This window comes from Ostrea edulis, chromosome 3 (assembly GCF_947568905.1).
Source record: "Ostrea edulis chromosome 3, xbOstEdul1.1, whole genome shotgun sequence".
In the NCBI taxonomy this organism is placed as follows: domain Eukaryota; kingdom Metazoa; phylum Mollusca; class Bivalvia; order Ostreida; family Ostreidae; genus Ostrea; species Ostrea edulis.
The window spans coordinates 1,027,020-1,099,108 of NC_079166.1; the positions used below are offsets into that span (position 1 = coordinate 1,027,020).

General features: G+C 36.7%; 1 protein-coding gene and 2 long non-coding RNA genes across 3 annotated transcripts; 2 read left to right on the plus strand and 1 right to left on the minus strand.

The window, feature by feature from the left end:
• The first annotated feature begins 29,705 nt into the window (after positions 1–29,705).
• On the plus strand, positions 29,706–47,190 carry LOC130053103 (uncharacterized). The gene is made up of 7 exons (XR_008801572.1): positions 29,706–29,892; positions 33,771–33,910; positions 34,482–34,991; positions 36,949–37,075; positions 40,928–41,030; positions 41,215–41,320; positions 45,640–47,190. It is a non-coding gene; the product is annotated as an uncharacterized LOC130053103 (long non-coding RNA).
• Positions 47,191–47,358: 168 nt separating this feature from the next.
• Positions 47,359–49,605, minus strand: LOC130053096 (E3 ubiquitin-protein ligase Midline-1-like). Its single transcript, XM_056159684.1, has 2 exons — positions 49,537–49,605; positions 47,359–49,412 (listed from the first exon to the last, which is right to left on the minus strand). The coding sequence occupies exon 2, from the start codon at positions 49,380–49,382 to the stop codon at positions 47,724–47,726; it is 1,659 nt and encodes a 552-aa protein (XP_056015659.1). The 5' UTR covers positions 49,383–49,412; positions 49,537–49,605; the 3' UTR covers positions 47,359–47,723.
• On the plus strand, positions 48,578–50,084 carry LOC130053099 (uncharacterized). Its single transcript, XR_008801566.1, has 2 exons — positions 48,578–48,716; positions 50,004–50,084. It is a non-coding gene; the product is annotated as an uncharacterized LOC130053099 (long non-coding RNA).
• The last annotated feature ends 22,005 nt before the right edge of the window (positions 50,085–72,089 follow it).

Below are 72,089 nucleotides of genomic sequence, written 5' to 3' on the forward strand. Positions count from 1 at the left end.
TCGTCAATGGTTTCGTCACAAAGACTTTCTTCTATTTCCATGTTCTCCTCCATATGTGCAAACAAATCGAAAAACACGTGCCAGTAGAAATACAGGTATCGTTTATAAAGATTTCATAAACGACCCAGTCACGTGATAAGAACGCGTTCGAGAGTTAAACTTGTTTTACGGACAGGGTGAACAGCGGTGGCCAATTAGACATGTCGTGTTTCTTTTATGGTTTCGTGCCATACAATTCTTAATTATTTTGTCGCTTATGTTTCACCGATTTTTAAAAAAATTATTGTATATGTATGTAAATGTTTTTCAGTCAATTTATTCAAAATATGTATTACAATGAAGAATATCAAATATGGTTTTTAAAAGAGTAACTACCATCATCAATTAAATATGGTGCTAATTTTTTAAACAGATAAATGCACACATGTGGGTTCTTAGAATTTTAATTGTATCTAATTTCAATTCTTTGAAGCAAATACCGGTACTAGAAGTCGGAAAATTAGTAAATGTGAAATAAAAATATCAAAACCAAAAGTCCAAACATTTATATGCATTTTAAAAAGTTTTTACTTAAATAATTAATGTTGATACCGTGACATCTATTGTGATAGAAAGTAATTTTAATAGAAATATATGGTGTACAAAGTGTAATGTAAAGACAAAAAAAAAATTGGCACCCTATATTGTAAACAAGCGACTGCGCTCCCGAAAGCTATAATCAAATATTACAGGGTTATTGAACTTATATTGGTGAATATTGACACGAGTTGGCTGTGAAAATGCACGAGCTTGCGAGTGCATTTTGACAGCCAACGAGTGCCGATATTCACCGATAAAAGTTCAATGACCCTTTTATTATATAGCTAAAATATTTAGTCGTAAATCATATCCCTTTTCACTCAAAATACCCCAAAATAGACGAGATTTCAATATTGGCAGTGTGCAATATCAACATGCATTTCTTAACTGTTCAATATTTAACCCGTCATTAATTCATGAGGCAAACTGATTTTGTTAATGGGGACATCATAATTTAAGTACAGTAAAACATTTTGCTTAAGTAAATATCAAATACCAGCTCTGTCAGATTCAGAGGACCGTCGTCTGCCATATTGGCTTGTTTACGTCGTGACGGTAACGTCAATATTGAACACTCATACTCGGAATGTTTCGGGCTCATACAATCTACGCAATGCAAAGTTAGCGTTCAATAAATTCTCAGGATATTGAACGCTAACATTCTCTAGATTTTACGTAGATTTAATAGTTGACTATTTATTAGCTATATAATAAAATAAATTATAGTCAACTATGGTACAAGTCACTTACCCCATATAATATTGTGGATTATGTTCAGACACCCGATGGGCGATGAGTTACGCTCCCTCGTGTCATTATGACCACGCCAGTCGGGTATCTGCACATAACCACCAATATTGTATGGGGTAACTACTACTTGTATGTTTGGTCTGTTTTAGATGTCGCGTAGTACCTTTTAATTTACTCTTCTTTCGCACGACACCGTGGGGATCCGGGTTAGAATAGGTCCTCAGTACCCCTTGCTTGTCGTAAGAGGTGACTAAATGGGGCGGTCTTTCGGATGAAACCGCAAAACCCGAGGTCCCGTGTCACAGCAGGTGTGGCACGATAAAGATCTCTCCCTGCTCAATGGCCATACACGTTGAGCATAGGCCGAAATTTTGCAGCCCTTCACCGGCAGTGGAGACGTCTCCATATGAGTGAAATATTCTCGAGCGGGACGTTAAACAATGTTAAATCAAATCAATCTTTCGTACGTAGCATTCCCATTTCTTTACAACTACTGTTTTTAAAATCACATCGGGCATCTTGATGTATGACGTTGAAGGGGATGACCCCGAAACCCAAACATCACAATCATCTGAAATATGATTCCTATTTTCTTCAAGGAAAATGACAGTTTTCTTTTTACCCTGGGGGACTTTTTCAATACTTTTGAACTCTCGGGATTATCAAAAATAAAACGTAAGGCACCAAATGGCAAGAGGTCATTGGTGATAAAACCGTAGCGAATCGCAGAATGCTGAACGTCATGTTATTGTGTTTCAGAAGTTTCATTCAGTTGATTAGTGTCTTCACATGTAGTTTCATCGCCAGTGTTCATTCCAAACGACCCATCTATACTTTCACATTTGGTTGGTGACTTACAACTTAACGTCTCTCTCGAGAATTTTTCACTCATATGGAGACGTCACCAAGACCGGTGAAGGGCTTTGGGCCTTTGCTCGGCGCTTACAGAAATTGAACAGTGAGGGTTCTTTAGCGTGCCATACCTACTGCGACACGGGACATCCGTTTGTAAGGTAATCTCCGAGGACCTATGACATCCACACCTGTTTCTGAGCGTTTGGCGATAGTACTCACACTGCCTGTTTTAACGATTTACGCCTGTCGCGGCCGGGATTCGAACCCCAACCTTTCGCATGTGGGGTTAACGCTCTAACATCTCGGTCACTACGGCGGTCCCATAGAGGTTCTGTGTTTATAGCAGAACTATTGGACACATTGATTGGAATTGAATCAGACTTTGACAGGTCAATTGTGACTGGTTCTGTAGGCATTTTGGGCACAAGCGGTACAAAATGATTAGGTTAAAACTTATCCGGAACTGGCAGCATCTGAGTCCACACGACGGTGGCGACAGGTGACGAGGGCTTGTTAACCTCTAGACCTACCACCTGTCTCGAAAAAGGTTCAGACAAAAACTCCATAGCTAATTGTGGAGGAAAATATGATCTCACAGGCTCTCTTATGCAAGAACTCAAGGCATAAAGATGCATCATCTCAGAATAAGCACCTTCCATTGCTGTGAATGCTCTGTACATAGGATGTGAAAACATTTCCATTGTTGTGAATACTAATGATTTGATTCTGAACCATGCAGAGATTGTGAAATAGTGTATATTCCTAAATATACGCGAGGAATTTATTATCCCTTAAAATCCACCTATGACGTCATTCTTTTGTTCGAACACTCCATTATTTTTCAGGAATAGAGAGTTCGGAAAGTAGGTCAACCTTTATACAAGTAGATATAAATGCATGCAACAAAAGAATGAAAAACGTAAGACATGATTAAAAAGCACAAAGTTTAGTTTTTATTAATGTTTACATTAACAGTGACATGAAGTTGATTGTCAAATTTCATAAATTTGCTATTATTATTATTATTATTATCAGTATCACTGTCTTTGTGTCCTTGGAGTATTTCACTCAGATTTCGTTTCTGTGTTGCTGTTGTGCGTTTATAATTGCTAAAAGCGTTCGACCTATGGCCAGTCACCTCACAAATGAGTTGCTCGTCTACACCAGCGTGATAAAGTCGAGTAGCTGCTGACGCCCGTAACGAGTGGTTTGTTCTAAATCCATGTAAACCTCCTTGTTTGCAAAGGTCGGACACCACATTAGCAAGCATATGCCTGCCAAGGGGCTGTGCAGAATACCATTGGTTCTCGGTTGGTTTATAAAGTGGACGGAGATAAAACGCGTCACAGAGTTTTACATCGGGACACTTGCTGACATATTTTTCATAATATTTAACAATACATCGGTCAGGTTGTTCCATGTTTTCATAGGCTTGAACTGACTTTTTGGGAACTTTCCTATGTTTGAGTCATCCTTGGTTATTTTTAGATGTATCCTCGGTGTAGCAAATATATTTCCCTTGTTCATCCTCAAACATAGCTAACTGAGAACCCCCCCCCCCCCCCCCCCCGTCGCAAATTACGATGTTCTAATCCACAACGTAATGCAAAATGTAATCCGATTAGATAGAATATCGTATACAGAAGCTGTTGAGGCTTATCTCCACCCAGGACACCACTGGATCACAAAATGTTTTCTTCATCCTCTGTTATTGGCAGCGCCTGCTTCTTTGCACCACCGATATTATCCTTTGCCTTCGATTTCATTACATTATCTAATGTGTTTCTAATTTGCAAGAATTCGTCATCAACTAGAAACTTGTAGTTATGACCTCGGGTATCCATATACAACTGTAAGCAAATAACAAAACTGTACATCGTCTCTGGGGGATATTCGGATCCGTCAACTTTTTTTGCTTCACAAATAAAACGTGACACAGTATAGTTGAGCTCATCCTTTGTCATCTGATCTATATCAACAAGAATAGGACTTATATCCGCTCGATTTGTAGACATTTCATTGTGGTAGTTTTGCCACTCTTTAAATGTGTTAACGGCCCATCGTATTTTCGACATAGTTGCGGGTACAAACCTGAAATGAAATGCACATACGAAATAATTCATTCAATCAAATTTAATGCTATAACCTGTTTACATCTGCGCAATAAGTTATCCAATTTTCCCCTTTATTTCACATCTTATTTTAACCTTTGATGAAGTCATTGAAATAAACTGATAATTGTGATTGTTTTAAACTTAACTGTTTTGATTGTAGTTCTGAGATCTCCTTGTCTGTTTTTGGCTCGTGGAAACGAAAGTCTTTTTTCAATTTTTTCTGCCGTCAAAGCAAGAAAACCGTCAACTGTATCGCTTATATCAGAACACTGGGGCGCATACGGCTTTCTATTTTCGGGCTGAACTTTTTCCAATCCAACGATATCTGATACTAAATTATCCGTATCGTAATCATTCTCCGTAGCTTTGGCCCTATATTGACGTTGGGTTAGGAAAATGTCCTCATCACTGCTAGACGAATTCATTTTGATATATGACGATAATCGCGCATGGACGGAATTTTTATAGTAGTAGCCAGTTTGAATAACCTCTCCATTACTTTTAAACTCAAAACATCACGTAGACAACTTCAATGCATTGACCAGAAGCAGGAAGGGGTGTGTTGGAATGACCTCTCCATTACTTTTACATTCAAAACATCACTTAAAATCCACCAATGACGTCATTCTTTTGTTCGAACACTCCAATATTTTTCAGGAATGGAGTGTTCGGAAAGTAGGTCAACCTTTATACAAGTATATATAAATGCATGCAACAAAAGAATGAAAAACGTAAGACATGATTAAAATGCATAAAGTTTAGTTTTTATCAAGGTGGATTTTAAGTGGGTCAATGTACTCGTATCACTCCATTCCTTAAAAGCAATGGACCTCGGTCCCTTCGGGGCCTCGGTCCAGTGCGTTTAAGGAATGGAGCGATACGAGTACATTAATCCTTACCTAATTTCGCGAGAAACATCACTCGCGAAAAAAAATCTATTCTCCGCTTTATATATATATATATATATATATATATATATATATATATAAAGCACTAAATAATCACACTAGGTACTGAAAATTTTCGCCCCAGCCCGTGGTCGAACCAGCGACGTACGGCACCCACCGCCTAGCAAGATTGTCAAACCAGTGCGTAAGTCCACTCGGCCACAACGACTTCCCTATATACATATATATGCAAGGTGAAGATAACGAACAGTGATCAATCTCATAACTCCTACAAGCAATACAAAATAGATATTGCTAAAATACATGCAAAAACACTTGATCAATAGAGCATTCGCGAATTTATTTTGACGTCCACGAATCATTTCGCAATAATAAGCACTCGCGTAAAATAATGAATCAACAGTAGCCCCCCACAGTTGTAACTGGATACACATGTGACAACATGACAGGATGATACTGTTTTAAAATATCAAGTGAACCGGAGTCTGAACACATCATAGGTAGATATGAAATGGCCTCTGGAAGTTACACATCGTAAGTGGACAACAATAAATGTTCCGATGACATAATGATCCCCCTCTGCTTAGTAGTGCCGTCATTGGCATGCTGAAGTTTGAAATTCAATTGACATGTGTAACAGGAATTGTCATATATTTCATGTACTGCTTTTCACATAAGCGTGAGATTTCCTCATTAAAAATAGGATGAAACCGTCAGACAAAAAGAAACATGATTGATCATCAGTTGGATAGATACATATCTAAGGAATGTATTCCCAAGTTTTCTGCAGTATTGCTCTTAAAATGCTCTTGTTTTGATTGATTGATTGAATATTGTTTAACGTCCCTCTCGAGAATATTTCACTCATATGGAGATGTCCTCTTGTTTTGAAATCAAACCCTATGTAATATACGAGTCTGAGACACATGTGCATTTTGTCCATAAATTAATTAAACAATAATAATACTAGAAGTGCTAAAAACAAAAATTATATCATACCTAAACTAAACGGCAAATAATCTTCTTGGTTTTTTTTTTTTTTTTTTTTTTTTTTTTTTTTACAATGCTAACAACAAAGAGTTGGCAACTAAGGAAAGTTTCAAAAAAGCCATAAAGTCCTCATTAGCCAGCAAGGCAAGGGGCATAACCAGATAACATGTCCAATTTTGTTTAATTCTTGCTAGTATTTTTTACCACTTTAGTATTCTAGTATGCAAGGTGAAGATAACGAACAGTGATCAATCTCATAACTCCTACAAGCAATACAAAATAGATAGTTGTCATATTTCAATGCATTGTGCAACTATTAATCATAACCTGCCAAAATTCCAATTGTTAGTCATATAATGTTTATTCTTTTTGTCTGTTGATCATACATATTGTATAAATATAAGGACCCCATTGGAAATAAGTTAATTTAAGCTTTTATGGGGAGGGAATGTAAAAAAAATTGTATTATGCGTTCGGACGAATTAGCTATTAGTTCGGACAAATTAGTTGAAATTCACTGTCCGACGGGCGTATGTTGTACCGTTTGCGGTACTCTTGTTACATGAATGGAATCAAGTGTGGAATTGGTGTTTTACTTTATTGTGAAAGACTAGCCAAAACGTTTCAACAAAGTTCAAGCTCCATGGACTTGGTATAAAATACAAAATATAATGTTTCGAAATTTTGATACAGTTGGGAATTGTTTCTCAAGTGAGCATTGCGGACCATGGACCTCTCTATCAAAATACATAAATGACATATTCATTGACTGAAAAAGAGAGAGGGCCCGCACAAAGCAAAAATTTGAATGGTGGGACTCGGTGGCAACATTTCCAAACAAGAGCTTCTCGACCTTGTACATTCCCTCTCCCATTTAACTCACACCCACCCCCCCCCCCCACCCCCACCCCCCCACACACACATAATCTACAGTCTTATTCATTCTTTCTTAAAACCTGAAAGCATTGTTCCCTTACACCTGTATCAAATTCATTAAACAGAACTGGAGTAAATTGTTGTCGAGAAAATCGCCAGTGATCGAATTTATCTTCGTTTTTTAATTCCTGAAAATGAGATATCCAGAACTGTGCGTTGTGATTTCTAAAATATGATCAACAGTCCTCTATCCCCCTGATTATGGTTACTTGAACCATACAAAAACATCGATTAGAGAACTCATCCTGGTGTTCATATCGTAACAAATTCTGCATATTTTCAACATGACACGGCTGACATGAAATAACTTGCTATTGCAGCAGGGTCACTATTTGTTGTAAACGCCTCCAGCCAAATCACGTATCTAGAGTACCTATCAATGCATCCATTACTGCAGATACCAAATCACGTATCTAGAGTACCTATCAATGCATCTATTACTGCAGATACCAAATCACGTATCTAGAGTACCTATCAATGCATCCATTACTGCAGATACCAAATCACGTATCTAGAGTACCTATCAATGCATCCAAAGGGTTTTAGTTTGTCGTAAGAGTCTATATGACACATGAAGTGTGGACCAGGATTTGTATAAATACGCCGTCTTAGTCTCCTTCTACTACGAAGTTGCACACCTATAACGTATCAATTTTCTGAAGGAGAAGCCGAACAGTTTCTTGTGTCACGGTATACCCGGACTGTTAAAGATGCATTCCACGAAGTTTGTCTGATGTCTCCATTTTTCCTTCAATGAATAAAGCCATTTCAAGCAAATCAGAATATTGTGCAACGTAAATCGTTCACCCAGCCAAGTGCTAATCACACTCGCCGTTGCTTAACTTGCGTGATCAAGAGAGAGACTTTACCACATCACTAGAAAAGCTAGCTATCTAGCGAGGCAGTAAAAGTTCCCTCTTATACTGTCCGCTACAATTGCTTTCTTCTAAACAGTTCTCAACGCTCGCCCATTATTTTTACTCTCTAATTTTTTTTATATAAATTTTTGATTTACATCTTACAATTAATCTCGCGATCTCTACTTTCGTGTTTTAAACGCTTATAATGTACAATACAATATTTTCTTGTGTCACGGTATACCCGAACTGTATACATTGAAGATGTCAGTGGCGTAGCCTGAGTTAATTAATGTGTACGCCTATTGTACGACGGGGGGTCTGGTGGTAACTATGGAGGTTATATCGTGTCATACACACACAGTGACAGATTTTTCCAATTTATCTGAGGGATCCGAGTAAAGAGAAAAATGTGACACAAACCTCTGTAATGGGAGGGTGCCCCCGGAAAAGGATTCCCGAGGACGGGGTTAGGTCGGGAATCGGGGGTTTGAAGAGTCGGGACGTTGATGGAAGGTATAGGGAACAGTGGTTGACGGGAAGAAAAATACGGGGAGCAGGGATTATGGTTGGGAACAATAACTGGGGGTAAAATGAAAGGGTAGCCAGAGAAGAGAGTGGTCATGAGGGCGTGAAGCGGTTGTCAAGGTGAAGGGTAGCGGGATGGAATACCCTCTATCCACCCCTCTGTAATACCCTTCCACACATTGGGAAATGTAAATGACTTTATAAACAAATAAAAAAAAATCAATAATCAATTCCTAGTAATATATCATCTGGAAGTAAAATAAAAAAAAACCTGTCAGGGACGGACCGTCGACAAACGAACGGACATTCAACTCTTAGACCAAGATTCATACAGCATGGATAAAATAACTTATTGATGGGTGAAAGTCAAACATATCATATTTACAACTAGGGACATAATGAAATGTATATGTTTTGTTTCATGAAATTAACTTGCATTCATGGTCATTCATAGTCAATCAATGGAATATATAAGATTTTTTTTAGAGTAATTAAGAAAACTATTTAATTACCTTGCAGGAAATGAATAGTTTGTATATTGATTGGAATCCCATGTCTTTTGTAACAGGTTTATTTTAGTTTCATGGTTTGACAAGTCGGCTTCTTTCATTGTTCCAATATTGGGATATGGAGGATCACATGACGATTTTGTGGAACTTAGACTAGAAGTGTTTGCTGTAGGACTTTCAGAAAAAGAGCTGGAACATGGCTCAGCTTCCTGTGGTGGTTTAGTAACACTCCGTTTAAAATATTAATCAATCTTCTTCATTTTGTAATTTGATCGGTTTCACAACCTGCCGGAACAATAATAGAGAAAAACATGCCGTAACGACAACGGTTTAGACCCGGAAAGGTGTAACACTAACAAGATATCCAAGATATCAGTACCAATAGGGAGACTAATGTACCGCAGATACTGCAGACACTTATTTTCACCTATGTTTGTAGCATTTAATAGGTTGGGTTTTTTTCTTTTTATGTGTACGCCCGGGCGTTTTGACGTAAACGTAGCTACGCGCCTGGATGCATTAATTTATATCCATGAAGTTTGTCTGATGTCTCCATTTTTCCTTCAATGAATAAAGCCACTTCAAGCAAATCAGAATATTGCTTTCTTCGAAACAGTTGAGCGGGAGAAAAGATTCTTTTAAGTGTTCTCTTGCTTATCACAATGTTATTAAACTCTGTCAAATAATGTAAAATTTCACCTTGAATCAATTCAAGAAAATGGTAGAACTGTACCTTTTCCAGTAACTCTATCTTTATCTTATATTTCTTTCACCTTTTCAACACAAAAGAGTTCTAATTAGTATTTCGTCCGAACGAATTTCTATTCCGTCCGAACAAATTGCTTATTCGTCCGAACAAATTACTACATGTAATTCGTCCGAACAAATATCTAATTTGTCCGAACAAATAACTAATTTGTCCGAACAAATTGCTAATTCGTCCGAACAAATTGCGAATTCGTCTAAAGGAATAGCTAATTCAAATATCTAATTTGTCCGAACAAATTGCTAATTCGTCCGAACGAGTTTCTATTTCGTCCGAAAAAATGGTTAATTCGTCCGACCGAATTACTAATTCGTACGAACGAATAATATATTTTTTCATTTGGCCTTTCTACGCCGCCGTAGCGCAAAATTAAAAGGGCTAGTTGTAATTCAGGGAATCCGTGCGTCTGTGTATCACGCTTTTTCTGAAGAAAATGTATCACTTTTAATCGTACGTTTCTCTGTTACGTATTAATATTAGTAAAAATTAGCGATTGTAAGAAGAAATGTAATCTACGATAACGAGATGTTTCCTAATACATGTAAAGAATACAAAACCAAGAGTTTGAAAAACACGGACCCCTTGATATACAAGGTGGGATGAGGTACCTAGAACGAATAAGCATCCACGGTTAACCAGTCATACACACCGTGAGGCATCTATCTTTGTCAGCTTCACGGTGTAATTGATATCAAACACGTCAGAAAACATTCTACCCGGATTCGTATTGGTAGATAGTCAGACAGCATTACACCCAGCATTGTATTGGTAGATAGTCAGACAGCATTACACCCAGCATTGTATTGGTAGATAGTCAGACAGCATTACACCCAGCATTGTATTGGTAGATAGTCAGACAGCATTACACCCAGCATTGTATTGGTAGATAGTCAGACAGCATTACACCCAGCATTGTATTGGTAGATAGTCAGACAGCATTACACCCAGCATTGTATTGGTAGATAGTCAGACAGCATTACACCCAGCATTGTATTGGTAGATAGTCAGACAGCATTACACCCAGCATTGTATTGGTAGATAGTCAGACAGCATTACATCAAGCATTGTATTGGTAGATAGTCTGACAGCATTACACCCAGCATTGTATTGGTAGATAGTCAGACAGCATTACACCCAGCATTGTATTGGTAGATAGTCAGACAGCATTACACCCAGCATTGTATTGGTAGATAGTCAGACAGCATTACACCCAGCATTGTATTGGTAGATTGTCTGAGAACATTACACCCAGCATTGTATTGGTAGATAGTCAGACAGCATTACACCCAGCATTGTATTGGTAGATAGTCAGACAGCATTACACCCAGCATTGTATTGGTAGATAGTCTGACAGCATTACACCCAGCATTGTATTGGTAGATAGTCAGATAGCATTACACCCAGCATTGTATTGGTAGATAGTGAGGCATGTCAGACAGCATTACACCCAGCATTATATTGGTAAATAGTCAGACAGCATTACATCCAGCATTGTATTGGTACATAGTCAGATAGCATTACACCCAGCATTGTATTGGTAGATAGTCAGACAGCATTACATCCAGCTTTGTATTGGTAGAAAGTCAGACAACATTACACCCAGCATTGTATTGGTAGACAGGCATACAGCATTACATCCAGTATTGTATTGGTACATAGTCAGAGAGTATTACACCCAGTATTATATTGGTAGATAGTCAGACAGCATTACAACCAGCATTATATTGGTAGATAGTGAGACATGTCAGATAGCATTACACCCAGCATTGCATTGGTAGATAGTGAGACAGCATTACACCCAGCATTGCATCGGTAGATAGTCATACAGCTTTACACCCAGCATTATATTGGTAGATAGGCATACAGCATTACACCCAGTATTGTATTGGTAGATAGTCAGACCGCATTACACCCAGCATTGTATTGGTAGACAGTCAGAGAACAACACACCAATTATTGTATTGATAGATAGTCAGACAGCATTACACCCAGCATTGTATTGGTAGATAGTAAGACAGCATTACACCCAGCATTGTATTTGTAGATAGTCAGACAACATTACACCCAGCATTGTGTTGGTAGATAGTCAGACAGCATTACACCCAGCATTGTATCGGTAGATAGTCATACAGCTTTACACCCAGCATTATATTGGTAGATAGGCATACAGCATTACACCCAGTATTGTATTGGTAGATAGTCAGACCGCATTACACCCAGCATTGTATTGGTAGACAGTCAGAGAACAACACACCAATTATTGTATTGATAGATAGTCAGACAGCATTACACCCAGCATTGTATTGGTAGATAGTAAGACAGCATTACACCCAGCATTGTATTTGTAGATAGTCAGACAACATTACACCCAGCATTGTGTTGGTAGATAGTCAGACAGCATTACATCCAGCATTGTATTGGTAGATAGTCAGACAGCATTACACCCAGCATTGTATTGGTAGATAGTCAGACAACATTACATCCAGCATTGTATTAATAGATAGTCAGACAGCATCACACCCAGCATTGTATTGGTAGATAGTGAGACAACATTACACTCAGCATTGTATTAATAGATAGTTAGACAGCATTACACTCAGCATTGCATTAATAGATAGTCAGACAGCATTACATCCAGCATTGTATTGGTAGATAGTGAGACAACATTACACCCAGCATTGTATTGGTAGATAGTTAGACAGCATTACACCCAGCATTGTATTAATAGATAGTCAGACAGCATTACACCCAGCATTGTATTGATAGATAGTGAGACAACATTACATCCAGCATTGTATTGGTAGATAGTTAGACAGCATTACACCCAGCATTGTATTGGTAGATAGTCAGACAGCATTACACCCAGCATTGTATTGGCAGATAGTCAGACAACATTTCAACCAGTATTGTATTGCTAGATAGTCAGACAGCATTACACCCAGCATTGTATTGGTAGATAGTCTGAGAACATTACACCCAGCATTGTATTAATTGATAGTGAGACAGCATTACACCCAGCATTGTATTGGTAGATAGTCAGACAGCATTACACCCAGCATTGTATTGGTAGATAGTCAGACAGCATTACACACAGCATTGTATTGGTAGATAGTAAGACAACATTACACACAGAATTATATTGGTAGATAATCAGACAGCATTACACTCAGCATTGTATTGGTAGATATTCATACAGCATTACATTCAGCATTGTATTAGTAGATAGTCAAACAGCATTACATCCAGCATTGTATTGGTAGATAGTCAGACAGCATTACATTCAGCATTGTATTGGTAGATAGTCAAACAGCATCACACCCAGCATTGTATTGGTAGATAGTCAGACAACATTACAACCAGCATTGTATTGGTAGATAGGGAGACGCGTCAGACAACATTACAACCAGCATTGTATTGGTAGATAGTCAGACAACAGTACAACCAGCATTGTATTGGTAGATAATCAGACAGCATTACATCCAGCATTGTATTGGTAGATAGTCAGACAACAGTACAACCAGCATTGTATTGGTAGATAATCAGACAGCATTACATCCAGCATTGTATTGATAGATAGTCAGACAGCATTACACCCAGCATTGTATTGGTAGATAGTCATACAGCATTACATCCAGTATTGTATTGGTAGATAGCTATACATGTCAGACAGCATTACATCCAGCATTGTATATGTAGATAGTCAGACAACAGTACACCCAGCATTGTATTGGCAAATAGTTAGACAGCATTACATCCAGCATTGTATTGGTAGATAGTCAGACAGTATTACACCCAGCATTACACCCAGCATTGTATTGGTAGATAGTCAGACTGCTTTACACCCAGCATTGTATTGGTAGATATCCATACATGTCAGACAGCATTACACCCAGCATTGTATTGGTAAATAGTCACACAGCATTACACCCAGCACTGTATTGGCAGATAGTCAGACATCATTACATCCAGCATTGTTTTGGTAGATAGTCATACAGCATTACACGCACCTTTGTATTGATAGATAGCCATACATGTCAGACAACATTACACCCAGCATTGTATTGGTAGATAGTCAGACAGCATTACATCCAGCATTGTATTGGTAGATAGTCAAATAGCATTACATCCAGCATTTTATTGGTAGATAGCCATACATGTCAGACAGCATTACATCCAGCATTGTATAGGTAGATAGTCAGACAACAGTACACCCAGCATTGTATTGGTAGATATCCATACATGTCAGACACCTTTACACCCAGCATTGTATTGGTAGATAGTCAGACTGCTTTACATCCAGCATTCCATTGGCAGATAGTCAGACAGCTTTACACACAGCATTGTATTGGTATATTATCAGACAGCATTGCACACAGCATTATATTTGTACATATTCAAACATGTCACACAGCACTACACCCACCATTGTATTGATATATAGTTAGACAGCATTACACCAAGTATATTATCGGTAGATAATCAGACTTGTCAGACAGCATTACACCCAGCATTGTATTGGTAGATAGTCAGACAACATTACACCCAGCAATGTATTGGTATTAAGTCAAACAGCATTACACCCAGCATTGTATTGGTAGATAGTCAGACAACAGTACACCCAGCATTTTATTGGTAGATAGTCAGACAGCATTAAACCCAGCATTGTATTGGTAGATAGTCTGACATTACACACAGCATTGTATTGGTAGATAGTCAGACAGCATTACATCCAGTATTGTATTGGTAGATAGTGAGACACGTCAGACAGCATTACACCCAGCATTGTATTGGCAGATAGTTAGACAGCATTACACCCAGCATTGTATTGGTAGATAGTCAGACAGCATTACACCCAGCATTGTATTGGTAGATCGTCAGATAGCATTACACCCAGCATTGTATTGGTAGATAGTCAGACATGTCAGACAGCATTACACCCAGCATTGTATTGGTAGATAGTCAGACATGTCAGATAGCATTACACCCAACATTGTATTGGTAGATAGTCAGACAGCATTACACCCAGCATTGTATTGGTAGATAGTCAGACAGCATTACACCCAGCATTGTATTGGTAGATCGTCAGATAGCATTACACCCAGCATTGTATTGGCAGATAGTCAGACAGCATTACACCCAGCATTGTATTGGCAGATAGTTAGACAGCATTACACCCAGCATTGTATTGGTAGATAGTCAGACAGCATTACACCTAGTGATGGGCAATCGGACCAAAAACCATAATCGATTATCGGCAATAATCGGACACAAGTAATCGATTAATAATCGATTATAATCGGAATTGGCATTTAAGTGTTTTCCCCTCAAATTAGATGTAACAGAATCATTAAATATATGGAAACAACATTTGAATTCTTTTTTGTTTCATTTGTTCACAGGTAAATAAATCAGGATTCCAATATATCAAGTGATGGAAATTATCTATAATCTCAATGTATCAAAGATATCAGAGATAGGCTCCTTTATTTGACTGTTGAATGTCATTGTTGTTACCGTCCTTCATATCTCCCGCCATTTTGTTTGCTTATTTTTGATCGGGTTTGATATACAGAAAATAAAATTTGAACAAAGTTGAAGTGATTTCCGGATTTTGTTTGGTCAACGATGTCGGCGACTTTTATTTTGTAATCGATTAGTAGCATCGTAGGTCTCTGAACGACCGACAATCGATCATTGGCGACAATCGTTTCATCACTAATTACACCCAGCATTGTTTTGGTAGATCGTCAGATAGCATTACACCCAGCATTGTATTGGTAGATAGTCAGACATGTCAGACAGCATTACACCCAGCATTGTATTGGTAGATAGTCAGACAGCATTACACCCAGCATTGTATTGGTAGATAGTCAGACAGCATTATACCCAGCATTGTATTGGTAGACCGTCATACAGCATTACACCCAGCATTGTATTGGCAGATAGTCAGACAGCATTACACCCAGCATTGTATTGGTAGATAGTATGACAACATTACTCCCACCATTGTATTGGTAGATAGTCAGACAGCATTACACCCAGCATTGTATTGGTAGATAGTCAGACATGTCAGACAGCATTACACCCAGCTTTGTATTGGTAGATAGTCAGACATGTCAGATAGCATTACACCCAGCATTGTATTGGTAGATAGTCAGACAGCATTACACCCAGCATTGTATTGGTAGATAGTCAGACAGCATTACACACAGCATTGTATTGGTAGATAGTCAGACAGCATTACACCCAGCATTGTATTGGTAGATGGTCAGACAACATTACATCCAGTATTGTATTAATAGATAGTCTGAGAACATTACACCCAGCATTGTATTGGTAGATAGTCAGACAGCATTACACCCAGCATTGTATTGGTAGATAGTCAGACAGTATTACACCCAGCATTGTATTGGTAGATAGTCAGACATGTCAGACAGCATTACACCCAGCATTGTATTGGTAGACAGTCTGACAGCATTACACCCAGCATTGTATTGGCATATAGTCAGACAACAGTACACCCAGCATTGTATTGGTAGATTGTCTGAGAACATTACACCCAGCATTGTATTGGTAGATAGTCAGACAGCATTACACCCAGCATTGTATTGGTAGATAGTCAGACAGCATTACACCCAGCATTGTATTAGTAGATAGTCAGACATCATTACATCCAGTACTGTATAGGTAGATAGTGAGACACGTCAGACAGCATTACACCCAGCATTGTATTGGCAGATAGTTAGACAGCATTACACCCAGCATTGTATTGGTAGATAGTCAGACAGCATTACACCCAGTATTGTATTGGTAGATCGTCAGATAGCATTACACCCAGCATTCTATTGGTAGATAGTCAGACATGTCAGACAGCATTACACCCAGCATTGTATTGGTAGATAGTCAGACAGCATTACACCCAGCATTGTATTGGTAGATAGTCAGACATGTCAGATAGCATTACACCCAACATTGTATTGGTAGATAGTCAGACAGCATTACACCCAGCATTGTATTGGTAGATAGTCAGACAGCATTACACCCAGCATTGTATTGGTAGATCGTCAGATAGCATTACACCCAGCATTTTATTGGCAGATAGTCAGACAGCATTACTCCCAGCATTGTATTGGCAGATAGTTAGACAGCATTACACCCAGCATTGTATTGGTAGATAGTCAGACAGCATTACACCCAGCATTGTTTTGGTAGATCGTCAGATAGCATTACACCCAGCATTGTATTGGTAGATAGTCAGACATGTCAGACAGCATTACACCCAGCATTGTATTGGTAGATAGTCAGACAGCATTACACCCAGCATTGTATTGGTAGATAGTCAGACAGAATTATACCCAGCATTGTATTGGTAGACCGTCAGATTGCATTACACCCAGCATTGTATTGGCAGATAGTCAGACAGCATTACACCCAGCATTGTATTGGTAGATAGTATGACAACATTACACCCACCATTGTATTGGTAGATAGTGAGACAGCATTACACCCAGCATTGTATTGGTAGATAGTCAGACATGTCAGACAGCATTACACCCAGCATTGTATTGGTAGATAGTCAGACAGCATTACACTCAACATTGTATTGGTAGATAGTCAGACAGCATTACACACAGCATTGTATTGGTAGATAGTCAGACAGCATTACACCCAGCATTGTATTGGTAGATGGTCAGACAACATTACATCCAGTATTGTATTAATAGATAGTCTGAGAACATTACACCCAGCATTGTATTGGTAGATAGTCAGACAGCATTACACCCAGCATTGTATTGGTAGATAGTCAGACAGTATTACACCCAGCATTGTATTGGTAGACAGTCTGACAGCATTACACCCAGCATTGTATTGGCATATTGTCAGACAACAGTACACCCAGCATTGTATTGGTAGATTGTCTGAGAACATTACACCCAGCATTGTATTGGTAGATAGTCAGACAGCATTACACCCAGCATTGTATTGGTAGATAGTCAGACAGCATTACACCCAGCATTGTATTAGTAGATAGTCAGACAGCATTACATCCAGCATTGTATTGGTAGATAGTAAGACAGCATTACACCCACCATTGTATTAATAGATAGTCTGAGAACATTACACCCAGCATTGTATTGGTAGATAGTCAGACAGCATTACACCCAGCATTGTATTGGTAGATAGTCAGACAGCATTACACCCAGCATTGTATTAGTAGATAGTCAGACAGCATTACATCCAGCATTGTATTGGTAGATAGTCAGACAGCATTACACCCACCATTGTATTAATAGATAGTCTGAGAACATTACACCCAGTATTGTATTGGTAGATAGTCAGACAGCATTACACCCAGCATTGTATTGGTAGATAGTCAGACAGTATTACACCCAGCATTGTATTGGTAGATAGTCAGACATGTCAGACAGCATTACACCCAGCATTGTATTGGTAGACAGTCTGACAGCATTACACCCAGCATTGTATTGGCATATAGTCAGACAACAGTACACCCAGCATTGTATTGGTAGATAGTCTGAGAACATTACACCCAGCATTGTATTGGTAGATAGTCAGACAGCATTACACCCAGCATTGTATTGGTAGATAGTCAGACATCATTACACCCAGCATTGTATTGGTAGATAGTCAGACAGCATTACATCCAGCATTGTATTGGTAGATAGTCAGACAGCATTACACCCACCATTGTATTAATAGATAGTCTGAGAACATTACACCCAGCATTGTATTGGTAGATAGTCAGACAGTATTACACCCAGCATTGTATTGGTAGATAGTCAGACATGTCAGACAGCATTACACCCAGCATTGTATTGGTAGACAGTCTGATAGTATTACAGCCAGCATTGTATTGGCATATAGTCAGACAACAGTACACCCAGCATTGTATTGGTAGATAGTCAGACAGTATTACAGCCAGCATTGTATTGGTAGATAGTCAGACAGCATTACACCCAGCATTGTATTATTAGATAGTCATACATGTAATGACCGTAAAATTGGTGAAACAATGACTTTAAACGAAACTGTTAAAAAAAGCTTGCTTTTGGCTTTAACTCAACACTTAAGAGTATCGTCGGTATTTTCAATCAATAATTTTCATGTTCACCATTCTCGATTAGATATCTATCCCAGTCGACACGAACCACAAAGTCTTCTACCTCTGCTTGGATATTGTATTTAACATAGATGTCAACTAACAACTCAGCTTTATGACAAACATGATGATTTCAGCTTCTCTATAATCAACTTCACATCTATTAACAATGATAACTTTCATTCATATGTCGATTCGATATATCCCTATGTGAGCTCGAAATAAAAGACACCACAGAGTCGTCCACTTCTGCTTCATACTTAGATATTTTATTGAAAATAGATATTAAAGGCAAACTAACAACTCAACTGTATGACAAACGGGATGATTTCATATTTTCCATCATCAACTTCCCATATGATTTGCAATAATGATATTAATGCTGTGAAGTATACACCACAAATTCAACCCAGTCAATGTTCAGTTTTGACATTAAATTGAAAATCAAAACATGATCATTTATGGATAGAGATGTGGAATATTGAAAGCAGTCAGAAACACACATAGGCCTAAAGTTGAAAAGTTAAAAATGCTAAGAGAGGTTGTCGCAAATTGTCTTGTTTTATGATCTATCCGAATAACTTTATGTAGATGAACTGTTCGAATAGTAGACCAGCTGCATTAAAAATAAATTTATAATATTATTTCAGCATGGTGTATGGAAAGATTGCATCAGGTCTTGGATATGTATACAGTCCCAACAGCCGTCTTGAATGAAAATCTGCGAAAATTTTATGCTGAAGCACAGCCCAAAAATCTGAGTAACCGCTCAAAGAAAATGGATGAAGAATATGCTGCTGAGTATCACAAAAACTCGATGAAAAATGTCAGAGCTGTTATCAACAGATATTTGAAAGATATAGGTCGTCAAATAGATATAGTCAAAGACACCGAATTCAAGAGTTCAAATGCCATGTTAAGTTCTAAATTAAAATTCAACTTGAAACAAGGGCTATCGCGACCAACAAAGCACCATCCTACAGTACTTCAAGAAGATTTAATCAAAATTAACAGCTACTTATTAAATCACAACCCTGTTGCACTCCGATTTAGAGTTTGGTACTTCCTTGCCATACAGTTTGTGAGCCGTGGCTGCGAGTTTCACCATCAGCTGTCAATTAACTCTTTGAAATTTGATAAAGATGAGAATGGCGTTGAATATGTGACAATAACACACGAAACGCACCAAAAAAAACCCACCAAGGAGGTCTTTATGAAGGCAAAGAAAAGACAGAGGACAAACGAATGTATGCCACAGGAACATCAACTTGCCCAGTCCAATCACTAAAAACCTTCCTCTCTAAAACTGACCCAAAAGCTATCTCGCTGTTCTGCGTGCGGAATATCCTGATACCCATGCAATTTGGTATTCCGAAATACCTGTCAAGCCTAAAAAGTTCTCTACATTTATGCCAGACATATGCAAAAATGCAACAGTGAAAAGATTCACAGCCCACTCCTTGAGGACCACTGCCATAACAGCGATGAGTGACGCAGGATTGACAGATAGAAACATAATGTACATGTCCGATCATAAATGCGAGGAATCCCTGAAATCTTATTGCCGTCGCCCTAGCACGGAACAGAAAAAAGTTATTAGCTCGGTTCTCGGCAGCGTTGCCTCTGGGGAGAAAAACCTACCTTAATTATCTGTTTCTCCATCTCCAGCAGCCTTAAATCCAGTTTTGCAGTCACTTTCTGATGTACCCGGTGTTGTAACAAATCAGAACGTCAGTATCAATCGAGAGTCCCGTTATTTAGCTGGGTTTGGATCTTATTCAATGTTCAAAGAATGTCATTTTCACTTTAACAACTGACGCGTAAATAAGACGATTTCTGGTCGTTTCGGCCTTTTTTCAGTTCGGCCCCAAGTTTTTTCGGCCGTTAGTAGTTTCGGCCTAATGTCGTTTCGGCCCTAATCGTTTCGGCCTCACTTTTAAATACCTTTGTAATACCAATAAATTAAGCCTTTTTTCTCATCTTACTTACTATATCAAAATTGATATTTCTGTAAAGGATATAAGCCAAAAACTGTCCATTCTGTGAGAGAAAGAACTGATCGATGCCCGTAGGGCTGAGATCAGTTCTTTCTCTCGCAAAATGGACAGTTTGAGGTTTATATCCTACTTAAAATATTACATCTTTTGTTCTAAGAATGGACAGGCTCAGGTAAACCCATTGACAATGATAATTATGAATAAAGCTATTTTTTTAATAATCTGACAATATAACCAGTCTTGCGTAGAAGTCTGTTTCTTTTGTTCACTTATTGGAGCCATAGGCGTTGCTTGGGTTCGAATATTACCGAGGCAGGGGGTCAGAAGCTATCGACATTTTAACAACGTAAAAGGTGTTGTTGTTTTTTTTTTACCGAGGCAGCTGCCTCGGTTGCCTCAATGGAAGCTACGCCACTGGGAGCCAAATTTTGATCTGAAAAGCGTTGTGTTTTCGAATATTTGGATGAGGAAATAATTAACGCCAGCCAAAAGAACCCAATGTGCCCATCTCGTGAAATGAAATTATTCATGAAAGCGAAAATAATAATTCAGAATTATGATATGCTAATAAAGAAAACACACCAAAAAAAAAAAAGCGTTGTGAAGAAGTTTTGGATTGTGCCTCTGAATCCAGCGAAATTCAAATACAGTATGGAAATATGTCTTTCAAATTTAAGTTTTGATGCGATATCATAATGGCCAATGGAATTTAAAAAAATTGTGAATCTTAAAGTTGAAGCAGAAGAATTCTACTAAGAGGAAATATCGTTTTAAGTGTTTCAGTGATTTTTCCGATATCTGTTTTGATTCTTACTTGTAAGGAATTTAAAATTGAATTTGTATCTCCATGACACACGTATTGTATTTCTCTTATTTCCAGCCTACCTGTTGACGTCTAATAAGTTTCTAATAAGACACTGTCCAATAAGTTGACAATTGCTGTCCATTACTTTTAAGAACGGACAGTATAAATTTATCCATTCTTAAAAATAAAGGACAGCAATTGTCAACTTATTGGACACCTACAGGTAACCTTTTCACTGCAAGTGGACTTTCTTGTATATAAAAGTCTAAAAAGACAAAGGATTGCATAACAAAAATGTTTTAATTGTTGTGTAAACTGTTATATATGTCTATGGTGTAAACAAGGAAGTCCACACCATCAAAGAAAATGATATGCCATTTACAGATTACATAAGCTTGTATTTTAAAAGCAAAAATGTCAAAACACATTATGATGCTGATTAAATTATAAACCGGTACCATCTGATGCAGTGAAAATATGAAAATAAGCCTTCAAAATATATATCCGGCTTTGAGAGACGTGCAGTGCGACGACCTAACATCGAAAGATGACAATATTCATTGGAGTTTGAGATTAAGATTGTGTTTTTAAGCCTAATCAACATGTATTTTTGCACAATATTTCTGAATTGTCAGTATACATTAGGTCTATATATCCGATTTTTACAGTCCAGCAGATAGAGAAGTTCTATATATCGTCTGCTTTCTTTGGTGAAAAATTAAAAAGTTGTTGAAGATAATTTGTTTCTTGTTTTAATGTCGTTCTTGACAGATCTATAACGTTATATGCACTTCACTTCAAATATTCAACATTTCTCGAAAGAGAATACCCTAACGTCAAGTATTATTTCCAAACATCGACTTGACACAATCAATAATCACACCCCCCCCCTCCCCAATACAATCGTCTTGCATACCCTTAAAGTCCAAAATAATTCAAAATAAGCCTTTTAAAAAAATGATACCCTCACTGGTTATTATAACAGAACTTATAATAATCAGTGAGGGTATTTTTCTAAAGGGCTTATTTTGAATTACATGTATTTTGGACTTTATGGGTATGCAGGACGTTGTTGACATGCATTAGAAATATTTTCAACAAAAATTAATTAAATCAACTCATGTAGCTTATTCGAGGGGGGGGGGGGGGTGGTGGTCCTGAACCCATGCACCTGTGAGATCATCAAAGATGTGCATGTGGTAGATCTTAGGAATAAATAGGTTGATGCATTCCTGGCAAACAGTTAATTACTGCACTAATGCGAAGGGTAAATGTGAAAAAAGAATTTTTTCGAAATTCCCGACTCAACCAAGTCATAAAGACTATGTAAACTGTGGATCCATCATTTGCGTAATGACAAGTTGAGGTTCAAGACATTTGTATGAAGAAACGTTTACCGCCTGCCTGCTCTGCGACTTGACTGAATGTCTTCTTTTCTCAATAATAATAATATATGTGTGTATTATCTTATACACATTGTGAGGACGTCCTCACTTCATAAGTTTGGTCGGCTAGAAAGGAGAGAGAGAGAGAGAGAGAGAGAGAGAGAGAGAGAGAGAGAGAGAGAGAGAGAGAGAGAGAGAGAGATCACATCGGTTATCATTGAATATTTTAAACCCTTATAAATAGTATTACAAAATTCTACAGCAAATGTTGTTGGGTATCCTATGTCCTTAAATTGAAAATTGACGCACAGTTAATTGTGTGGTCAATAATTAATTTACAAAACCGAAGAATTGGACAGACACTATACATGTACAACAATTTTGTAACATATTTCCATGTGTAAATGGGTGAATCAGCTTCCCGGGAGGCCGTGACCGAATTTCAAACATTGAAGCACGCGGACCTCGTGTATTACAATCAAGTTTTTAGTTCTCCAAGTCAATTTAGTATGGTTAAATAATTTTCCATGATACTTGACTCATTAATAATCATCTAAACTTGTAAATAAGATTTTAGAATTAATCACTCGCGTTTCTGTTGATCGACTTCTTTATTTGTATACAAAGTTGAACACGTTACATTTATGGTAAAAAAATAATTCATAATATGAATGTCTGATAGATATTCCCGGCTGGGAAAGAAAGAAATTTTGCTTTTTAAATCGTTTATTACATTTCTTCTAAACAAGATACCACGATTTACCTTAAATTTGAAAATTTATGGGCGGGGGGAGGGGGGGGGGGACGCCGGCTGCCCCCCTTCAATTCCGGCACTGATCTCACGGTGGGTATCAGGGACTAACTTTTTAGACAAGGCAGTCTTCTTGTGTATTCGAAATACACATACACCGTGCCACGCCGTGTGCACGGACCATTTTACACCGTGTGTTGGGGAATACTCGTGGTCTCTACTGTAGATTTTATTATCAACATTATTGTATTCACCCGTAAAATTACTAACTGAACCTAACATACACTAACTACGCAAATAACATATCAGTTTACAGGTATAGTACCTGCCCATGAGTCATGAATGTTTATTTTTTCACTAAATATATTTCATTGAAAAAATGCCTTTTTGAATAAGCTTAGTGTAGTATCACTTAAGTTGTAGCTAATTTTTATAGATATACTAACAAAAAACACAGTTATTTGTAGTTTCTTCACATGATTTCAAAGTGATTTTTAATATCTATAGGTTTTGCGGTGAAATCAGATGTCAAATGCTAAATTGAAATTTTACGGCACAAAGTTAAGAAATCATTATATTTCGATGTTAAAAAGTTTGCCTTGATGATTTCAAAAGCTATTCTCAATTATCATGGTATCACAATTTGCTAAGCATCATGGAAAAGAAAATTTGAACAATTTTGCATATATTTCATAATCTTTTCTAACACTAGGCCTACCTCCAATTATTTCCTCATCATACAAAATTTCCTCCTCATTAAAGTCTCAAAAGCTTAAACTCGAACAGCTTCCATTCAACACACAACAATAGCATAAATTCATTACACATCTATATTAACAAAAACAACATCACATTGTCGGTATTTTGTCGCTTACGAAACTTGGACCGAAAACGACTAGGTATCTGAGGCCGAAACGACAAAAGGCCGAAAAAACTTGAGGCCGAACGAACCTAGGGCCGAACTGTAAAAAGGCCGAAACAACTTGCATCGAATAAGACAGTGTCAAGGACGAATCTTTGAAATCAGTCTCTGCAGTGTTCTGATCAATATTTACGAAAATTGTTGAATTAAATATTACTTATCAAGTAATTATAAACTAGTTTTGTTGTGAGTTTTCGAAAATTAAAGTTGAATGTCATAAATATTTATCAAAGTTGGATTTTTTTGTACGGCGCGATGTATTCATACGCGCCAGAAAACGAATAACGTAATGTACGGAGACTCGTAGGGGAAACTATTCAAATCTTTTAAAATTGTTGATAAACGAATTGGAATTATAAGAATCAAACATTCTTTTTGAAGAATTTATCGATGTGTAAACTCTGGACATTTTACTCACAAACTTAACATAAAAGTGCTTCGCACTTTTATTCAGTTTGTGAGTAAAATATCCAGAGTTTACACATCGATAAATTCTTCAAAAAGAATGTTTAATCCTATAATATCATCGTTTTAATTTCCGTGAGAAATTGCCAGTTTTAGCAACACCGTGGATATTAACGGTGAAATACCATAGATACACTTGAGTTTAGGGATTCAGCCTTTTATGTTTGTACCTGCACCCGTTTCGAAACCATCCGATAGTAATATGTCTATGTTCGACAAACATCTCACAGGAATCTCAGTTAGAAATTATTTACCGGGACAGTCCATTGAAAATTGGGAATGATATTGGGAAAAAAATGTTCTATCAAAAGATAACCTTTGAATTTTACACAATCTAGGCTATAATCAAAATCAAACTTCTTAGATACTCGCCGTATACTCTATTGTAGCGATTGTGAGCGTATTTAACTAGATTGACTCTCACTTTGTATTTTTTTTTATGGGATTTACTAGTATGAGATTGATCAGATTCAGATTATAATGTGTTTAGCTAGATATATATTTAATTGAAAAATGCTTTTTTGAAAAAAGAACAACAAATGACAAAAGAAAAAAAATTATAGTGCACAACGTTATTTGCACCCCCCCCCCCTTTAAAAAAACCCATCTACATGTAGATACAATATCATAAAATGTAAATTAGGCCTATTAATACATATACTTTTTTCACAACACACGTCAAATGCGAAATTGAAATATTACGGCACAAAGTTAACAAATTGTAGCATTTTGAGGTGTGAAATTTTGCTTTAATGATTCATGATATATTAATTAATGTAGCACTTAAAAGCGCATTAGGAAAAGGAAAAACTTGTACTTGTTTTCAAAATGAACTTGAAAAAAAAAAGCTTTGGAAATAGGACTGACCTCGCAAGAAATAAGGTTTTATCAAAATGGTGTTTTTTTTTAAATTGAATTCATTTCCATTTTTACTATATTTTATTTTTTCAAAATATATATAGCGAAGAAATGAAATGATGAGTCCCTTATAAATATAGTATGAGTACGACAATATTCGAAAGATATTTCATTTAATAAAAGAAATCAAATCAATTCGAACTAGGTAATGGGTGACATTAATTTTTATGTGCAATCGCAAACCCATTGAATACAATGTCGCATTAAAGCATTCAGTGGTGGATGTAGAGAGGGGTGGATTGCATCCCCCCTTTTGGGTTGAACTTTTTATATAATTAAAATACATCCCTCCACTTGTTTTGTAGGATGCCCAGTTAATCATCACTTTGCACTTTGTTTGGAGTCAAACAGGATGGTGTGTCAGGGTTGATGGAAATCTGATCCTCGTTAATTAAAGTGTCACTCACTGATCCTCGTTAATTAAAGTGTCACTCACTGATCCTCGTGGCTTGTCACAAATCTCAGTGTCTCTTTCAGTTTCCTTGTCCAAATTCTTCGAAATTTAGGGTCTTTTGGGAAAAGAAACATACTTAATCCCTGTCCCGATTTCACATTGCAGTTCAAAGCAGCGCATTGTACCATAAATACAGGACTTTTCTATGTAAACACTATAAAACCCTATCAATGCAGTCGAAAGTTGTCTCAGATGACGTCATAAGCTACGAGCGATAACTCACGTCACAACACATTTATCGATCGCTCAGGTAAAAGTTTGATAGCGCCGTGTAATTCACGCCACGTGATTTTTATCAAAATTGCCATGGAAATTAATCCATAAGTGTACGACAGACATTTTTCTATATAAAACTCAAGTTTTGGGAAAATCACCGTACTTGACCTTTAACGGTAAAAATGCATAGAAAAGTACAACATGATGTTGATTACGCGAATTTATAGCGCAATTTCCGCACTGAAAAAATATTTCGCCAAAAAACAAAGCACTCTATGTCTCTAAGGAATATAATTTAAAATAACGACACCCGTGGCTAGCTACGTATAGACGGGGATAAGCGTTGTTCAGATTACTAGGGATCCGTGTTTGTCCAACTCTCTATTTTGTATTCCATATAGGATTTATGAGATTGGTCACTGTTCCTTATCTTCACCTTTCACTGAAATGTGTAAATATAAATGGTTTTAGTATTGAAACTTTTCATCATTAATATGAAAGAACCCACATGGATTGGAGTTACTGACCAAGGAGGCGAAGATAACTGGCGGTCAATTACCACGGGAGAGAACGTACCGTACACCAATTGGTCCACAAACAACCCCGACGATAACCAAGGAACTCAGCATTGTGGGACACTGAACTGGAATGGTAACGGTTACTGGGACGACGATACCTGTATGAACGAATTCCCCTTCATCTGCGAAGTAGGAGGTAAAACATCCTTAAAATTGGAAGAATAGCTACTTTCAATTAAGTTTAGACGTTACAATACACAAATCTATCAATCTCTTAAATGACCCTCCCCTTGTTGACCGCCGCGGTGGTTTAGAGGATAGAGCGTTGGCCCTGCCTGCAGAAGGTCGGGGTTCGAATCCCAGCTTCGACAGACTTATCTCGTTAAAACAGGTAGTGACAGTTCCATCGCCAAACGCTCGGCATCAGGTGTGAATGTCACGAGTCCTCGGAGATGACCTTAGAAACAGATGCCCTGTGTCACAGTAGGTGTGGCACGCTAAAAAACCCTCACTGCTCAATGGCGGTAAGCGCCGAGCAAAGGCCTAATTTGGAAGTATTTCATCGGTCTTGGTGACGTCTCCTTATGAGTGAAAAATTACCGAGAAGGACGTTAAACAATTTACAATCAATCAGTCACCAACCCACCAACCCCGTCTTTCAGTACTTTCATTTTAAATAGAAATGTTTATACACCAACAACAGAAATAATGCAGCAACTTAGATGGATGCCTCTGTCAGACTATTTTGTATATAGAACCATCATTATTGTCTTCAAAGTTTTACATCGTCTAACCCCCGATTATTTAGATGTTGTTTTTTTTTCAGTATGTTCATGAAATTAGCAATAAATCTACCAGATTAAGTCAAAGTAATTCATTATACATCCAAAGAGCAAAGACACATTATTTTAGAAGATCTTTTACAATTTACGGTTCACGGTTATGGAATAATATAGCAGAAGTTTTAAAATATTACCCAACATTGGAAACTTTTAAATCCGCTTCTCCTAGAATTTTTTTTTCATTCAGGAAATTAAAACCATATAGATTTGTTTTTTATTATTTTCAGTTTTATTTTTTTTTCATTTATCTATTTATTGATTTCCAGTTTTAAATACGTAAATAGCGTACATGTATGTATAGAACATACCTTTATATAGCCTATTATTCTATATTGTGTCTGTATAATACTGCTGTCTGTATATATGTTTTCACGACCACAATGTAAACTAGTTTTTAAACTAATTGTGCTATCCTGTTTAAATAAAGGACATTATTATTATTATTATCATTATTATTATTATTATCATTATCATTATTATTATTATTATTATCATTACAGCTCGAGCATTGGGATGGACCTAATATAAATCTATGTATATCATTTGTCATTTACAAATCAATTAGGGGGGGGGGGGTTATCTTCAGGGGTTTGGAATGACTGCTTGTCTTCGTATCTGAATAATGCGAGAAAAGTAAATTCAAATTAATCTTGTAGCCAAAGCGTAAAAAATGTGGCGTGGATCTACAATATTCTAACAATTTAATAAGTGTGTGGAGTGGCCGGAAGATTAAGTTTACACTGATATTTTGAAATAATAATTTTAGCTTAGCATAATTTACAGTAGCGGATCTAGTGGGTGGGTTTTATTTGAACGTTATCAACCAAATATTTGCTCTTTTGCGGTCCTCAATTCACCTCCCTTTTTGAAAGAATTTTCTGGATCCGCCACTGATTTGTTATCAAGACATGTTAATTTAGAATGTCGGTCAACCCGCCCCTGTCGATCCGGCCCCCAAGTCATTACGGCCAAAATTACCGTAGTCAGTCAGTCCGTCCCCATATACTTTTTATAGATAATTTCTATTTATGATTTATGTAATGGGGTGGGAAGTACATTTATGTTTTATAAATGATGAAACATTGTTTAATATGATAAATAAAAAACGTATTAATTCATCAAATTTGAATTAAAGCAATACAAGTTAAATTAATTCAAAATAAAAGATCAAATATAATAACATAGACAATTTTATAGAGAATTAATTCATTATCAAAATTTCATTTGAGTGGCACGTTTGCTATTTATTATTTTTTCATACTTTTAATACTCAAAATTTACATGATGTAATATTTTAAAATAAATGAAATGTGTAGGTATCTAAATCTAAATCATGGTTATAATCACTACAAACAATATAATTATATTGATGTTTGGATGAAAATTATAGCATTAACTGTAAATAAGAAGACAGTAATAGCTAAAAATATAAACCTAAGGGCCGGATTGATTGGGGCCGGATCAACCTGGGACGGAATGACTGAAGGACGGAACGACTATAATAGGGGACGGATTAGTTTTGGGGCCGGAACGACCTGTTACCGTTAATTTATACCACTAAAATCTACTAGAGTTGTCTTTCCTTAAGAAGCAGAAGACACTTGCTGTGAAAACGGATATGGCTGCCGAATTCTGAAGAAAAGTTTATTTTAGGGATCTTTACAGGTATACTTAGGAAAACTGACTGTCAGGTACAGTGCTATTAGGTAATACACTGAATATATTGTCTGGTTAATTATCTATATATATGTGAGTTGTAGAAAAGAAATATCTATGGGATTGTCAACTAGGCCTAACGTAATTTCTGTGGAAACGAGGGGGTTATTTACATTCGGTCTCAGACCGAATATAACGAACCCCCACAGAAATTAGGCCACAGGAGTTTGTAAGCATAGCACATTTTATTAACTTTATTGAATTTCAAACTCCTGTGAACCCCCTCGTTTCCACAGAAATTTTTGAGTTTGTTTACATCGGTGGCGGATCTAGGCAATTTTAAAAGGGGTGCGACCTAAATGTGTACTTTTTCTACTCAAGACCATAAAATGACAAAAAAATTCTTTCTTTTTAGAAAATTATTCAACCAAATATGAGGGGAGGGGGGGTTAACCCCTGTAGATCCGCCACTGGATTAGGTCACATCTGTCTCTGGGGACAAGGATGACATATTCAAAGAACCACAGGGTACAATATTACATTTGATATAAAGGTTCAAGTTGTTTAATATTGTAACCTATGTGTTAGGAGTAAGGCCTAAGGACTTACAGAATATTTTAATTTATGCACACCAATGTGACCACCACCCACCCATTGGTATGGGACAGCATAGAAGTCTAAAGTTTTATATAGAAATGTATTCAAAAATTTGAATTCAGTTTACAAATAAATATGCATGCATCATCTTTAGGCCAACGATAAAAATTGTTGAGTTTCCGCTAACGTTCCAGAAAAAAATAGGGTAGGTAGGTAGGAAATAATTTTTATTTTTTTTTTAAATTTTATTTTTTCAAAGTATGCAAAAACATTGTAAACTCTAACAAGTGTAGTATAGGAAGGAGGAGAAAATCTTTGGCTGGACCGGGAATCAAACCCGGGACCCCTGCATTACTAGGTAAGTGCTCTAACCACTGAGCTATTCAGGCCGATATCCAGTCCGTATAGCTCTAATTACTACATTCCTCCCTCCTTAAGATCAATTATAATTGTCTTTCAATATCAACCCAGGTTCTTTTCGCCCCTGACAAGCCAACCTGCACCATCTGCGGTGGTCAACGGCACCAAATGTAGTATGGGAAGGAGAAAATCTTTGGCTGGACCCCTGCATTTCTAGTCAGGTGCTCTATCTACCGAACTATCCAGGCCGATATCCACGGTCCGTATAGCCCTGATTACTGCACAAGTTAAATGTTCTATTTAATTTTATACTTTCAAAATAAAATTTTGCTTAAATTGCATTGCAAGAAAACTTTCAATCATAACATTTCACCCGTTATTGGCTGAGGATTATTTCCAGATGTTTCATAAGAAACTATATTTTTCAATGAAACATATCTAGCATAAAACACAAAAGTTAACTCCTCTATGCTCTACGAGTACCAGATATATTGTTTCTACATTTAGATTGGTTGTCATAGGAATACTTCTATTGGATTTTTGACAGGAAAATAATGTGATGGTTTTGAAAAAATATATTAAATCATCACCAAAATATCAACATCATTAACATATTTTAAGTTTATTAATACATTTCTGAATGTATTTTCACAATCTAAATGGAACAAGGGTAGGAAGACAGTTTGGGCAGATCCCACTTATCCTAATGGGATCCAACTCTCTTCCAGCTAAAACTTTTTACCGGACATAAATTTTTATTTTAAAAACAATCTGCACATCTTTTTTTCCTCTCGGCTCTCACCAGCCATCAACAACTCGGATGCGCTCACTGCTTTATTTGCGGCCTTTTTCATAGTGTTTTCAGTTAGAACTGCAGCAGAAACCAAGGATGTGCATACAAATTTGACAGACTGGACATTCATGTATGTCACTCTGCATCATGACCTCCATATAAAACTAGGGTCCCCGTGTATACACAGTAATGCCCGCTGTTCAAACGATAGCATAAGACAGTGCATGGCTATAAATAGCCACCGTCTAAAAACAACATAGGAGTTGGCAATTTTAACAAAAGAAAATCATCTATGAAAACATGACACTTGGCAGTCTCTCGACCGTCTGTTAACTTCAATTGTTAAATCACCGTTGCGTGAGCACGCATGGAGGTACTAGCCACTGGGTCAACCATCATCCATGCTGTTAGTTAGAAACATTATCAATGTTGTTTAAACGCTTGACACAATACCATGCAATTTTGGATATCATTAAAGCGTTTGAATGACTTCATCTCAATGTCTAACTAAAACGAAAACCAAGAACCGGGAATATATTTTTTCCGGGAAAATGACGATTTTTTTTTTTGAATATCGAAAAAAAATTCTAGGGTCGGGGTTATAATTTAGGGTCGGTCGGGTTAGCGGAAACACAACACATTTTATCAGTGGCCTTAATTTGTACACAACACTACTCTTGTGTTCAAGATGAGGTCAATAGGAGGAATACACAGAACTGAGATTTTTGTTTTAAAAGAGATAATGCTACAACTCAGATGGGCATCCTCATTCACTGTAGATTACAGTTATTTCATGTTAAGATGACCCCTGGGATTAGGATGGAGTCACAAAAGAGTTGTAATTATTATGTATGAATAAAGTAGACATTTTAATGAAAATCTTTTAAAGGACCAAGTCATGATGAATTATATATTTTTTTTAAAATGATGTGTACTAGCATCTCCATGTCTTGTAGATTCATAGTTAACATCGCGACCTCTGAGTCCAGGTAGGGGAAGATGCACTATATCCACCTGTGGGGTTTCATTGTGGGGCACAGCATAAAAAATGTATCATTTACAGGAGTCGAAATTAACATTTTTTTTACAACAGGCTAGTTTTAGCCTGTGGGTAAAAAATCCGCAGGCTAAAATGAAAACCTACAAGCAAAATAAAAATAATGAAGCAGTGCTCTTTTTTCATGTTTTTTTTTAAAATCAATTACATGTATTTTTCCCATCATTATTCATTACTGAGCCTTGTGGGTCAATAGGCATCGTTTGGAAAAGACACTAAGTTACGTAAGTCATGTTTAGGTCTCTTGATTATCGCACCTCTAATCCACAACCTGTTTACCGCAGGTCCAATTTCATGCCACATCAGATTTGTCACTAGTGATTTTTCAAAGCGCATCCGGGACTCATGGTTTTATAAGCAGCATGATCATGAGTCCCATGGACTTTTTTGATAATCGTCTACGCGGTGAGCAGTGCACTCGTGTCATCACTACAACCCGACCTCAATATGACAATGAATTAATTTAGATAGGACATTCTCATGATTCTGATAAAAATAACTACCGGAAGACTTGGTAAAACATAGACTACGACTTTTTTTTTCTTCTTACATAAATGAATAACAAAAACCTCGTACTTAGAATTCAATTTAATCACCCCTATAGGTGAACTGGACTCGTGGCACATGCATTTTTCATCATAATCCGATGTCCGACCTCTAAAGCATTTGTTTGACTCCCGAGTTCCTTAAAAATTGTAAAAGAAAAATCCAGATAGAAACGGTTGTTGAAATCGATCGTTCATGTAAGCATTTGTATGATTCAGAGTGCAGGTTTAAGAAAAGCGAATGACACATTACCGTATAAAACGGATACGATACGATCATAGTTTGTAAATCACAACTCGCTAAAATTTTCGAGTGTCCACTATTTTTACTCGCTATTCTTCAAATGTACTCGCATTGTGCGAGTATTTCTCGTTAATTTTGAGCCCTTCATTTAGTGTAAATTAAAAGAATATTAATATCAAAGAATAATTGAAAAACTAATGATTTGGATCTGAATGCTGCTCAGGATGTCCACTTTTTTGTCTCGGTCTCGTAACCCTGTCTAGCTTGTTTTGTTTTGTACTGAGATGTTTGTTTATGTTTTTTATTTAATTCGTATTGTTTATTTTATCTAGGATGTTGTCCACTAAGCTAATGATGGGGATTGTAGCACTACCCTGCACACAGACATGGAATGGATTTGCCTAGTCCATTATCAGAAGAGTGACCAGGACTGTTCGTCTCATCAGAGAAGTTTCTCGAGAAGCATTACAAGGTACAGAGCTACATTATTTTAAATAAGTTTCACTTGACCGGCTATCAACTTATGTTTTTAAATAATCATTTGTGAACTTTTACCACCCCTTGGGCCCAATGGATGTGAAAATGGCTGGTTCAAGTTTTATGATTCATGAATATAATAAAACACTTTTATTAAAAACTGTTCTTAGATTTCAAACATTCATTGTTAAACTTACTAACACTGTTACACATAGTATATATTGTACCCAATAATCATGTTAACTGCTAGCAAATAATTAAGAAAAGAAAAAAAATATATATACACTGTTTTTATAATCTCTTGTAGAAATAAATCAAGTCTTCTTGTTACATAATTTAAAGATAATATTTAAAAATGAGTCTGAGCTAGGTTTTGTTTGTCACATAAAACTAACGCAATAGTTGATGCCATCTTCGTTTTCTCACTCTACAGAGGGATTTCATGTAGGTACTCCTTTCTCCCGAGTGTCTTGACATTCACCAGCTGGCAACATTATGTGACTCGATCAGCTCAGCCTCATTTACATTCTCAATTTTGGCAATAACTGATCATTGAAAATTTTTAGGGACTTGTATGAATGGGCAGAAGAATTTTATTTAACTGACCACCCCATCATTGCCTGCTGTTGGAGACTGAACACTTTATTGAAAATTGCTGGGGTGTAGCAATCAGTGGGTGTCCTTATTTGCCCTGAGAAGAGTCAGAGAAGTATTCATTTTTATTGCAAAAAGTTTAGTTCATGTAATGAGCATGAACACACATTTTACAGTTATCTCCCTTAGACTATGTAAATTATAATACAGCACTTGCTAATGATGTTATTTTACATATTAATGTTGATTGAATGTTGTCAATTTGGTTTGTAGTCAAAGATATGAGTTATAGCTGCCTGTATTGTACCAGTTTACATACAGTTACCTTCAGAATTAACAGTAGATTACATGTACCTGACTCCCCAGGTTACCTGAGTGATTATTGCTGTTGGTCTGCATCCATCACTGTGTTTCGTCTGCCGTGCATTACCAGTATTGAACATGTTATATACCTGTCTTTAGATGGGACGTATTAACTTAAGGTAAAGCAATGTCTGTATGTCTGTCTGTAGATGTAATGTGGAGTATTATGGTACAGCAATGTCTGTATGTCCATCTGTAGATGGGACGTATTATGGTACAGCAATGTATGTATGCCCGTCTGTAGATGTAATGTGGAGTATTATGGTACAGCAATGTCTGTATGTCTGTCTGTAGATGTGATACATTATGGTACAGCAATGTCTGTATGTCCATCTGTAGATGGGATGTATTGTGGTACAGCAATATCTGTATGTCTGTCTGTAGATGGGGTGTATTGTGGTACAGCAATGTCTATATCTGTCTGTAAATGGGATGTATTGTGGTAAAGCAATGTCTGTATGTCCGTCTGTAGATGTGGAGTATTATGGTACAGCAATGTCTGTATGTCAGTCTGTAGATTGGGAGTATTATGGTACAGCAATGTCTGTAGACTGTAGATGGGGTGTATTACGGTATAGCAATGTCTGTATGTCCATCTGTAGAAGGGAAGTATTATGGTACAGCAATGTATGTATGCCCGTCTGTAGATGTAATGTGGAGTATTATGGTACAGCAATGTCTGTATGTCTGTCTGTAGATGTGATACATTATGGTACAGCAATGTCTCTATGTCCATCTGTAGATGGGATGTATTGTGGTACAGCAATATCTGTATGTCTGTCTGTAGATGGGGTGTATTGTGGTACAGCAATGTCTATATCTGTCTGTAAATGGGATGTATTGTGGTAAAGCAATGTCTGTATGTCCGTCTGTAGATGTGGAGTATTATGGTACAGCAATGTCTGTATGTCAGTCTGTAGATTGGGAGTATTATGGTACAGCAATGTCTGTATGTCAGTCTGTAGATTGGGAGTATTATGGTACAGCAATGTCTGTATGTCAGTCTGTAGATTGGGAGTATTATGGTACAACAATGTCTGTATGTCCGTCTGTAGATGGGGTGCGTCTGTCTGTAGATGGGATATATTATGGTACAGCAATGTCTGTTTGTCCGTAGACTATAGATTGGGTGTATTTTGGTACAGCAATGTTTGTATGTCTGTCTGTAGATGGGAAGTATTATGTTCAATCAATGTCTGTATGTCTGTCTGTAGATAAGACGTATTATGGTATATCAATGTCTGAACGTCTGTCTGTAGACGGGGCATACCATGGTACATCAATGTCTGTAAGCCCGTTTGTAGGTGGGACGTATTATGGTACAGCAATGTATGTATGTCTGTCTTAAGATGGGATGCATTATCCACCATCTGAATACTTTATTATGATGTATGAAATGCCCTCTAATTTCAGTAATTTTAGGGGTTTTAGGGCGCTGAAATAAGGTTTCATTCCCATGCTAAAAAAGCAGGTATTTTCCCATTTTGTACTTTGAAATTCCCAAAGAATGAAAACAAATCAAAGCAGGGTAGCCTAATTGTTCATAAATCTTCACTGGCCCATAAATTACAATTTTTGCCTCAAATTTGTTATGTATACTTAATATTGTGGCCTCTGCTTATTTGAAAGAGGTACGTAAGCTTTGACCAAATTGAAAGTCAGAAAGAGTCCAGTTCTATTCACTCTGGATTGGTTTTATCTCCCTACTTCTTTGTATGAAACATTTTTCCCAAGTTCAAACAAATGCCATTATTTTTCCCAATTGGAAAGGCCCAGACCCTTCCAATGAAGACCTTAAAAAAGCAGAATTTAAAATGTAAAAGCCATTGCCCCTCTGCCAAGGTCAGGCTCCAAAACAGGGTCAATATAGGAAACTTATCATTGCCTTTGTATCCTTATTATTACATATAACCAATGCTCAGGTGACCGATAAAGCCAGTGTTTAAGTCTCCTGTTTAGAAGATAACAAGCTGGCTTCTTTTGACAAAATTCATGAAGATTTTAATTTGTTGAAAATTTCATTTACTTGTCTGATTTCTGGTCATTCCAGCACTCATTGTCACTTTGGTGTTTCAGCTCCCTGGGCCTCATGAGATGGTGACACCCTGCAGTAGGAGCAGTTCCTACCGATATCTCTTAAAAGCAGACAGAGGTTCTCATAGCATCTGATCCATTTCTGGAGACAGACTTTTGTATGGAGCTGGTAAAATTTCTATCTTTTTATGCCCCCCTTTGAAAAACGGGGCATATTGTTTTGCACCTGTCGGTCGGTCGGTCTGTAGACCATGTGTTGTCCGCTCAATATCTTAAGAACCATTCACTTGATGATAATGATATTTCATATGTGGGTTAGTTATGAGTAGAAGAGGATCCCTATTGTTTTTCAGGTCAAAAGGTCAAAGGTCAAGGGGCAATCTACTCTGGACATAGGAATATAATGTCTGCTAAATATCTTGAGAACCCTTTGCTTGAAAGACATCAAACTTGGCACACTGGTACATCCTAAGAAATAGATAACATCTATTGATTTTGAGGTCATTTGGTCAAAGGTCAAGGGTCAAACTGGGCATAGGAATATACTGACCGTTCAATTTCTAGAGAACCCTTTGCTTGACAGACATCAAACTTGGTACACCAGTACATCTTTAGAAGAAGATGACCCCCATTGAATTTGAGGTCACATGGTCAAAGGTCAAGGGTCAAACTGGACATAGGAATATACTGTCCGTTAAATATCTCGAGAACCCTTTGCTTGACAGACATCAAACTTGGTACACAGATACAACTTCAGGAGAAGACAACCACTATTGATTTTGAGGTCACATGGTCAAAGGTCAAGGGTCACACTAGACAGGAATATACTGTTCGCTCAATATCTTGAGAACCCTTTGCTTGACAGACATCAAACTTGGTACACTGGTACATCTTCAGGAGAAGATGACACCTATTGATTTTGAGGTCGCGTGGTCAAAGGTCAAGGGTTAAACTGTACATAGGAATATACTGTCCGCTCAATATCTTGAGAACCCTTTGCTTGACAGACATCAAACTTGGTACACTGGTACATCTTCAGGAGAAGATGACTACTAATTATTTTAATGTCACATGGTCAAATGGCAAGGGTCAAATTGGACGTAGGAATATACTGTCCGTTCAATATCTTGAGAACCCTTTGCTTGACAGACATCAAACTTGGTACACTGGTACATCTGCAGGAGTTGATGACCCCTATTGATTTTTAGGTCACATGGTCAATCCACTCTTGACATAGGAAGATATTGTCTGCTCAATATTTTTAATTGATGATACTACTCTCAATTAAATGATGTGTGTGTGTGTATAACCCTTTTCAATTTTGCACCATGGGGGGCATATGTGTTTTACAAACATCTCTTGTTTTAGCTTGTTTGAGCTATAAGCTCAAGTGGGCTTTTCTAATCACTAATTGTCTGTTGTACATCTGTCTGTAAACTTATTTTCAACTTCTCTACAATCACATAGCCCAATTTCAACCAAACTTAAGGTAGTACTCTACATCGTCATAATGGCTGACTTCCTTTAAAAACATGGATGAAAAAATCGATATCAGCAATATTTGTCTTTTCCTTTTCCATTAAAATACCTAGCCGAGTAGCTCAGTAGGTTTGAATACCGACTGCTGAACTGTAGGTCGCAGGTTCGAGTCCAGCAGGGGTTTTAAATTTTTTTTCAGATTACCTTCTACTAAAACTGTATTTTTGGACAAAATAAAGTAAATTTGAAAATTTTCAACTTCAAAATATTGTTGTACATATCCTCCACTTTTCATCTACATCAAATTTCTCTGGTGTAGCATACCTCCTTAAAGGATTAAATTCGTTACATTAAAGACCTTCAAATGTTAGATAATCAACAAATGAAAAAAGATAGCATTGGGTCATTTAAGAATCGTCTCCATATAACTACTGAGCTAGAAACGACGAAACCTCTATAAGTCATGTGAAACCTTCCTGACATATTGTAAATTGTTTGAAGTCTGGGTCCAGGGGATAGGATTAGGGTCATCGGTGCCTGGGAAGGACAAACACAACAGGCCAATCACCCCATTTATGGTAAAACGGTGGGGACATTCTGAAATTTATTGGGCTGAAATGATGTATATTTGGGCCATTTTTTCTTACCGAAATTTGTCCATTTTCCGTCATCATTGTCGTAGGGGTCATCATAAACTTTTCACATGTTCATCTTCTCCAGAACTAGTGAACCAATTTCAACAAAGCTTTGCACAAAGCATCCTTGGGTAAAGGAAATTCAAGTTTTGTTCAAATGAAGGTCCACACCCTTCTCCAAGGGGAGATAATAGCCAAATAGTGAAACTATATTAACATCTATAAAAAATCTTCTTCTCCAGAACCACTGGGTCAATTTCAATCAAACCTAACATGAAGGGATTCAAGTTTGTTCAAATGTAGGGTCATGCCCCTTTCCAATGGGGGTTAATTGCGAAATAGTGAAAATACATTGACAACTTTTTAAAATCTTATCCAAAAACAATTGGCCAATTTCAGCCAATCATGGCACAAAGTATCCTTAGGTAAAGGGGATTCAAGTTTGTTCAAATGAAGGGTCATACTCCTTTCAAATGGATGATAATCACAAAAATGCAAAAATAGGGTGGGGTTGTTTAAAAATGATCTTGACGGGAACCACTGGGCCAGAAGAGCTGAAATTTACATGAAAGATTCCTGACATAGTACAAATTTAAGTTTGTTAAAACCATGACCCACGGGGTTCATTAGGGCCACAATGTGGGATCAAACTTTTACAATCAAATGTATAGGTAAAATCTTTAAAATCTTCTCAAGAACCACTGTGCCAGGAAAATACAAATTTACATGAAAGCTTCCTGACATAGTGCAGATCCAAGTTTGTTAAAATTATGGCGCCTGAGCGTAGGATATGGCCATAATAGGGGATCAAAGTTTTACATATCAATATACATGTATAGGGAAAATCTTTTAAAAATCAACTTCTGAAAGTCACTGAGCCAAAAGAGTTTGCATTTACCAGAAAGCTTCTTGACATAGTGCAAATTCAAGTTTTTTGAAATATGTCCCCAGGAGAAGGGTAGAGTCATAATAAGGGATCAAAGTTTTATATACAAATATAAAGGGAAAATCTTTAAAAATCTTCTCAATAACCACTGGGCCAAAGAAGTTTACATTTACTCGAAAGCTTCCTGACATAGTGCAGATTCAGGTTTATAAGATTCATGGACCCTGGAGGTAGGATGGGGCCATAATAGGGATCAAAGTTTTACATGTAAACATTTGGGGAAAATCCTTATATCCTTAGGATAGGAGAACTATTTTCTGAACTTTATGTTGAGACATGATGGGCTGAAGAACTATTTTCTGAACTTTAATTACACTGGGAGGTGAGGGGGTGGAGAACTATTTTCTGAACTTGACGCTGGGAGGTGAGGGGTGGAGAACTATTTTCTGAACTTTACGTTGGGTGGTGAGGGGATGGAGAACTATTTTCTGAACTTTACGTTGAGGGGTGAAGGGGTGGAGAACTATTGAACTTTACGTTGGGAGATGAGGGATGGAGAACTATTTTCTGAACTTTAAGTTGGGAGGTGAAGGGGTGGAGAACTATTTTCTGAACTTTACGTTGGGAGGTGAGGGATGGAGAACTATTTTTTGAACTTGACGTCGAGATGTGATGGGTTGGAGAACTGTTTTCAGAACTTTATGTAGTGAGGTGACAGGGATGAGAATTATTTTCTGAACTTTACGTTGAGACAAGAAGGATGGAGGACTATTTTCTGAAATTAATGTTGGGAGGTGAGGGGGTGAAAAACGTTTTCATTGATGTCGTATAGGACTTGAAGTATACATAGATTAGATATTGTGTTATGAGTGTTTTTAGATTTAGGTTTGTTATCAATGTGGTATATTCAGAATGATTACATGGATTTTTTTATAGACATTTGTGTTCTAATAGCATAATATAATGGTGGGAAGAAATCATTTTGGTTACCTAGTACTTAATGTTGAAATCAATTTTACAGGGTAGCAGTTACTTAGATGTCCAGCTTATTGATGAGGATAATTTCCCTGAGACTCTAACATTTTGTAGGACTTGGATAGCTCTATTGCTGTAGAAAATGTCAGGTTTGTTAATGAAATTATGTAAAATGTTTTATGCCTCATTCATGCCATGGCTGGGGCATATAGTATTAACCCTTTTTAGCTCACATGAGCTGAAAGCTAAAGTGGGCTATTCTGATCACATTTTGTCCAGCATCAGTCTTTTCGTCTCTTCATGCACTTTTAACATTTTCGACTTCTTCTTAAGCACCACAGGGCTAACATCACTCAGCCAAACTTGCCTCAAACCATGCTTGGGTAAAGAGGATTCAAGTTTGTGCAAAATGGAGGACCATGCTTCATCCAAAGGGGAGGTAATAAAAAAGATAGGGTGGAGTCATTTTAAAATCTTCTCAGCAACCGCTAGGCAAGAAAAGTTGAAATTTATATAAATTCTTCCTGACATAGTGTAGATTCAAGTTTGTTCAAATTATGGCACCATGGAGTAAGATGGGACCACAATAGGAGATCAAAAATGGTGGAGTCATATTAGTGGATCAGAAGTATTACATAGTAATACATAGGAAAAACATTTTGTAAAATTACCCCTGAGTAAAGGCAATTGTCAAGCTATGACACAGCTAGTTTTTAGGTCACCTGAATTCATTCAGGTGACCTATTGCTATCTGTTTTTGTCCGTCGTCGTTCGTCGTGGGTCGTGCGTTAACATTTGAACATTTCCAGCTTCTTCTCTGAAACCCCTGAACCAATTTCAACCAATTTTGGCATATAGCATCTGTGGGTAAAGGGGAACAAAAATTGTGAAATTCGTGGTCCCTGCCCCCCTGGGGCCTGAGGGGTGGGGCAAAAACCATCAAAATGAGTGTAATTTTAAAAAATCTTCTTCTTTACTCCTGGACATCAAGAAGCCAAACTGTGGGCATAATTATAATGAGCATTGAGCCCTCTACCAAAATTGTGAAATTCATGGCCCCTGGGGCAGGGGTTCTTGTGTTAGGGTGGGGCTCTATTGGTCATATAGTGAAAATGGCAAAAACCATCAAAATGAGTGTAATTTTAAAAAATCTTCTTTACTCCTGGACATCAAGAAGCCAAACTGTGGGCATAATTATAATGAGCATTGAGCCCTCTACCAAAATTGTGAAATTCATGGCCCCTGGGGCAGGGGTTCTTGTGTTAGGGTGGGGCTCTATTGGTCATATAGTGAAAATGTAGAAATTCTTTGAAAATCTTCTCTGTCTCTGGGTATTAAGTAGACAAACTAATAGCATAGTAATGATGAGCAAGGATGCCTCTATACTTGTTGCTTGTTGTGGGGGGTATACTGGAATCGAGTTGTCCGTCTGTCCGTCCGTCCGTCCGTCTGTAGACGCAATGGTTTCCGGGCTCTAAAGCATTATCCTTTCCACCTACCGTCTCCATATCATATATATGGACTACCCATGGGATGAAGATCTTCCCTATCGATTTTGGGGTCAAAAGGTCAAAGGTCAAGCACACTGGACATCGAAGTAGCAATATGGTTTCCGGGCTCTAAAGTGTTATCCTTTCCACCTACAGTCACCATATCATATATATGGACTACCCGTAGGATGAAGATGTTCCCTATCGATTTTAGGGTCAAAAGGTGAAAGGTCAAGCGCACTGGACATTGAAGTAGTAATATGGTTTCCGGGCTCTAAAGCGTTATCCTTTCCACCTACAGTCACCATATCAAACATATGGACTACCCATGGGATGAAGATGTTCCCTATCGATTTTGGGGTCGAAAGGTCAAAGGTCAAGCGCACTGGACATTGAAGTAGCAATATGGTTTCCGGGCTCTAAAGCATTATCCTTTCCACCTACAGTCACCATATCATATATATGGACTACTAATGAGATGAATATGATCCCTATCGATTTTGGGGTCAAAAGGTCAAAGGTCACGCGCACTGGACATTGAAGTAGCAATATGGTTTCCGGGCTCTAAAGCGTTATCCTTTCCACCTACAGTCACCATATCATACATATGGACTACCCATGGGATGAGGATGTTCCCTATCGACTTTGGGGTCAAAAGGTCAAAGGTCATGCGCACTGGACATCGAAGTAGCAACACTCAGAAAAGAGGTAGTTTATACCTATTACCAACACCCTTTGGGAGATTGGGGTAAGCGGGGGGTATTCTTAGTGAGCATTGCTCACAGTACCTCTTGTTAAAAATTGTGAAATTCATGGCCCCTGGATCAGGGGTTCTGGTGCTAGGGTGGGGCTCTATAAGTCATATAGTGAAAATGCATTTTTTCTTTGAAAATCTTCTCCTCTGCTGCTGGGTATTAAGTAGACAAACTAATAGTATGATAATGATGATCAAGGATGCTTCTTTCAAAACTGAAATTTATGGCCCCTGGGTCAGGGGTTCTGGTGCAAAGGCGGGGCTGAGCACATAGCTATTCAATGTTTCTTCCATCCAAAAGTAAAATTCTTATATTTAAACACAAACCTAATTCAAACATTGGAAGGTTGTTACATGATACTCAGGTGACCTATAAGGCCCCTGGGCCTCTTGTTTATGATTGCAATTGGTTGTCATTCGTCGTCGTCCATCATGCGTTAACATTTAAACATTTTTAACTTTTTCTTAAAAGCTACCTGTTCAATTCTTTTCAAATTTAGTATGAAGGACAAGAGGGACATAAATTGTAAATTTCAGGACTCCAGCACCCCTGTGGCATTAGGGGCAGGCCAAAGACTGCCCATAATTTACCAATTTCCAAAAATATTCTTGCCTGCGGACATTGTCACATCTCCTGCAAGGCACCCATGGCCAGAACAAAGCTCCTAGAAGCTGTGTGTATTCGCAAATAACACACACCGTGGAACACGGAGGACACGGTGTATCTCCGTGGATTTTCCACAGTGGTCTTTCCACGGTGGGGTGTATAAAACTTGTGTCGTGTACTGTACTATGACAAATATTAAGCAAGCACCTGCACGTTAGTATATTCATCTAGAAAATCCTCCGTTTTTAAATACATAATGCAATCTCTGTAATTTCTGCTTCCCTTGTTCATAATAAGCCTTTTGATTTTATAAAATGCTGACCTCCTCATAACAGTGTTGCATCAAATATTTTCCATTTTCCGTTCCGTCTTCCATTCCGTTTTCCGTTCCGCGTTTTAGCAACACCCCAAAGAAAAGAGTGTAGTCAACGACCATGTGTAATTAACTCTCTACATTAAGTGTGGGCATTTTATTAAACATGGGTACTCTTCTACTAATCGACTAAATTCGATTTTAACATATATTATTTTCCAGATGTTTTAACAAAAGAATTGGGCACAATTTCCTAAATCTTAGAATGTCTTCTCCAACTAAAGAATTCAACATTAAGTGATTGGTCATAAAGAATTGTTCAAGGTCTCTTGGATTTAGTAAAATGAAAGATTTCATTCTTATTCACCATTGAAAAGTTATCAGCAAGTTGAAGCTCCATTAAAAGTTTTGCAGCTGGAGTGAATCTTCAAGGTCACAGTATCAAATATCAATTTATCAAAGAGTCTTGTGACAAAGAATCCAATATACAAAATATGAAATCCCCAGCTTAAATAGTTCTGGAGATATGACCTTCTTGGGCTTTTCTTAAAAGTTGGTCAAACTCCAAAGCCAATGTCACAAGTAAAAACTTTGATAGCTAAAATTGTCTTGTCACAAGAAATGCACACATGAAAAATGAATGACCTATCCCTTACAATTCAAAAGTGATGAGCAGCAAGGTTAAAGTTTCACCTGATGTTTGGAAATATATGTCAAACTTCAAGGTCAAGATTGCAAAGTCAAAGACAATGGTGTAAAATGAAAGGTTCTGTCAGAAGGAATCTATATACAAAATCTAATGACCATACTTTAAATAGTTCAGGAGATACTGTCTAAGTTTGATATTCTTTAAAAAAAAATCAAATGGTAAGATTTAGGTCACAAGGTTGAAATCTCTGGTAATATCAGGAATGTCTTTTTACATAGAATGCTGATACATGAAATATGAGAGCCATATGACTCGCAATTCAAAAGTTAGTAGTGATGTTAGAGTAGGGGGCAGACATACAGGACAGGATAGTACCCCCCCCCCCTCCCCGGCTATAATCACAGGCATATACATATGTAAAACACTTGAATCCACACACCTGCTACACTTGAAAATGATTTGTTTAAGTGAATTGCCTGCACTATCTAATCGTGTTTGCATATTAACATGACTAACCATGACCCTGCTGTTTTTAGATGAAGAATTTCAAAAACATTTCCATATACATCCCCGTAAAAACGTGCGTCCATTATTATGCTTCTGCCCCAACCACCCCCACCCTTCCCCGAGGACCACATTATGAACAAAATTGAATCTGCACTACCTCAGGATAATTGCATATTGATATGATTAATTTTGACCTTATCGTTCTTGTGAAGAATTTTCCTTTATATCTCCATGTAAAACTTTGACCCCCTGATGAGGTCCTACCCAAACCCAGGGAGGCCTTGGTTTTAACAAACTTGTATCTATACTAATCAGGAAACTTTTACATCAATCTCATTTTTTCTGGCCTAGTGGTTCAAGAGACGATTTTTAAATGACCCACCCTATATTTGCCTTTTCTTGATTATTTTCCCTTTGACCCTTCATTTGAACAAACAGTACCCCCGCGGTGGTCTAGAAGTTAGAGTGCACGCCCCACATGCGGAAGGCCGGGGTTCAAATCCTGGCCACGACAGACCTAAGTCGTTAAAACAGGTAGTGACAGTTCCATCGTCAAACGTTCAGCATCAGGTGTGAATGTCACGGGTCCTCGGAGACGACCTTAAAAACGGTAGGTATGGCACGCTAAATTTAAATGTTAAACAAGATACAATCAATCATTTGAACAAACATGAATTCCCTTTACCTAAGGATGAATGGTACCAGTTTTGATTGGAATAGGCCAAGTGGTTGTGGAGAAGAAGATGATAATGTAAAAAGAAGGGTTGGGAGGTTAATACCGCCCAGGTTTTAACCAGTGGTTTTAACAGTCCCGGTCAATACTCCCCAAGTGGTCAATTGTGATTTAAACTGTCCATTTTCCTATTTTTGTACATTTCTTGCACAGATAAAGATATATTAAGTCTTTTCATTATACAGATCAATTGTTGATTAATATTTTTCATTAGATAATCAAATGTAATTTCATAAGTTTAATATATTTGGCTTGCTGAAACTGACCGAAATATCTTCAGTACCTACCAGAGGGTCACAGTTCTATAGCATGAGGGTCACAGTTCTATAGCATAGCTTGACAATTGGAGACAGACCTGTTCATACATGTACCTGGACAGATTAAGAATAAAAGGTAGCTGGACATTACCTGAGCACAGGAAGCAGAGTTGACAGGTATTAATAAGCATAGGCTGGGACCAGAGATGACCAGTGTGCCTGTTATTGTTATGAAAACATCGCCAACCCACCCCCTCAAATGTTTATTATTCAACAGTTAAAATGAAGATTGATGAAACAATACTTATAGGTAGTTCTTGTTAAACTAAGGAATTTGAACAGAAACTTTTGCTGCATCTTCCCCAATTCAACAGAGTCAATTGTACATTATTTATTTAATATTGTCACTTATCAGTATATTATAAACTGATAGTGCATGTTATGAATTACAGTATTTACCATAATGGTCACTTAAACGTTTAAAATAAATAACACAGACTATAATGACCAAATAATTTTCAATCGACCAGTATTAACTAGTATTGACTGGTTTTAACTAGTATTATTGACCACCGGCCCAGTCAATACTCATATTGACCACTTTTTTGCCAACCCTGAATTAAAAAGTCAATAACAACAGATAAATTTCAATAGGAAAAGCTCACTTTGTATTGTGGATATCGGCCTGGATAGTTTTGTGTGTTTAGAGCACCTGACTATTACATATGTAATACAGGGATGTCAGGTTTGATTCCCGGTCCAGTCAAACCATGGCTATCGGTTTGAATAGCTCAGTGGTTAGAGCACCTGACTAGTAATACAGGGGTCTGGGGTCCAATTCCTGGTCGTTATATCATGGGAATGAAGGGCCTTTGATTCGATTCCCGGTTCAGTCATATCTTCTTTTCCTTCCCATTACATCTACATCTATGTAAACATGTAAAAATATATCACAAACTATCCTTGACAATTCAGTTTGATATGATTACACTTTGTTTATTTTGTAGGACGGTGGAGATTTAGATAAGTGGTGTGATGTTATTGATGGTCAACAGAAGACTGTGACCTTGAATCTGAAGATCTGTGATGAAGACTGGACGTTTGGGGTCACTCTCTGTTACAGTACTACAAATCTAAGTAAGTACTCAGTAATAATGTAAGACTGAACTCTGTATCATGTTTATCTAATATATACATTGTAAAATCAAACACAAATTAATTCACAAACAAAATAATGTTCTGTTAAACTCACCAACACAAGTACATGTTACACATCACAAACAGAGGACTGTAATGTACACAGGGCTGTAATTAACACAGGGCTGTAATTAACACAGGGCTGTAATTAACAAGGGGGTGTAATTAACACAGGGCTGTAATTAACACAAGGCTGTAATTAACAAGTAGAAGGAATTAACACAGTTCTGTAAATTACAGTATATTGAGCTGTGTAATTAACACTGTGTAGAGATGTGTAATTAACACTGTGTTTGTAGATGTAATTAACACTGTAGAGCTGTGTAATTAACATTTTATAGATATTGGATTTTCTTCACTTTAGCAGTGTGCCACTCAGCCACAAAGAGGTTGTCTCTGATGTCCACACATAAACCCCATGGACCGCGTAAATCACAGTGAATGTAACGGAGGAACTGTCCGTCCTGATCTAGGATGTGGATACGCTGATTGTGACTGTCTGCTGTCAGGATGTGACTCTGGCTGTCTGTAGTGATGCCGTATGGTTTAAATGATTGCTCGGTATTAGAGGGATGACCAGTGTATCTAAATCGGAGTTTTCCTGACTGATTGACCACCACTACTGCACTAGCTCCACAGTCAGCCACACAGATATCCAGGTTCTTGTTCTCACTGATGTATTTAATGGAACCACCAGATGAGTAGAGAGGACGACCCTGATCATCAAACTGAATGCTTTGTTTCTCTGTGGAGCCGGAGTAACGCACGACTTTGGATTGTTTGACATCATCACTGATCATGGTTACCAGGATATCGTTACCCGCGGTACAGCAGACATTGCGAGGTCTCCACCCCTGTAGTGTGATCACGGTCTGTATCTGTTTATTCTTAATTAAGTTTATAGTGTTATCATTATCGTCAGTATAAACAAGATCTCCGTCCCGTGTCACTGCTATGTCTGTTGGTCTGTTCCCTGACTTGGTTTGTATTGATGTCAGTAGTTTACTCTGGAGGTTGAGCAGCTTCATGGTTTCGCTATACCCGCGTGTCCAGACTTGATCTTCACTCAGACAGCTAACACTGAGTGGTGTATACCCAGTGTCTATGGTGGCGGTGACGCGCGGCTCATCAAGCAGTGGTTTGACTGGAGGAGACGATACAGCTTCTGCTGACTTCATTGTGTCGCCATGTTCTGTGTTAATGGATAATGGCGACAGAGAACCAAACATTTCATTGAGCTGATCTTTGTTTATTTTCTGAGGAGAGAAACTCGGTAATGTGACTCGGACTTTAGGCGGTAATGTTCTAAATTCGGAATTCCTAGATTTGTAAGTAGAGGTTAAGGAGACGTCATTTGATTTTAGCATTGATTTCAAGTCGGAAATGATCTGTTTGAGTTCCGCCATTTTCTGTGTGATTTCTTCTGTGTTTTTATGTAGCGCGTCCAGATGTTTAGTTTTCATCTCCGCAATGGCGGATTTCCGTCGGTTGACAATGGCGGTGATCTCCCGGTGCAGGATTTCTCCTTGTTCATCGGCATCTGTCGTCAGTTTCCCGTATTTCATTTCTAATTCGGCTTTCTCAGTTTCGACATCAGACGCCATTTTTTCATATCGGGGATACATTCTCTTCTCTAATTCTTCTAGATCTTTTTGTAAACTTTCTGTTTTAGCGCTGAGTTTTTCCAGAATATCTGATATTTCGTGACCTTTGTGTTTTCCAAATAAGGCGCAGGTAGAACAGACAGGAATGTCGCATTTTTCACAGTAATGTTTGCAGTGTTTATCGGCGTGGTCTGGACATTTGTGGTAGTTAGGGGTAGACTTTCTGTGTAAAAACGGCACGACATTGTGTCTTTTAGACGAGTCTGAGAGATGCTTTACTGCACAGTTAACACAGAGATTTATATTACAAAGTTCACAGTGACTCTGTAGGGGGAAAGTTTTACAGAGGTCACACAGTAGGACTTCCTGAGCACTGCGCCGGGGATGCATTTCTGATGGCGGGATCACACGAGAAGTTTACTGTTAATTAAATAAAAACGGAATTTCATTTAAAGATGTTGACAGATTAAAACAATTAACGAAATAGAATTATAGTATGATATAAAACACAGCGGTCATTACTATAATAATAATTTAGTCTCACCTTAAAATCCAACATGGCCTCCCTGTTCTTTCGACCTTCCGTCTTGTCCTGAGCTTTAAATACCTGTGCGGCGTGTCAGCCTGTATACACTATCTACGTGTTATCGCTTGAGTAAATATATAGTTTTAAAGTTTTGTTTGACCTAGTTTATGTTGGGTAGTTTTGCTAACATTTACGTCAGACGTATAGATTTCCTTTCATTAAAAAGTTGGAATCTGCAAACAATGTATAGATATAACTTTTTTGATTATATCCCTTTTTACATTGAATTCGACCTTTTGTACAAATACAATCATATTTATAGCTAGAAAAAGAAAAGAAAAGCGATTAGCAATATTCATATTAGACGCAGGGGGGGGTGGGGGTGTAGCGGACCACTGTTTGGGGGGATTTCATGCAGTGGACCTGTTTTGTACCAATTACATATCTGTGTTTTGATATACTTAACATTTTATTTTCTGTTGTAGAATGAGTTGAGTGGAATAATGAACCTCCAGATGTCTATGTACACGTGTATGAATAAACTGTAGCGCATGTGAGCTTATCCTGTATTATGTGTTCGAGTTTTTATTTCTTTAATATTTTAGGATTTAATGAATAAGTGGAGCGGCGGATTCAGGAAGTTTTGAAAATTGGAGAGGGGGGTACCATTAATTTTGAATTTCAAAGGAAGGAAGGTCCACCCTCAAAATGCGTTATTTAATATTTAGTCTTTTGACGAAGGGGGTGTCCAAGTTCCAGACCTCCCTCTGGATCCGGCACTGTAGTGAATTACAACTCCCAGACCTCCCTCTGGATCCGGCACTGTAATGAATTACAACTTCCAGACCTTCCTCTGGATCCGGCACTGTAGTGAATTACAACTCCCAGACCTCCCTCTGGGTCCAGCACTGTAGTGAATTACAACTCCCAGACCTCCCTCTGGGTCCGGCACTGTAGTGAATTACAACTGAAATTATAAAAAAGGACTTCCTTCCAATGATTCATTTCATAATGATGTGTTTGTTGTTATATGGCGGATCCAGGGGGGGGGGGGGGGGGGGGGGGGGGGGGGTTTGGACCACCCACCCCCTTTTCTTGGTTCAATTTAGAAAAATCGTAATATTTCAGAATTTTGACCATTTCATTTCAATTTGTTTAAAAAATATATTTCTCTGATATCTCTTTTTAGCCGAGTTGCAACGAAGTTGAACTCGGCTATTGGTTTGGTGATGCGGGCGAGCGGTTGGGCATCAACAATTGGTTTCCGGATGATAACTCGAAAAGTTTTCAATCTAATAAAATGAAACTTTAATATATTGTTGGGTACCAGGTAAGGAAGACTCCTATTGATTTTGGAGAAAATAGGTCAAAGGTCAAGGTCACAGTGACCGAATATAGAATGAAAATTTCCGAAAAATTTGGTTTCCGGATGATAACTCAGAAAGTTTAAATCCGAATCAAATGAAACTTGAGTATATTGTTGGGTACCAGGTAAGGAAGACCCCTATTGATTTTGGAGAACAAAGGTCGATATCAAAGTGACTTAATATAGAATGAAAATTTCAGAAATGTTTGGTTTTCGGATGATAACTCGGAAAGTTTAAATCCGAATCAAATGATACTTAAAGATATTGTTATGTACCAGATAAGGAAGACCCCTATTGATTTTGGAGAAAATGGATCAAAGGTTAAGGTCACAGTGACCGAAAATGGATTTAAAATTCCCCAAAAATTTGGTTTCCGGAGGATAACTTGAATTTTTTTAATTTGAATCAAATGAAACTTGGATATATTGTTGTATACCAGCAAAGCAAGGCCCCTATTGATTTTGGAGAAAAAAGGTCAAAGGTCACAGTGACCGAAAATAGATTGAAAACTTCAGACAAATATGGTTTATGGACAGTAACTCGAAAAGTTTAAAACTGAGATTAGTTCTTCACAATTATAAATATGCCACATCATTCCTGACTTTACAATGTATCCCATGCAACTCGGCTCATGCACCCCTGGGTGCATACATTGATTTTTTTTTTCAAATTAACGTGTTTTTTTTAGAAGATTTTATCCGTAGATTTAAAAAAAACATTAGCAAATAATATTCTAAATTTTCATTAATATTTTTTGGTTTAAAAAATTAGAACGTCTATCTGAGTCGTTTGGGCTTGTTTTCTTAGATATTCATATTATGCATGAAAGGTGAAGATAATGAACAGTGATCAATCTCATAACTCCTATCAGCAATACAAAATGGATAGTTGGGCAAACACGGACCCCTGGACACACCAGAGGTGGGGGATCAGGTGCCTAGGAGGAGTAAGCATCCCCTGTTGACCGGTGTCGCCCGCCGTGAGCCCTATATCCTGATCAGGTAAACGGAGTTACCCGTAGTCAAAATCAGGGTGCCAAGAACTGCCTAACAATCGGTATGAAACACGTCAGACAGCATTTGACCCAATTGTTATTATTGTTGTATTAACGAACTAGATCGTTCAGTATAATGACTATACCAAATCACAGCGAAATTTGGACTCTGGAGTATTTTATTTCGAAACAAAGTGCCTTGTTTATCATTCCGGGATAAATCACAAAATTTCATATAAAATGATTAAGAGCCTGTATCACTTTTTCGACGGTAAAATCACACTTCATAAGAGGGCTAAAAATTTATTTTAATGAGTTACCGTGAGATTTCTTAAAAGTAAGAGTAACGTCAAAGTTTTGTTCAAGAAGCAGACAATTTAAAAAATGAAAAAGAAGTGCCAGGAAATGCTCAGAATGCAGGATTTTACACCATTTACTGCAGAGCTTCTGGGGGCCTAGGCGACCCCTGACCTATTTGGAGTAACCTTTAAATCAGCCTTTTTAAATTGAAAATCAGATCTGGGTAAAGGGATAACAATGGCTAGATCTAGGGAACAAGCAAATTAATAAGACATTTTCATGTATAAAAACCGTCTCGATATCTTCCTAAGATATTATGTACACAAGCAAAATATGTAAATGGGGAAGGGGGGTATTGAAGATTGTGAAAAGTATCTAAAAGATCAAGACACCCCCCTTTCACAATTTCCTGGATCCGCCTATGTGAAAACACTGTGTATTTTATTATACCGGTAGAAGGCCAATCTCTAAAGCTTACAAAAAGCCCGAAACGATTACATAAATCGAAAGAGGGGTGGGATAGACAAGGAATTCACACATTTCAGAGAAATTATTGTAATGAAAAAATTATAAAAGGGGGGGGGGGTAGTAATATCCATTCTCCAGGTGCCTGTGCTGAAACCATGCCGCACAAAAATTCTGTTTGATCAAAATATCTACATCATACGAAAACCTATTAGTATCATTTAAAAAAACACCATTCCATTATCTCATAATTACAAGAAAAGATATCGTAATTGAGAAAACATCTCGTAATTACAAGAAAATTTTAATGTAATTACAAGAAAATATTGATATTAATCCGAGTTACACAACTCATGGTTCATTATGGAAACGCGTTTGATACTATTTCCCTCTTTGTTGATTGGTCAGCAAATCGAAGTGATCTTATTCAAAGTGTGTGTGACGGTACATATTGTCGTCCGATGTCGCATAATTTAGAGTTCCCATAGAAACGCTAGATACCTTTAGTTTTCGTACCGGGTTATAATTTACGTTCCAGTCCGCCTAAGTTTAGTTCCTGTCATAATAACACTTTTAGAAATATGAAATGCATATGTTTACGCACATTTCTTGTGGGTTTTATTTTTTTCATCGGACTATACAATAATCAAAGACTAATATCATTAGAGCGGGATTATTTATACGTCTAATTTTGTGTTTTCAAAATTTGTCAGATCAACAGGACACAGTTGCACGAATATCTTTTCTCGTAATTTCGAGATAATTATCTCGTAATTACAAGATAGTGAAAGGTGAATTTATTTTTAAATGATACTATTCAGCTTTCGTAACATCAGGCCATTCCCTCCAAAAACATGAAACCTGGGCAGTGTTTCATAATTATAAATAACATTTTACAAGGCTGATCCGGATATATTTTGTATCCATTTAATCAAATTAATGTCTGCTGTAAGTAAAAGTATTTTGTCAGATTACGCTATAAAAGTCGCAACGTCATTTTGGCTTTACGTTACGGACAGTAATTTGTGCGCTTTGTCATTGAACTCGTCTTTCAGCAATCGAACATGCAGCCATGCAAGTCAAAGTCAAGTGAGTTAAAGTAAGAACTGAAAACTTGCTATCAAAACAATTGCAATGGTCCTGGTTATGGACAACAAGTGAAACAGGTATACAAACTTTACACATTTTCTAGTTCTTCAGGACTACAGGCCCACTTTCTACCAAACGTCCTGTAAAGCATTCTATTCAAACACTCTATTCAAAATTGTTGAAATGAAGGGTCACACCATTTTCACAGAAGAAATAATGAAAACATAGTGAAAGTATTGTGACATCTTTTAAAAACCTTTTGTCACTGGACTTGGACAGACAAAACTAATACAAAGGCGTCATTAATGAGTTTTAAGAGAGAATGTTTAACAGTCTTCATCTCAATAATAACAGAGCCATGACGTTAATCAGGTCAATATGCAAGCATCCCCACGTAGTGTACAGGGGCTTGTGTGGAAACACCAGGACCCCCCCTCCTCCCAAAGGAAAATAACTTGGGTTCTCTACACTAGCCCTGTGCGTATTGTAGGTTAAAGTTTCTTCAATTCATGTCTACAAGGGGTAAGTTGAGTCCACAAGAGGACAGCAAAGTATAGGGACATACATTGTAACTCTTTAAGATAATCTCAAAATCAAAATTGTCGTCATTAGTCGTATATTCATATTGCAATCGTCAACAGATGGTGCAGATTTAACTTTGTTCAAACGATGACCCCCAGGGGTAGAGTTCGACCATAATAGTTGATCAAAGTTTTACGTGAGGTTATACATTATACGGACAACAGGACAGTGGTAAATTATTATTGATATACAAACATCCTCACATTAGTTCAAACGATGGTCCGGGAAGTGGGGTGGGGGGGGGGGGGTTCTCAACAGAATGCGCTTATGAAGTATGCTAGCATAAATCGTGGTAGTCCATGCCCTTTGTGTATTTTTCGAAATGAAATTTAGATAAAGTGACATCTGCAACAACATCCCAAGAACGTGAAATCCAAGTGAACGTGTCAATTTCAATCATGTCGCGGTTCTACAGGAGACGAGAAACCGGACAAGATTGAACGATTTGTTTATAGAAATGTAGCACAGACCGACAGTAATTCACAAACTCGACTCCTGTCTAGGTGCAGCTGGTGTCGAAGTTAATCGATACCTTAATAATTGTAATAATATTACCTTAAACAAAATAATAAAATTGATTAAACTTCAGTTTCTAAGACTCCACAGGAGACTGAAAACTACCACATCGACTAGAATTTGAATATCACGAACATTTTTTATCGAATGTAAATTTTACTATCATCCTTGCCTGTTAATATATATTACTGAAGCCTATATGAGCTGGGATATACGATGAATTAAATTTGAACCGCTAAATCATTAACGTGACGGGCACCATTTAATTGGCCGCCATATGAATCAACTTGCGGTCATCACTTAATTCTCTCTCTCTCTCTCTCTCTCTCTCTCTCTCTCTCTCTCTCTCTCTCTCTCTCTCTCTCCAAAAATGAAAGGGGTCTAACTCCCATAACCCCCTTTCCAATAATCAGTAATGTGTATGCTCTACTATTAAGAACATTACCGTTTATCGAACTGCAGTTAGTTGAAAAAAGTTATATGAATGTTCATGATATCAGATGCATGTAGACAGATGCGCGCACGAGAACATATTATGGGAACTTAATATATACCAACATACCAGACATGTAGATCATGGGGGGGGGGGACTTCAGCTTTTTTGACGTAATGTTTATTTCCGGGATTTTTTCTTTTACCTGAAAAAGTTAGTTACACTGTATTTTAACATGGAACATAAGACATATTGGAGGATTGGCCCCGCCCACTCTTCTGGTTACACATTGCAATAATAAATGTAACTATGAATGAACTGATGAATCAAAGGACGTATTGACCCCCCACCCCCACCTCCCACCTCCCACCCCCTCAGCATAGGCGTAGCTTGGGTTCGAATATTACCGAGGCAGGGGGTCTGGGAGGCGCAGCCCCCAGAAGCTATCGACATTTTAACAACGTAAAAGGTGTTTTTTTTAACGAGGCAGCTGTCTCGGTTGCCTCAATGGAAGCTACGCCACTGCTCGGGCCCCCACCTTCTAATTCAGGAATATGAAGCTTGGGCAAAAAGAAATTTTAAGATTCCTTTTCTGCATATCAATAACTTTAGAAGAGAATTCTCCTACGATTTTCCCAACAGTTTGCAACATGATGCTACATTTGTACGTATAGATCTGCGTACGACCGCCTCTGGAAAATAGATACACTCGTAACTCAGCTGTGGAAATTGAATTGTTTTTACAAATCATAAATGAATAAATAATCTTTATATTCAAAATCGGACATACAAACAATGAACATGAGGTATATACTATGTTTTTAGCAGCTTGCACACTGGTGTGTGTGTGTGTGTGTGTGTGTGTGTGTGTGATTTCATATAACTTTAACCACTGTTTATGACTTAACGTCGCTTTGATACTAAGTGTAGAGCTTATCAAGATTTGGAAATGAAAGTGCTAAAGCTTCACTAGTCGTCATGGTGTTTTTTAAAACTCAACTATTACCAATCATTGTAAAACTAAAATAGTTTTTACCTATCTAGATATTTATCGATCAATTGATAGAGAGAGAGAAAGACAGAGAGAGAGAAATAGATAGATAGATAGATACATGTTACCAAGGGAGTACATATTTTTTACTTATTTATTTGTTTAATAGATTGTCGTTTTGTTTAATATACTCTAAAATAGTAAATGACTATAAGTCCAATATCGAATTTCCTTGTGTTTTTTCACACTACAGAGTCATTCTATATAATTTTTTCGGCGGGGGAATCGATTATCTGAACCAACATATAGCATCACTACAAAATTATGCCAGTCAGAGTAAGTGTGTAAGTTGATGAATACTATCCATCCTGTATCATTATATTGTATGTAAATTTTATGGTTTATGTTTCACTAAATTGAATTAGAAAACATTGTGAGCAAGTAAATAATTGCGTCCAATGTATTTTGAAAATGCAACGAATTCATCACACTCGATACATGTATCAATGAGTAATTTGATGACGCATTTCCTTAAGATGTTATTTGTTCATGTGTTATTTGTATTCAATCTTCAATGACAAAGTTTATTTAGCAATGTACCGGTAACAATATTTGAGCATACGATTTCTTGCATATTTTTCTATTAAATTAAAACACCTTCAGTGGTCGTTCTGGTTTTCGCCAATGGCTGGGACGTTTTGAAAATATGTTTTCTCATTCAACCAGACTTGACATTTTTTTAATGTTTATTTGTTTTCGTTTGATCACCACGGGAATTGCAGTACACTTTATCATGAGATCTTGTGATATCGCTGCTCATAGGTCATAAGCACCGAGGAGAATAGTGACATTTCCATATGAGTAAATGATTCTCAATCGGGATCAGACTTTAAACGGTATACAACCAGTCAACACTGCAAGTTGCTTGTCAATGAACATTATAAATATAGGTTATATTCGGCCTACTTAAGGAAGAGGGGTCAATTTCCTTACTTCCCTCCGAGCTCAATAAAGATGAGTGTGTCAATTTTTATCCAACTGTATGCATATTTCGTTGCATAATACTAAATGTTAGTGTTTGCTAAAGGTTGCATCCTTGCGAAATGATGCAAGTGGTGAACACATATCTCTTGTAAATTTTCCCTGACATTCCTATTTATATGTTGCTGTGATTTTCCTATCGATATCATTCATTGGCTAAAATCGGTATGCCTGGTTGTATATAATATGCCATTGTCTTCCAATATCGTTAAACTCTCCACGGGTTCAATCTTTAGGCTGGACTCTGACGGGTATAAAGTGAACATGTGTTACATCGAATTATCTTTCAGAATCCTCCTTTACCGTATAAATTCGGTGCACCATCTTCGTAACGTCAAGGTCAACCTACACGTAGACTTAATCCTTTTTTAATGTTGTGAATGACTCATCTGTTTGTTGTATTTATGTAGGTATAACTAGTTTCTCATCTTTTAAAGACAATCTTAAAACGATGTACTAAAGATGACTCTGCAAACAGTAGATGATGGTAAATTTCTGGGCAGGTCCAAAACGAAATTGATGGATGATTTGATTCCTGCTTACAGTACGGCCAGCGCGGATCCCGTATTAGACCGCGCTCCCCCCGCGGTATGTTAATCCTTCCCACGCTATCCCGCCGAGGGATTTGATCGCGGGGCAGAGTTACACCGCCGCGGTGTGAAGTACCGTTGTTTATCTGTTAGGGCTATCTACCTGTACAATAGTTATTTTATTCGTCGGCAGAACATGATTACGGCTTGATTATCATCAGCCTTTTGGCATTACATACCGGCATATTAAATAAATCATTTTAACAAAAAATAAAAAATAAAATCGGGAACGTTTAAGTGTCCTTACTAAAACCAGATATACATGTACTTAGGATTTACATGTATCATATTTAATACACCTCAACTTTTTTATTCTAAAAAAATCCGTTATTTGATTTTTTTTTTTTTTTTTTTTTTTTAGTATTTCATGCTCAATATAATGATAATGCACCTTGGATAAGAAGCTATGTGCTAATAATATTTACAGTGAAAAAAAAAGAGAAAGATTTACAAATGACCGTATATGAGTACAAAATTAATATGTTCCGTCTGTTTTAATGGCGTTTACATATGTATGTAGACTTTGAGAATTGATTCAAAAATTTATTTATCACAAAATATCATTTTGTGTTTTTTAGGAATAAAGAAATGTCAATTTTTATATTTTGCTAAAAGATTTTGTCTTCCCATTTCAATCGAACTTCGTTTATATGTACACCTATTGGCTCCGTGCTGCAGGTGTTCTTAAAACAACACACGGGGGAGAAGTGGACATGATACAAATCTGGTGTGTATATGTTCAATGCGTCGCATCAAGGACATGGACATTGTAATGTCTCAACCCAAGGATATGCAATCTGCTTTCTTAATTCTTTTGATTACGGTACGAATGTGAGCAACATCAAAACATACTCTCTAATTGCATACATGTATGTTTAATCAAAATCCAACATATTTTGTAGACTAATCACACATGCATAAGGCGGGTGGCGTATACCCCCAAAAGTGCGTTTTACTTGTTATCAACTTTGTGTTATTATATTATATGATATAATTGCCTTCTTCTATCCCAATCTCTCACTCTCTCTCAGGTTAAAGCCTCAACAATGTAAATTAAATTGAACAATTTGACAAGCGTGCGCTGATCGTTGTCTGGGGCGTTGAAGCAAACAGGAAGCGTTATGTAACAGGTATACACATACCTTGTACCTAGATATACACGTACCTGAAGCCTGTTCAGCAGAGCGGGTGCACACGAATATTAGGAATGTTCGCAGCCACCCGCTCTGCTGAACAGGCTTCTGTTTTAATAGATATACACAGTATGCATGTGCTAATATTTTGAAATTTTACCATTTGTTATTCTAAGAGGAAAATCAGATTTAAAATACAGCTGGAGTTTTTTCTTTTCTGCTGAAAATTATTCACAGCAATCATCAATGTTACAAAAAAATTGAGAAAGTATTGGAAAAAAAAATTGATAACAAAATATTATTTTGTATGTTTTAAGAATAAAAAAATGTAAATTTCATATGCTAAAAGAAAGATTTTTGTTTTCCCATTTCAACCGAACATCGTTTTTATGTACATGTACACCTGTTGGGTCCCTGCTGCACGTGTTCTTAAATGTGTGTATATGTTCAACGCGTCGAATAAAGGATGTCAAAATTGTAATGTTTCTAGTCCAGGGCATGCAATCTGGTTATCAGCTTACAATTACATATACCCAACAAATTTCACCAATAATTAAACTAAGGTGTTTTTTTTTTTAATTCCTTCAAGTGCTGGTTTCCTCGCTTACAACTTACCAATTCCTAATATTACGGTACATATGACTGTCAGCATCATCAAAATTACCCCCTAATTGCATGTTGAATCGAAATTTATCATACTTTGTAGAGTAAGGCCACACATATACGACAAGGGTGGCGTATACCTCAAAACTGCGTTTTACTTATTATCTACTTTTTGGTATCATATTAGGTAGACAATAATCTAGAGTGAAAGGAAGTCAACTATAATTCTGCCATCAGATTTTGTTTTGACAATCATTAATATGTAGTACATTAAAATACTTCAATATTTTATTTTAATAAGATTGATGTTTCATTTGTATTGATTACCAAGCGGTGTTGCTTGTCTAATGTTGTCTTAGCAGTTTCACGGGTAGAGTGTGCGCTGATCGAGGTCTGGGGCGTTGAAGCAGACAGGAAGTGTTATGTAACAGATATACACATGCCCGAGACCGTTCTCTAGACAAAGAAACCTGTTAAAGCTGACATGAATTAATAAATATACTATAATTCTATATGTCCGCCATATTTCTCTGCTAATCCGCCATATTAGTTGGAATTTCTATTGTTATATGTATCGGGGTTCGCATGGTATATAAGGGGACGAGCTTTGCTACGCTTTACTTCACATCAGTGTCTTCGATTTACCTGTGCGGGTAGCTTCGACAGGTAACACGTACATCTCCGATACTAATTTATAGGACATCAAGAAGAAATGAAATCACGTTTTGGAACACCACGCAGTGCTCAAAATTATAATAAACATATCGTACAGTAGTAAATCATTCTAAATATATATATTTGGATAAATATATATAGAATGCCTTTTCTTTACGTGAACGTGCGTACATTTGCAGTAAATATGTCAAAACTATACAAAAATGCGGAGAAATATTTCATCTTTTATCTGATAAAATGGAATAAGCAAAGGGTATACAATCTATACCATTCACAATTACTTCAAGTAAAAGGCAAAGACATAAATACTACTGTACTTATAAAATGGCATGTATGCTCGCCATGAAAACGCATCGAATGCAGACGACTATTTAACTGGGCCAACTCCTAATATCTGTAAAGGACCACAGATGTACGTGTACACTTGTCGAAAATACTCTAAGTAGTAGTAAAACTCCCTTTATTTGCATAATCCATGAAACAAAACGATAAACTCCATTTGCATTCCAACAGTAAAAAACATTGTCCATTGTACAGACTGCGACACACTTAGCCCGTGCTGATCAGCTATCTTCAATCAGGGGAAGTATCAGAGTATAATATTTACCCTGTATTGTGCATGAATCCTTATACCATATGATTTACTGGTCAGAGTATTGCAGATTTATAAATCAGGAAATCATTTAGGTACATAAATTTGCATATACAACACTGTACAAGTGTATGAGATGAGAGAGAGAGAGAGAGAGAGAGAGAGAGAGAGAGAGAGAGAGAGAGAGAGAACCGATGATCTTGTAATAATCGTGCTCTTATTAAGACAAATGATATCGTTAATTCAATAAAAAGAGAACAGTACTAGTAACTCAATATTGCTCTCATTAATTGATAATACAGATTTATTTGATTCATTTAAAGCACGTATTAATTAAAAATTAAACATATTTTTAGATAATGCTATTTTCAATTACTTCATTTTATGCTAATTTGGCGCTCAATAGATCTTATATATCTATGCCATTTTGCGTTATTACATTCTACGTCGAACTCGACGAAAATTGTACTAATGCAAAATGTAATAATCGAGTTTATCATATTATGCGTCGTTATCAAACATCAAGGGGAGAGGGCAAGAGTGTCTGTCACCCACCTTTAATAACAATATCCATTTTTTGTTAGTTTGTAATGCAAACAAAAGATACATTGAGTGACAACCCAACCCAACCCCCACTTACCCCAGTTTGAAAGTTCTGATATAATAGTAGAAGACACACACCACCACCAATTAAGAAACTGAAGATATGAGGCACTCATAGTAGAGGACTCTAACCACCCCATCCGACCCCCAACGATTGAAGAAAATGAAGTGTAGGGGGAAATTATTGAGGTAGTCAAAGTAAAAGACTCTTTAACCCTTCACTCCATATTAGGACTTTGAACATCGGACAAAACATCTTGGTTTGTTTGGGTGTTTTGTTTTATTTTATTGCTGTTTTCGTTCATCTTTTTTAATTATTATTTTGAATGGCAAGAAATTTTGAAGAATCCAATTTTCCATTTTTCCCCCTGTTGTACCCCCCCCCCCCCCCCGAAAAATGACGATACATGTCTGATTATTACATGTACATTTTGTTTTGCAACACATGCATGTATACTAATTGTATGGTGCATGTAGAATTTCACCCTTACCAAGTTTTCCTTCATTTACACAGTGTAAGGAATGGTAAACCAAAATCACAAAACAAAATGCATAAAGACCAAGATATTTTCAAGCGTAGGAACTTCATTCATGAATACATAAATACGTGTTTGCCCAACTATCTATTTTGTATTGCTTGTAGGAGTTATGAGATTGATCACTGTTCGTTATCTTCACCTTGCAATCAGAAAAATCGCATGCATGCATTGCAGGACTATAGCATTTGTGTGTTTTAACGTTTCTGTAACATGCCATAATGATTACTTTGAGGCTTGAGTGTGATTTATTCATAAATATTTTCATTTCGTAGATCTGGCGCAATGGCCATACCGCTGTACGTAGAAATTTCAAATTCAAATGTATTCGATAAGATGTTAGTATGCATAAATCAGTAAAATTCGTGTTGAACTTTTATTTGATATGATACAATGTCAATATACTGTAATGCATTAGTAGGATATGCAGAAGGCAAGATTATAAACATTATCAGTATCAATAGCTATATGATCACGAAAAAACATTATATAATTCATATCCGGATTCATATACCGATTTAGATATCAATAGAAACAAAGCTGCATAGTTTGGGAGAGGGGTTTCTAATGAGTCTGATGAAATTAAAAGAAGGAACCCAACATTTGCATTCAAGCTAGATATACTTCAACATGAATTCATTTCTGCTCTGACTGAAAGCATGATTCTAAATTTGGGAACGAATCTTGCATACAAAATAATTAATAGGGGAACACATAAATTCGAGCTCCTTTGGAATTGAATGAAATGTAGATATGCACCTTTCTTTCAACACGAATTGATATGTTGTTTCAGGCACGAAAACAGGGGGTTGGGGTCGGCAGGAAGGCTGGTCTGCTTTCCCCACTTTTTTTGACAATTTTCTTTTCCCCCGTTATTCTAACATACAAAGTCAGTATTTTCTACATGCACAGTTCAAACTAATATTTTTTTTAAAATTTGTAATGAATTCAATTATAAGCATCAACTCCTGTAAGTTTCCAATATATTGTCAATCACAAATTTTTAAATAGCTGGAAATTTTTAATGCTTGAAAGCTTACATTTATATAAGTGATCAATTTTCTTTCCTTCTGTGTGAAATGGTATATTATAAATCGAAGTAGGACGGTCTCTCTCTCTCTCTCTCTCTCTCTCTCTCTCTCTCTCTCTCTCTCTCTCAATGAATATGGACATACAGAGACCGTAAATAATTATGTGGTTCCAAAAGAGACAACAAAACTATATTTTCGTTTATAAATTTCCTTTCATATGTGTCTTTGTGTAATGAACTGTTTATTGTGGATTGCAAATGTAATACACGCATTTGCACACAGATGTATATTTTCGATCATTATTCCCTTATTTGTATATCCAAGTTTGTATATGATCATCGAGAAATTTTGAATTGTGCACGCAATATATCCAACCAGATATTAGATTCCCCATTTCTATGAACTGCAAAACCTCGACCAGACAAGCATTCAATACAGGAAAAATTTTCGACTCTGAAATATCCCCTGATTGAAGACACACTGTTTGGCACGGGTGAAGTGTGTCGCAGTCTGTATAATGGAATGAGAACGTGTTGTAAAGTTCTAACGAGATACAAATGGAGTTTATCATTTTGTTTCGTGGATTTATCAGAATAAAGAGAATCTAATATTTTCGGTAAGTGCACATCTCCGATACCTGTTGAATAGACGCCCGTATTTGATACTTTTTTTGGCGATTATACCTTCTGCATTGCATATTATACATGTGGCATGCACCTTTATTTTGCAAGAATTGATATAAATATGTTTTATGCTCTTCGCCTATTCCATTCTATCAGTATGTAATTGGCAAATGATTTATCCGCATTTATTTTATTAGAAAATGCAAATACTTGCATGCACTTACAAGTATGCAAGAAAAGCTTCTTTTTTTTCTTTTTTCTTTTTTGTTGTTGCATTTTTTCGAACTTATCCAACAGAACGTTGCATTAGTATACAATCAATATTTTGTAATTTTGAGCAAAGCATAATGTTTTAAAATGTTATTTTATTTGTTTCTCATTCCCTATATATTACTATCGGAGAGGTGCACTGGTCGAGTCCACCTAGAAAAATCACTCAGGTGTGACAATCACATTTGGGGTATATACGGGTAGAGTAAATTAGGCTACCTGAAAGAAATATGGCGGATAAGATGAGAAAGGTGTACGTATTTATTAATTCATGTCAGCTTTAAGTTAGGTCGTCTTCACAATGTCTAGAAGAGAATACACGCATGTTATTGTAAAGGCAAAAATGTACTGTGTTAGGTATAGCTATAGGGACTCGTAATTAAAATTTCAAAGCGGGCGAGAGTAATTATCGTTTGAACTGTGGGGCTATCGCGCGTGTCTTCAATTAATTAAATAAAGGATTCGGGGGGTGGGGTGAGGAAAAGTGTGAGAAGTTTTGGTAAAATGTGATTTTACAAGTGATATTAAATTATTAGATGCTTGGTTTTTTATAGAAAAAACTTCTTGTACAAATATTTCAATTACAGGAATATGATATAAAACATCGGGTCTTTCGCGGTCCTACTAAACAGAGTACGATAGAGTACTTTAGAGTACGCTAGTAAAATTTTATAATTTAATGCAATTTAACTGCTGTTCGTAGATGTTCTTACTTTAGTTTAACCTAATAAATGTATATCTGGAATATATTGTGTTTGTTTTCATTATTTTAGGAATTATTGTAAGTTAAAGTTTACCGTTTGATTCCGATCCCGATCAAATTTAATGCTTTTTCAAAACAAACTACTAATAATCGGGATCGGGATGCCGTAAATCTTCAATATATTTAATGTTTTCTGGTCAAAATATCACTAAAATACCAAATACTTTTGACAAATATTGCATTTTTATTTTATAATCATCTTTATTTAAGTGGTATGTTACAAATAAACAATTGAATTGCATTAAATATTGAAATTTTACTAGCGTACTCTAAAGTACTCTATCGTACTCTAACGTACTCTGTTTAGTAGTACCCATAATTTCGGTAGGTTAGGGGGTATTTCGGTGTTTTATGAGGGTATTTCAGTAAATCACGGGTATTTCGGCAATTCTAGTTAGCCAATAAATAACAAACATTTAGATGTAAGTTACTACTGTCAGCGTTCACATGTCTGCACTGTACACATCTATAATTATATATGAAATACTGATTTCAGAGAAAACTCAAATTAACATAATGAAAAAATAATGATATAATATATGCACATGTATATGACTGTACCTCTCTCTCTCTCTCTCTCTCTCTCTCTCTCTCTCTCTCTCTCTCTCTCTCTCAGATTTCCAAGGCACCAATATCGTAATTAAAATTGGACAATTTGATATTTGGATCCGATTAAATATTCGATTTTGATTACATTTATGCTTTATTTGTATTGAAAGCCAAGCGGCTGTGGATCATAAGTGTTTATTTGTGTCGGTTTATTCCCACTTAGCCAACATTTTGAAAAATCCTATTCCCACATAGCCAACATTTTGATTTTTACACCTGAGTGATCAGCAAGCTATAGTCTGTTTTCACAGGTAAATGTTTTACCTGAGAAGGACTTGCTTTAAAATAATATGAAAACAAATAAACAAAAGCATATATTTATGTTTAAAAATGGTTATGAATGTTAGGTAACATAAATACATATAAAAGTATTATACTGATTGATATATAAATCTACTTTTCAATATCCAGATTTGTACATGTAACATATAATTGATAAACAAAAAATTGAAATTATCTGTTATGGCATAAAAAAAATAATAATTGTGTAAAAAAATAAATAAATGAAAATAAATAAAATCTTGAAAAGAAATATAGATCTGCATTTCTTTTAAACAAGTTGTTACATTAACCCTATTATAGACCTGATTAGAATAGTGTACATAGTAATAATTATTTATGGTTTAAATTGGATGTATAATTACTAAATTGATATTAGATTGCTGTTCTCAAAGAGTATTTGCAAGATAGGCATAATTATGATCACTGAGTTACAGAATCACAAGCCTGAAAATTATAAGATCTTAATTATTTTCTGGACTGTCTGGATTGAAATTAGGTTGCTGTTCTCAAAGAGTATTTGCTAGATAGGCATAATTATGATCACTGATTTACATAATCACAAGCCTGAAAATTATGAGATCTTAATTATTTTCTGGACTGTCCATTTTTTCAAAAAATCATTTTAAAGAAAAATGGCCAATCTACAGGTGCAAGTCAACTTTTTAGAGAACGGTAGAGGAGGATTTTATCTTCTTAATGGTGGATATAAGTATTCAGTGAGGACAAGACGCAACGACCGAACATATTGGAGATGTGTAGACCGACAGTGCCCTGCTACAGTTGTTACAGTGGACAACATCCTTGTGTCTTTTGGACGGCCTCACAATCATGAAGGGGACTTCATTGGTTTGGCAGCAGAATCCTTCGTCAGCAAAGTGAAGAAAAGATGCAGAGATGAAGCAGCACCCATACCCTCTATATATGATGAAGAGTTAGGAGCACTGCAGAATGCTGACTGTGATGACACTGTGGTAGACATGATTAAACAGATCCCTACTTTTCTATCCTGTAAGTCTGTGCTGTACCGTAGTCGAGGGAAAATGATGCCCAAACTTCCCACCACACAAGAGGAAATCAACCTCCAGGATTCATGGACGGAGACCTTTGCCCGTGAGAGATTCCTGTTATGTGACGACAGAGATGAAGCAGGAAACAGAATAATTGTGTTTGCCATTGATGCCAATCTTCAGAGACTTTGTGCCTCTTCAACTGTGTTTAGTGATGGGACTTTTTATTCCTGTACATCTCTTTTCTCCCAGCTATACACTCTTCATGCAGATGTTGATGGAACAGTTTTCCCTCTTGTGTTTGCCTTGCTTCCCAACAAGACTGAAGCAACTTACAGACGTCTGTTTTCCCTGTTGAAGACCGCAGTCAATGAACGACATTCTGTGTTGACACCTGTATCCTGGGTGATCGATTTTGAGGTGGCAGCCAGACATGCAGTGAAAGATAACTTTCCAAACACAATCATTCGCGGATGCTTTTTCCACTACACTCAGTGCATTTGGAGGAAAGTTTAAAACTGGCCTAACAACTGAGTTTAGAGAAAATGAGGACTTCCATCGCCTTGTGAGAAGTGCTGCCGTCCTCCCCCTGGTTCCAGATCACCGTGTTGAAGATGTGTGGTTCCAGGCCTTAGAGGATAATGATGACAATACCGATGCCATTATGCGATTCAAGGATTGTGTGACAGAGACGTGGGTTGAGTGACATCTTCATCTTTGGAACCACTTTGATCATGACGGTCCAAGAACCACCAACGCAGTTGAGGGATGGCATCACAAGTTTAACAGAATGTGCAGACGTGCCCACCCAAATATCTTTGTGTTCGTGGAGATGCTAAAAAAAAGAACAAGCTGCAAATGAGGCAAATATCATTCAGATTACAGCAGGAGGTGTCGTGCGTCCCAAAAAGAGAAAATACCGCCAGTTGGATTCTCGTCTACAGCGTCTCAAGGACAGGATGCGTCAAGGTCAAATGGACATAGTAGCATATGCGGATACAGCTTCCCATCTAATTCATTTCGAGTGAACAGTGATCATGGTGAAATGATGTAAATGTGTGTTGTTTTTTTCGCGTGAACAGTAATTGGATTGTGATGACTGTGGTTGTCGATACATGATTTCTATTTCATTTGTGTCTACATTTGTGTCAGAAGACAAACTATTATATATCCAGCAAAATAAAATTCACAAATAGAAGGAAAACAAACCAGCTCATTATTTAAAAAAGATAATTTTTAAAGTTATTTGATTATAGAAATCATAATATCATTAAATGTATTATTTAAAAAAGGGACATAATCTCAATATATTCTATCATTATAGATGTATATATCCTACAAAATATTCTTATTGCCTTATTCTGGTTATATCTGAAAACAGACTATAGCCTACCTGTAATTAAATTCTTTTGTTCTCTACCTGCACCCAATTCCCACTTAGCCAACACAGAGTTACCTGTATTTTTTCAAAATGTTGGCTAAGTGGGAAGACACCTTTGTGTCTAGGCTAATGTTGTCGTAGCAGTTTCACGGGTAAAGCGTGCGCTGATCGACGTCTGGGGCGTTGAAGCAGACAGCAGATATACACATACCTAGTAAGTAAGTAAGTAAGTAAGTAATTTTTATTTAAAGTCGGAAACTATATACAGGTAAACAATAAACATGAGCTAAGAGCTCTTTAACCGACTATATAGCATTAAAAAAAACCCACAAAGCACTAATGATATATCATTGCATGCATAGACATAAAAACAGAAATTTGAAATAAAACAGGACGCATACATGTATACAGACATCACAAGTCATGCATATATATACACAGGGACTAGCTATATTAAGATGAGCATGCATCACTGAAAACAGTTTGCAACACAAACATAAAAATATGGATATATACATAGAATAAATAAATATGCATACCTAAGAGACAGAGCGGAGTAAAAATAAAACAGTTAAATTTGTACCTATAACCGTTTTTCACAGTCCGTGCACAGGGGCATCTTATCCGCTCTGTTCTCTATCACACATATATAAATACACAAGGGAAGAATCGAAAGTAGCACACGATTTGTAAACAAAGTCATAAAACACCTTACTTGAAAAAAGTTACACAAATCCTCGTATGCACTAATGCAAATGATGTCCTAGAACTTATCCAGACTCAAATATTCCAAATATTCCCAATGTAAATAGTTTTTATCCACATAAAATCCCAGCTTGCTGCACAGTTTTGAACTCTTAGGCCAAGAAAAGATAACTCTACTTCAGACGACAACTTCCGGTATTTGGTTATATTTATCAATTAGTGAAAAAAAAAATATCTATCTTATTGTAAGCATGGAGTTGACATACTTTTATTGTAATTCAATTAGCGTAATTCATTGCACAATTGTTGGTAAACAGTCGGGTTTAATAAAAAAAAAAAAGGGGGGGGGGGGGAGGGGGGATAAAATATAAGAAAAGAATTTGACTTTATATTACAATAAAAAAAAAAAAGAAGAAAAAAGTAATAATAATAATAATACAAAATAAATAAATAAAAATACTAGTTTCTTTAATTTGTATAAATTTCAATATATTCATTTATATAAAATTTATATATAATAAGAATATATTGTTTTGAAATTAAATACTTATATGTAACTCCTGAAACTAGACAAGTATGCTCAGTCGGCTTTGTGATATTTTTATTATGCTACTAACTTGTAGGCCTATATATTTTTCTATACTTATTTCTGAATTATATATATATATATATATATATATATATATATATATATATATATATATATATATTCATTTCAAGTTCTTGTCCATATTTGAATTTTTTTATTCAATGTGAAGGAAAATTATTTTAATTGCTCATCTGTTTCTCATATGTTATGGTAATTAAATGAATGATCCAGTTATTATATATTCATACTAACCATATAAGGGTATAATACCATTTAATTCGGGGGGGGGGGGGGCTGACAATTTTTAAAGTTAGATTATTCATTTATTCTCATGCCGTTAAAGGGCAAATTCTTCATTTCCACGATGATCAGAGACAGATTACTTATTTTTTCTTACCTTCAAAAAGGAAAATTACATAACTCAAAAACTCTTTATTTTGTGTGAGGGGGGGGGGGGGGGGTAAAATAGCACCAGACAGGGACAGATTACAGTTGAGGACAGATGATTTATTTTTATAATTTTTGAAGACACGTTATACATTTCTAAAATCTGCTTTTCTTTTGTAATATAAAGTCAAGTTCCTTTCTCATATTTGGTTGTTGTTTCTTTTTCTTATTTGTTTTTTTTTTTAATTTATTCATTTATTTTTTGTAATTCGAAGTTAAAGGAAAATCTATTGTATAATTGCCTATTATATTACAATATTTCTTTTCAGACACTGTTTTACAAATTAACGCCTATTTACTTTATTGATCCTTGATTTTATGCAACTCAAATATAGATTCCAAATACCGGAAGTTGTCGTCTGAAGTAGAGTTATCTTTTCTTGGCCTAAGAGTTCAAAACTGTGCAGCAAGCTGGGATTTTATGTGGATAAAAGCTATTTACATTGGGAATATTGAGTCTGGATAAGTTCTAGGACATCATTTGCATTAGTGCATACGAGGATTTGTGTAACTTTTTTCAAGTAAGGTGTTTTATGACTTTGTTTACAAATCGTGTGCTACTTTCGATTCTTCCCTTGTGTATTTATATATGTGTGATAGAGAACAGAGCGGATAAGATGCCCCTGTGGTCCGTATTCTCTCTCTATCTCCCTCTACGATGAAACCTGTTTAAGTGAGGGCGTCCTCACATTGTCTAGAAGAGAATACACGCATATGTTATTGTACAAATATAGGCCTATGTATAGAATTAAATTTCTGAAAACTAATATGTGATTGATACTGACAGGGAGGGTGGCCTAATCAGTTTTCGTGAAGTTTCACGGGTAGAACGTTTATATACATGTGTGCACATGCATACCTACCCTTTTATTGAATGTATGGTTCAATAAAGCTAACATGAACAGTTTTTGTAAATTGTGTTTATACAAGTGATGTACACTGCATGCACATGAATGTGGTACTTCATATGTTTATAGTATTGATGAACAGCGATCTGTTTTCAGTTTATGATCAGTATACATGCATCTCTCTCTCTCTCTCTCTCTCTCTCTCTCTCTCTCTCTCTCTCTCTCTCTCTCTCTCTCTATATATATATATATATATATAACGGGAGATAACTCGCGTTTGTTGATGGTATTAATCATCCACAGGTGAGACCGCGGCGAGGACAGCGGGACCACGGGGGAGCGCGGGATTTGCAGGGTTACCTGAGATATACTTTGTATATATTTTTCTAAAATTTAATGTTCATTTCTTTTGAATATTGGAATTATTTTTAAAATCACAATATACATTTGTGAAATTTCAAATGTCGAATGTCATTTAATGAGTATTTCCTGAAATATTGTTAATATACTTCAGAATTTTTTTTAGATCATCATGATATCTGTCGGCATTCTCCTGACATAGACATCAGAAGGATTTCAACAATGATCCGATATAGATATGACATTAACAGATAACTTTAGTAGAGAGAGTGTCAAATAAGTATACATTCACTTTGAAACATCCAAACATTTGATTGATGACACCGCGTAAGAGGATTTGATCACCTTAGTATACTGAGGTCAAATCGATACACACACCATCAAATGAAGACTATTACTTTTTAGATTTGTTACTGACAATTTTTCATAGAGAGTAACATACAATAAGAGTTTTGTTTTTTCGACGACCAAAACCTTTTCATATTATTACATACATATATAAGAAAGTTGCTGAATTTCGCCACTCGCCAACAGTTACTACATAGATTTAGACGGCAATCACGTGACGCATTTTATTTAATGATAGGACGTCATTCTAGTCCGAGGCAAAACAATTTAATATATACATACACTCAACTGAGGTCAGTTCATACTCATCGTCAAATGAGGACTGTGATATACACACAGTCAACTGAGGTCAAATTGATACACACACCTGCAAATGAGGCTTTCAGCTCAGGTGACCTAAAAAGAGAAAGTATTAATGACGACGAAAAAATAGGATGTCCATAGGTCTTATGGGTATGTATGTCGTCGATGACGTGAAGAACACGATCAATGCTGATTGACGAATTTCTTTGCGACTTTGCATTAATTTCAAGACAAAAGAAATAGCGTTTTTGGTTCTTATGATTAGGAAAAGTTTCATCCACTTTCTTTCGTACGGAATCGTATTGCTGCCAATTGATATAATTTTTTGCTATGTCGTAGGTACGAGATACTAAGTCGTACGAACGAGATACTAAGTTGTACGAACGACAAAATAATTCGTAATTACGAGATAATAAGTCGTATAAACGACACATACTCAGTCGTACGTACGACTTAATAAGTCGTTATAACGAGATATAAGTTGTAGTTACAAGA

What these genes read in the sequence shown, in the direction of transcription:
- LOC130053096 (XM_056159684.1), bottom strand. Translation starts at nt 49,382, where the DNA reads ATGCATCCCCGGCGCAGTGCTCAGGAAGTCCTACTGTGTGACCTCTGT.